The sequence below is a fragment of the Ascaphus truei genome, chromosome 11 (genome assembly GCF_040206685.1).
Source record: "Ascaphus truei isolate aAscTru1 chromosome 11, aAscTru1.hap1, whole genome shotgun sequence".
Taxonomy (NCBI): Eukaryota; Metazoa; Chordata; class Amphibia; order Anura; family Ascaphidae; genus Ascaphus; species Ascaphus truei.
In genome coordinates, this window is record NC_134493.1 from 58,502,829 (window position 1) to 58,574,917 (window position 72,089).

The 72,089-nt window shown below is 48.6% G+C and overlaps 1 protein-coding gene and 1 long non-coding RNA gene across 5 annotated transcripts; one reads left to right on the plus strand and one right to left on the minus strand.

Moving 5' to 3' along the window:
* Positions 1-4,034: 4,034 nt before the first annotated feature.
* On the minus strand, positions 4,035-31,509 carry LOC142463615 (guanylate-binding protein 7-like). 3 transcript variants are annotated; one of them, XM_075566578.1, is made up of 12 exons: positions 31,138-31,509; positions 18,861-19,419; positions 17,294-17,533; positions 17,077-17,204; positions 15,028-15,137; positions 14,581-14,768; positions 13,635-13,883; positions 6,796-7,076; positions 6,305-6,517; positions 6,000-6,102; positions 5,479-5,672; positions 4,035-4,886 (listed from the first exon to the last, which is right to left on the minus strand). In XM_075566578.1, exons 2-12 carry the CDS (start codon positions 19,018-19,020, stop codon positions 4,662-4,664), a joined length of 2,091 nt encoding a protein of 696 aa, XP_075422693.1. In that variant the 5' UTR covers positions 19,021-19,419; positions 31,138-31,509; the 3' UTR covers positions 4,035-4,661. The 3 variants fall into 3 exon arrangements, with proteins under 3 accessions (XP_075422693.1, XP_075422692.1, XP_075422694.1); XM_075566577.1 differs by lacking the exon at positions 31,138-31,509 and having other exon boundaries at positions 18,861-19,475; XM_075566579.1 differs by lacking the exon at positions 31,138-31,509 and having other exon boundaries at positions 17,294-17,497; positions 18,861-19,472.
* Positions 31,510-31,661: 152 nt separating this feature from the next.
* Positions 31,662-60,419, plus strand: LOC142463619 (uncharacterized). 2 transcript variants are annotated; one of them, XR_012787466.1, is made up of 4 exons: positions 31,662-31,980; positions 32,654-32,730; positions 38,175-38,273; positions 60,002-60,419. It is a non-coding gene; the product is annotated as an uncharacterized LOC142463619 (long non-coding RNA). The 2 variants fall into 2 exon arrangements; XR_012787465.1 differs by having other exon boundaries at positions 31,673-32,001.
* The last annotated feature ends 11,670 nt before the right edge of the window (positions 60,420-72,089 follow it).

A 72,089-nucleotide genomic window follows, 5' to 3' on the forward strand; every position in this document is an offset into this window, starting at 1 on the left:
TAGGGGGCAATTTCCTCGTCCATCAGGACGCGACGCCGCTCACAAGGTACCAGTTTCAAAGCGTTTTTAGGCGGTGCCTTGCAGCTGGGGGGATGGATTCTAGTTTATTTGGTACTCATTCCTTCAGAATCGGCGCCGCTACAGCGGCAGCTGAGAACGGCTGTACGTCGGAGCAAATAAAAAAACTGGGGAGGTGGAAGTCCAGTGCATATAAAGGTTACATCAGGGCCAAAGGGCACAGCAGCGTGCGGACGTGAGAATATTAACGTGTTTCTCCCTCTCAGTAGGTAGCCGTGCAAGAACCCAGGAAGTTTGGATCATGGGTCATTCCTTCATCCATTGGGCGCACGAATGGGCGAAGGATTAGCGGTGCGGCCAGCAGCTGGGGTTTTCGGAAGAGAGGGTGAATTTGCGATGGCTTGGTAAGAGAGGGATGCGCTTGGCTGATCTGCAACTGGCCCTGGACAAGGCGCTGGGAAAATTTAAGGTGGAACCGGACGTTATTGTTCTGCACCTTGGGGGGAACGACCTAGCCAGCACCAAAACCCTAGAGGTAATTTACGGCTTGCAGCAGGAATGCGCCCGCTTGAAGGCGCTGTGGAGGGAGGTTGTAATTATTTGGTCTGAAATTATTCCAAGGCGTATTTGGAAGGGGCCGGGGAGATGGATCGGGAAAGAAAAGGCTAGGAAGAAAGTAAATAAGGCCATGAGCAAATTCATCCTCTCTTGTGGCGGTAAAACCCTTAGGCACAGAGAGATTGACGCCAGGGACGGCAGCTGGCACCGAGGAGATGGTGTACATCTATCGCCAAAGGGTTTGGAGGTGTTCCTACATAACATCAAGGGGAGTTTGCGGGAGGAATTGAGGTCAGAGGTCGCAGCTTTGGGTGGGCGTGTCGGCCCCAGGGTAGCCAGTGCCCGGCAGAGGGGCCTCCGGGTGGCAGAGCTGCCGCGCCAGCCAAGCTCAGGAGACGGAGAACGGGCGAGGACTTTAGGGTCCGCCTGTCAGCTGGAGCCCCTAGAACAGCGCGGCAGGCTGGAGGCGCCGGCTGGAGGGCCGGGCCGGCCTATGCCCAATCAACGCTGGTAAAAGGCTGGGCGCCAGCTTTAGGGCTGGGCCTAAGCTGACCCTAGGGGCGGGAGGGGGAGGGAAGCAGCCCAACATCGGCTGAATGAGGATCTCCCCCTCCCATTTTACAGTGCTTTTGGGCGGGGGGAGGGAGCGGGCCAATTGCTGGCTGTCGGCAGGGATCTCCCCCCCATGCACATGATACGGGCGGGGGGAGGGAGCGGGCCGTTTGCTGGCTGTCGGCAGGGATCTCCCCCCCCCATTTCGCATGGATCCTGCTTGGCTGGCGGGCAGGCTGGGTGATTTTAACAGCGGGTGTTAAAATAAAGCTGTGACCTTTTCTTCCAACCTTGTGTGGTGTGACGTTATTTGGTTAGCGTTACAAAGGAGGGGCGGCGCCTAAAGCCTTTAAAACCAGCCGCAGTAAGGAGGCACGATTACAGCTTAAATACGGGAAACTTAGGGGTGCAAAGGGGCAGTCACCATAAACAGTCCTATGTGGAAGTGTGTGTGCCTGTGTAACTATACACAGCAGTATGTGATTGTGTAACTATACACAGCAGTATGTGATTGTGTAAGTATACACAGCAGTATGTGTCTGTGTAAGTATACACAGCAGTGTGTGCCTGTGTAACTATACACAGCAGTATGTGCCTGTGTAACTATACACAGCAGTATGTGCCTGTGTAAGTATACACAGCAGTATGTGCCTGTGTAAGTATACACAGCAGTATGTGATTGTGTAAGTATACACAGCAGTATGTGTCTGTGTTAGTATACACAGCAGTATGTGCCTGTGTAAGTATACACAGTAGTATGTGCATGTGTAACTATACACAGCAGTATGTGCCTGTGTAACTATACACAGCAGTATGTGCCTGTGTAACTATACACAGCAGTATGTGCCTGTGTAACTATACACAGCAGTATGTGATTGTGTAACTATACACAGCAGTATGTGATTGTGTAACTATACACAGCAGTATGTGATTGTGTAAGTATACACAGCAGTGTGTGCCTGTGTAACTATACACAGCCGTATGTGCCTGTGTAACTATACACAGCAGTATGTGCTTGTGTAAGTATACACAGCAGTATGTGCATGTGTAACTATACACAGCAGTATGTGCCTGTGTAACTATACACAGCAGTATGTGATTGTGTTAGTATACACAGCAGTATGTGCCTGTGTAAGTATACATAGCAGTGTGTGCCTGTGTAAGTATACACAGCAGTATGTGCCTGTGTAAGTATACACAGCAGTATGTGCCTGTGTAAGTATACACAGCTGTATGTGATTGTGTAAGTATACACAGCAGTATACGATTGTGTAAGTATACACAGCAGTATGTGCCTGTGTAAGTATACAGAGCAGTATGTGATTGTGTAAGTATACACAGCAGTGTGTGATTGTGTAAGTACACACAGCAGTATGTGCCTGTGTAAGTATACAGAGCAGTATGTGATTGTGTAAGTATACACAGCAGTATATGATTGTGTAAGTATACACAGCAGTATGTGATTGTGTAAGTATACACAGCAGTATGTGCCTGTGTAAGTATACACAGCAGTATGTGCCTGTGTAAGTATACAGAGCAGTATGTGATTGTGTAAGTATACACAGCAGTATATGATTGTGTAAGTATACACAGCAGTATGTGATTGTGTAAGTATACACAGCAGTATATGCCTGTGTAAGTATACAGAGCAGTATGAGATTGTGTAAGTATACACAGCAGTATATGATTGTGTAAGTATACACAGCAGTATGTGCCTGTGTAAGTATACACAGCAGTATATGATTGTGTAAGTATACACAGCAGTATGAGATTGTGTAAGTATACACAGCAGTATATGATTGTGTAAGTATACACAGCAGTATGTGCCTGTGTAAGTATACACAGCAGTATATGATTGTGTAAGTATACACAGCAGTATGTGATTGTGTCCTTGCCACAAAGGGCCTCATGCAGAGAGCAGCGCTAACAGGGAAAGCGGCATGTATTGGCGAATTCTGCCTTTAGAAAGGCAGATAATGGGGAGTTTTAAAAAAGCGCCATTTTTTTTTTTTCTCAGAAACTCGCCGCGCGGCTGGAGAGAACAGAAATCTCTCCAGTGTTGAAAACGGCCGTATGCAGAGAGCAGCTATCACCATCTAGTGGCTGTGCGCGGCAAAAAAATGGCGCGATTTTCAACTTTTTTCCTCTCCACCAAGCAGCTGGCGCTCGGCGGCCGGGGGAGGGGAAAAAAAAAATCGATTTCTTTCCCACTAGTTTCAACAGCGCTCATAGCGCGCATAGCGCTGTTTGAAACTCTCCATATGCAGAAAGGATTGTAAATGCAGTTTTATGCCCTTTCTGCATATGGAGAAAAAATGTCTCCAATAAAGCGAAAACATTTTCCCCTCTCCAATTCTAAATAGCGCTGCTCTCTGCCTGAGGCCCAAAGTCTGCAGATTAACGTCTTGATATGAACACTCTCCAGCATCCCGCACCCAGCATGGACTTCATATGTTAAATGGACAGAAGACCCAATGTGTAATAATCTTGTACTAATAACCCCCCGTGCTCCCTCACCCCAAGTGTTTCATGATTTTAGAGGATAGTTTCATTAATGTTGGGGTGGGAACCCATTTATAGACCAGGCGTCCAGTCCTCAAGAGCCCCAACAGGTCAGGCTTTCAGGATATCCTTGCTTCTGCACAGGTGGCTCAGTGACTGAGTAACTGATGGAGCCACCTATGCTGAAGCAGGGGTATCCTTAATTCCTGACCTGCTGGGGGGTCTTGAGTCCTGGGCTTGATCCCCCCCCCCCTGGTATAGAGGACGGAGAGCTGTAGGTAATCCTATTTGGTCCTCGTGATGTTGTTTTATCAGGTGAGTATTTTCCATCACACATGGCTAAACGCAGCTTATTACATAGAGAGAGCACGGAAGACGAAAAACTAAAAGAAAACAGCAAAACGTTTAATACCAAATAGCTTTATTTTTATTGAGTTGCGAAACCGTTATATTGAAACAAATGTGTTTGGCATATTTGAAGAAAAACAGCAGAATCCTATACCAACGAACAGGAAACTGTGATCTGTGCCTGCTAGTGTAGAGAAAATATGTGGTTAACAGGAAAAAGGCCGCGTAATCAATAATAGCTGGGGGGATCAAAGGGATACAGGGGGTCTCACAGCCGCACCCCTGTGAATCAGCATTGGCGATAACACTACCATTGTGTTTTCACCAAACTCCCACGTGACATTGTTCTGAGGGAGTGATCACAAGTGGGTACACATGGTGCCATTCATCAGACCCCCAATTGGTAAGAAAAAGTCAAACTTATTCACTAACACCACTATTTCCAAAGCGCAGCAGAGATAAGTAAAATCAAACACATTGACCAAATTGGGTTAATCAATCAGGTCCTCCACGCAGAACTATTTTATGGCGGTGGTTTGTAAGCAATATAGACATTGAGAAGATCCGACACATGACCCTGCACTTGACACTTTGGCTATGAATTGAATGGATTGGAGTTGAAGAAGAACAGGGACAATTTAGTCTTTACCTGTTGGCTCACTGGGGGTGGCTGTCGCCTCGCTTTATAGGTTAACTTTATAATTCTGTATTCCTTTTTTTAGAATATCTCCGCCCACAGCAAACACATCAGGAAGGATTGTCTTCACAACACTCTTGAAGCTCTCCACTATGGGGGTATACCAGGCGGGGTCATCCATGTCACCTTTCTCCTTCTGCAGACCATCAATCTGAGCTTTGTACATGTTGGCCTGGTCAGGAAATCCCTCCCGCAAATAGTGCTGCTGTTCCTGAGAAAACCACAAGAAGCATTGGTGATATGGGCAGCGAGTTAGAGTTCAATAGTGAACGAGGCAAAAAGAGAGGGAGACTAGGACATTATGCATATAAATAAACATTAATTACAGGTACAGAAGCAATGCTCCTAACCTATATAGGCCCTGTTAAAGACCTGTAATTAACACCTGCATGCAGAGCTGCCAAGAGGGCCCCATTGAAGAATGGGCACATGGTTGTCATGCTCTTTCCCCCGCCCTCCCCTGCTCAACATCTCAAAGGTTCACAGATACTTGCACAGAGAATCCTGGCTCCTTTGAATATTCTCGGCAGCCCTGTGTATAGATTAATCAGTGCTTTTGTGTATATCAGTGTTATATATATAAAATCACTGTATACAAACTTGTATCAGAGTGTGCTGGTTAAATTGTGCAGTGATTAAAGAGTAATACTGGCACTAATTGGTCAGCCACTATAAATGGCAGAAGGCATCATTTATTCAATACTAATATTAAGTAATTGCATTTCCACGTTTGATGTCATTAATTATTATATCGCGCATCTTATCACACTACAGTGAGAAAGTCCACAGAAAGGAGTACTCACCCTCCTCTTTTCGAACATTATACGGTCCATGTCATCCTGCATCTTCCGTCTCTCCATCTCCATCTTATTATGCAACTGTTTCATGTTCTCCTCAAAGGTCCTCTTGTGATCCTCCATCACCTGCTTCTCCTGAGCCGCTTTCTCTTCGGACACGAGCTTCTCCATCTCTCTGGCTTCTGCCTCTGCTTTCACCTCTGACAGTCAGTGAGAGAGAGAATGAAAGTAGATGAGAGAAATAAAGAAATACAGTAAGCTTTAGATATTGAAGACCAGACAGCTCAATGTGAGTCAATTCTGGCCGCTAAGATAGTCTTCTACTGTAAGAAAAGCAACTTGTGAGATAACTCTGTATCTTACAGTGAAAAATATAAACAGTGAACGATTGTCATGTATAGGTTCTAGCTAGAGTTAGAGGAGATGTATAGTAGCTATGTGCCATGTAGAACGAGTGGAGTATGACATATCGTTGGGGAAATGGGAGATAATAGGAGTGCATTGTGCAGTGACAGATGATTGTGCACCTTCCATCTCTTTCTCCTTCTCAGTTAGGGCTTCATCACTCCTCAGGATGGTGATACCTATGGTCTCCTTGGATTTTAGGAATTCCTGAAGAACTTCTTCAGCCTGGAAGATGTACAAGTTTCAGAGAAGATGATGTAGAAAGATCAGAAGATTTTCATAACAGAAGAAAAGGGGTATCAGCCATTGTCTTGGAGGAAAAGGAGCCTATGTCAGAGTATATAAGGGAGTAGTAGACTATATTAAAGATCCATAGGTTTTTCAAGACAGTCTATATCTAGGGATGAAGACCAGCAGACAGTTTTACCTGAATGCCCTTTCCAGGTTCCTTATTGTATTTTTCTACAATTTGTGTCATCACCGCCTTGAATTTCTGGTGCCCCCCAGGAACGCTGTATGATGCGTCAGACACCGCTTTCTCCAGGTCCTCTGAGTGCTTCTTTATCAGAGACTGACAATACTTTTGGGAAGCTGCCTCATTCTGCCTGGAAAACTCACGTTTTTCCTTCTGTACAATCCCCTGATTAAGAGAAATTATAAGAGTCAGAGTTGTAGCTTATCCTGTGCCGCTATTATTTAAAAATGAACACCCCCTGTATAATCTCTCACATCCTACTATTCTCAGTGTTACACACACAGCAATCTCTAATTGAAGGCCACTCACTAAAAGACACAATTTCCTTTCACTCTGCTCCTCTCTCCTCAAATTGTTCAACGATCAGCAGGTCACATGTCATGCATTAAAGCCGCACTGTTACCTCCAACTCTGATAGGAACTTTGGAGAGTGCAGGGCTTACCATGAGTTCTGTCTGGAACTGATGGTCCTTATCTTTGAAGGACCTGCTCATGAAGATCTGAAGGGCTTCCTTCTCACACTCTCCACTCAGATCCATAAACTGCTTCATGGTCTCGGTTGGAAACACAGCTCTCTCCCTCATCTCCTTCTCATAGTGCTTAGAGGCTTCCTGAACTGCTGCCTTGTTCTCACTCTCAGACAGAGACAGGACTGCGTTCTCCATGCAGGTGATCTCCCCGCTGCTTATGGTTTTGATGTAAGTTTCTGTAAGGCCGCCTAGGACTAAAATGGAACAAAGAAGGTTTGAAAGCCTCTAGGGGAAATATATTACACTCAATGTAGAAAAATATATGATGGGGGACAAATTTGGGGGGTTACATATCAAGTGCCAGAATGTCTATTAAAATTTGGCCATGGGTCCCTTCTGTCTTGATATATTTAAGTCTCTTTGCAATTGTAAATTAGTGGACAAATAGACCCATGTGCAGAAGAAAAGAGCAAATTCAATAGGTTGTACCTCTCTGCCAGTTTCCGTGCGTCTATGTTCGTGTATGGTGGGAAGGGCCCAAATAATAAGCCACGGTTACCTCCAATGTCAGTGCCACCCTACCAGCTTGCGATGTGAGCTTCAAAAATGATGTGCTTTGGTCTTTGTACAGTATCAGTATGTCACCCTGTAATGGTGGGGCAGTCTGGTCTTTGTACAGTATCAGTATGTCACCCTGTAATGGTGGGGAAGTCTGGTCTTTGTACTGTATCAGTATGTCACCCTGTAATGGTGGGGCAGTCTGGTCTTTGTACTATATCAGTATGTCACCCTCTAATGGTGGGGCAGTCTGGTCTTTGTACAGTATCAGTATGTCGCCCTGTAATGGTGGGGCAGTCTGGTCTTTGTACAGTATCTGTATGTCACCCTGTAATTGTGGGGCAGTCTGGTCTTTGTACAGTATCAGTATGTCACCCTGTAATGGTGGGGCAGTCTGGTCTTTGTACAGTATCAGTATGTCACCCTGTAATGGTGGGGCAGTCTGGTCTTTGTACTGTATCAGTATGTCACCCTGTAATGGTGGGGCAGTCTGAATGGTCTTTGTACTGTATCAGTATGTCACCCTGTAATGGTGGGGCAGTCTGGTCTTTGTACAGTATCAGTATGTCACCCTGTAATGGTGGGGCAGGCTGAATGGTCTTTGTACAGTATCCGTATGTCACCCTGTAATGGTGGGGCAGTCTGGTCTTTGTACTGTATCAGTATGTCACCCTGTAATGGTGGGGCAGTCTGGTCTTTGTACTGTATCAGTATGTCACCCTGTAATGGTGGGGCAGTCTGGTCTTTGTACTGTATCAGTATGTCGCCCTGTAATGGTGGGGCAGTCTGGTCTTTGTACAGTATCAGTATGTCACCCTGTAATGGTGGGGCAGTCTGGTCTTTGTACAGTATCAGTATGTCACCCTGTAATGGTGGGGCAGGCTGAATGGTCTTTGTACAGTATCCGTATGTCACCCTGTAATGGTGGGGCAGTCTGGTCTTTGTACTATATCAGTATGTCACCCTCTAATGGTGGGGCAGTCTGGTCTTTGTACAGTATCAGTATGTCGCCCTGTAATGGTGGGGCAGTCTGGTCTTTGTACAGTATCAGTATGTCGCCCTGTAATGGTGGGGCAGGCTGATCTTTGTACAGTATCAGTATGTCACCCTGTAATGGTGGGGCAGGCTGGTCTTTGTACTGTATCAGTATGTCACCCTGTAATGGTGGGGCAGTCTGGTCTTTGTACAGTATCAGTATGTCACCCTGTAATGGTGGGGCAGTCTGGTCTTTGTACTGTATCAGTATGTCACCCTGTAATGGTGGGGCAGTCTGGTCTTTGTACAGTATCAGTATGTCGCCCTGTAATGGTGGGGCAGTCTGGTCTTTGTACTGTATCAGTATGTCGCCCTGTAATGGTGGGGCAGTCTGGTCTTTGTACAGTATCAGTATGTCGCCCTGTAATGGTGGGGCAGTCTGGTCTTTGTACAGTATCAGTATGTCGCCCTGTAATGGTGGGGCAGTCTGGTCTTTGTACAGTATCAGTATGTCGCCCTGTAATGGTGGGGCAGCCTGAATGGTCCTTGTACAGTATCAGTATGTCGCCCTGTAATGGTGGGGCAGTCTGGATGGTCTTTGTACAGTATCAGTATGTCGCCCTGTAATGGTGGGGCAGTCTGGATAGTCTTTGTACTGTATCAGTATGTCGCCCTGTAATGGTGGGGCAGTCTGAATGGTTTATGTACAGTATCAGTATGTCGCCCTGTAATGGTGGGGCAGTCTGGATGGTCTTTGTACTGTATCAGTATGTCGCCCTGTAATGGTGGGGCAGTCTGGATAGTCTTTGTACTGTATCAGTATGTCGCCCTGTAATGGTGGGGCAGTCTGGATGGTCTTTGTACAGTATCAGTATGTCGCCCTGTAATGGTGGGGCAGTCTGGATGGTCTTTGTACAGTATCAGTATGTCGCCCTGTAATGGTGGGGCAGTCTGGATAGTCTTTGTACTGTATCAGTATGTCGCCCTGTAATGGTGGGGCAGTCTGAATGGTTTATGTACAGTATCAGTATGTCGCCCTGTAATGGTGGGGCAGTCTGGATGGTCTTTGTACTGTATCAGTATGTCGCCCTGTAATGGTGGGGCAGTCTGGTCTTTGTACAGTATCAGTATGTCGCCCTGTAATGATGGGGCAGTCTGGTCTTTGTACAGTATCAGTATGTCACCCTGTAATGGTGGGGCAGTCTGGTCTTTGTACAGTATCATTATGTCACCCTGTAATGGTGGGGCAGTCTGGTCTTTGTACAGTATCAGTATGTCACCCTGTAATGGTGGGGCAGTCTGGTCTTTGTACTGTATCAGTATGTCACCCTGTAATGGTGGGGCAGGCTGAATGGTCTTTGTACAGTATCAGTATGTCGCCCTGTAATGGTGGGGCAGTCTGGTCTTTGTACTGTATCAGTATGTCGCCCTGTAATGGTGGGGCAGTCTGGTCTTTGTACAGTATCAGTATGTCACCCTGTAATGGTGGGGCAGTCTGGTCTTTGTACTGTATCAGTATGTCGCCCTGTAATGGTGGGGCAGTCTGGTCTTTGTACAGTATCAGTATGTCACCCTGTAATGGTGGGGCAGGCTGGTCTTTGTACAGTATCAGTATGTCGCCCTGTAATGGTGGGGCAGTCTGGTCTTTGTACTGTATCAGTATGTCACCCTGTAATGGTGGGGCAGTCTGGTCTTTGTACTGTATCAGTATGTCACCCTGTAATGGTGGGGCAGTCTGGTCTTTGTACAGTATCAGTATGTCGCCCTGTAATGGTGGGGCAGTCTGGTCTTTGTACAGTATCAGTATGTCGCCCTGTAATGGTGGGGTAGTCTGGATGGTCTTTGTACAGTATCAGTATGTCACCCTGTAATGGTGGGGCAGTCTGGTCTTTGTACAGTATCAGTATGTCGCCCTGTAATGGTGGGGCAGTCTGGTTTTTGTACAGTATCAGTATGTCGCCCTGTAATGGTGGGGCAGTCTGGTCTTTGTACTGTATCAGTATGTCGCCCTGTAATGGTGGGGCAGTCTGGTCTTTGTACTGTATCAGTATGTCACCCTGTAATGGTGGGGCAGTCTGGTTTTTGTACTGTATCAGTATGTCACCCTGTAATGGTGGGGCAGTCTGTTTGTACAGTATCAGTATGTCGCCCTGTAATGGTGGGGCAGTCTGTTTGTACAGTATCAGTATGTCGCCCTGTAATGGTGGGGCAGTCTGGTCTTTGTACAGTATCAGTATGTCGCCCTGTAATGGTGGGGCAGTCTGGTTTTTGTACAGTATCAGAATGTCACCCTGTAATGGTGGGGCAGCCTGAATGGTCTTTGTACAGTATCAGTATGTCGCCCTGTAATGGTGGGGCAGTCTGGTCTTTGTACAGTATCAGTATGTCACCCTGTAATGGTGGGGCAGTCTGGTCTTTGTACAGTATCAGTATGTCACCCTGTAATGGTGGGGCAGTCTGGTCTTTGTACAGTATCAGTATGTCACCCTGTAATGGTGGGGCAGTCTGTTTGTACAGTATCAGTATGTCGCCCTGTAATGGTGGGGCAGTCTGGTCTTTGTACAGTATCAGTATGTCACCCTGTAATGGTGGGGCAGTCTGGTCTTTGTACAGTATCAGTATGTCACCCTGTAATGGTGGGGCAGTCTGGTCAGTGTACAGTATCAGTATGTCGCCCTGTAATGGTGGGGCAGTCTGGTCTTTGTACAGTATCAGTATGTCACCCTGTAATGGTGGGGCAGTCTGGTCTTTGTACTGTATCAGTATGTCACCCTGTAATGGTGGGGCAGTCTGGTCTTTGTACTGTATCAGTATGTCACCCTGTAATGGTGGGGCAGTCTGGATGGTCTTTGTACAGTATCAGTATGTCACCCTGTAATGGTGGGGCAGTCTGAATGGTCTTTGTACAGTATCAGTATGTCACCCTGTAATGGTGGGGCAGTCTGGTTGGTCTTTGTACAGTATCAGTATGTCGCCCTGTAATGGTGGGGCAGTCTGATCTTTGTACAGTATCAGTATGTCACCCTGTAATGGTGGGGCAGTCTGGTCTTTGTACAGTATCAGTATGTCACCCTGTAATGGTGGGGCAGTCTGGTCTTTGTACTGTATCAGTATGTCGCCCTGTAATGGTGGGGCAGTCTGGTTTTTGTACAGTATCAGTATGTCACCCTGTAATGGTGGGGCAGTCTGGTTTTTGTACAGTATCAGTATGTCGCCCTGTAATGGTGGGGCAGTCTGAATGGTCTTTGTACTGTATCAGTATGTCGCCCTGTAATGGTGGGGCAGTCTGGTCTTTGTACAGTATCAGTATGTCGCCCTGTAATGGTGGGGCAGTCTGGTTTTTGTACAGTATCAGTATGTCGCCCTGTAATGGTGGGGCAGTCTGGTCTTTGTACTGTATCAGTATGTCGCCCTGTAATGGTGGGGCAGTCTGGATGGTCTTTGTACTATATCAGTATGTCGCCCTGTAATGGTGGGGCAGTCTGGTCTTTGTACAGTATCAGTATGCCACCCTGTAATGGTGGGGCAGTCTGGTTTTTGTACAGTATCAGTATGTCGCCCTGTAATGGTGGGGCAGTCTGGTTTTTGTACAGTATCAGTATGTCGCCCTGTAATGGTGGGGCAGGCTGAATGGTCTTTGTACAGTATCAGTATGTCACCCTGTAATGGTGGGGCAGGCTGAATGGTCTTTGTACAGTATCCGTATGTCACCCTGTAATGGTGGGGCAGTCTGGTCTTTGTACTGTATCAGTATGTCACCCTGTAATGGTGGGGCAGTCTGGTCTTTGTACAGTATCAGTATGTCGCCCTGTAATGGTGGGGCAGTCTGAATGGTTTTTGTACTGTATCAGTATGTCGCCCTGTAATGGTGGGGCAGTCTGGTCTTTGTACAGTATCAGTATGTCGCCCTGTAATGGTGGGGCAGGCTGGTCTTTGTACTGTATCAGTATGTCGCCCTGTAATGGTGGGGCAGTCTGGTCTTTGTACAGTATCTGTATGTCACCCTGTAATGGTGGGGCAGTCTGGTCTTTGTACTGTATCAGTATGTCACCCTGTAATGGTGGGGCAGTCTGGTCTTTGTACAGTATCAGTATGTCACCCTGTAATGGTGGGGCAGTCTGGTCTTTGTACTGTATCAGTATGTCACCCTGTAATGGTGGGGCAGCCTGAATGGTCTTTGTACAGTATCAGTATGTCGCCCTGTAATGGTGGGGCAGCCTGAATGGTCTTTGTACAGTATCAGTATGTCACCCTGTAATGGTGGGGCAGTCTGGTCTTTGTACAGTATCAGTATGTCACCCTGTAATAGTGGAGCAGTCTGGTCTTTGTACTGTATCAGTATGTCGCCCTGTAATGGTGGGGCAGTCTGGTCTTTGTACAGTATCAGTATGTCGCCCTGTAATGGTGGGGCAGTCTGAATGGTCTTTGTACTGTATCAGTATGTCACCCTGTAATGGTGGGGCAGTCTGGTCTTTGTAAAGTATCAGTATGTCGCCCTGTAATGGTGGGGCAGTCTGGTCTTTGTACAGTATCAGTATGTCGCCCTGTAATGGTGGGGCAGCCTGAATGGTCTTTGTACTGTATCAGTATGTCACCCTGTAATGGTGGGGCAGTCTGGTCTTTGTACAGTATCAGTATGTCACCCTGTAATAGTGGAGCAGTCTGGTCTTTGTACTGTATCAGTATGTCGCCCTGTAATGGTGGGGCAGTCTGGTCTTTGTACAGTATCAGTATGTCGCCCTGTAATGGTGGGGCAGTCTGAATGGTCTTTGTACTGTATCAGTATGTCACCCTGTAATGGTGGGGCAGTCTGGTCTTTGTACAGTATCAGTATGTCGCCCTGTAATGGTGGGGCAGTCTGGTCTTTGTACAGTATCAGTATGTCGCCCTGTAATGGTGGGGCAGCCTGAATGGTCTTTGTACTGTATCAGTATGTCACCCTGTAATGGTGGGGCAGTCTGGTCTTTGTACAGTATCAGTATGTCGCCCTGTAATGGTGGGGCAGTCTGGTCTTTGTACAGTATCAGTATGCCACCCTGTAATGGTGGGGCAGTCTGAATAGTCTTTGTACTGTATCAGTATGTCACCCTGTAATGGTGGGGCAGTCTGGTCTTTGTACAGTATCAGTATGTCACCCTGTAATGGTGGGGCAGTCTGGTCTTTGTACAGTATCAGTATGCCACCCTGTAATGGTGGGGCAGGCTGAATGGTCATCGGTCACTTCTGTTACAGTTACATAACGTTGCAGTACAAGTTAGAAGACGAGGTGTGAAACTCACTGGTCCCAGTAACTCTGTGTATTCCATTCAAATATTTCGCTTCGGCGTTATTGAAGATGTAATCACAGAACTTCTTAGACTGAGCCACAAATGCCGGACTGAGATTCTCCTCAGGTTCCTCCTCGACCTTCTGGAGAATTTCGTTGTCAGCCACCGGGCGATCGAACACAAAGCATTTCCGAATTCCGAAATACATGTGGAGACACTTCCTGGGAAAGTTGAAGTTCTGGGCTCTGAGGCTCGTCTCAGCTTTTTAAGATAGAAGAAGAAACTGAATTAAACTTTTTTCCCTCCTTAATCTGTTAGTTTTTTTCCCTTCCATACTCTATCTCTTTCTTCATTTCCCCTCCCCCCCATTTTTTGTCCGTCCTCCCTCTTCCATTCTCCCCCTCCCCTTTCTACCGTCCTAAGTGCAGGAGAATATGGGGCCGAACCCTGTATATCTTTACTACATAGTCATATTAACATGTTTAATGAAGAATGATACCTGTTCCTGCATATTTGTTCTCTTGTTACATTAACAGGGTTGCCACATCTCCGGGTCTGACCCGAGACTCCGGGTTTCGGGAACTTACCTCCGGGCTATGGGTTGCCGTCCTCAATCTCCGGGTGGCGGCGGCATGCGGTGGCGTCTACGGCACCCTCCACTATTCTCCTGCAATTTCCCCCTCCAAATGCAGTGAAGATGGCTGCGCATCGTTACCATGGCAACCGGGCGCTACGTGACGCCATGATGCCGCGTAGCATCCCAACGTCACCTAGCGTCCGGTAGCCATGGCAAAACGGCATCATTTGATACTGCGCGGCCATCTTCACTGCAGTTGGAGGGGGAAATTGCACCAGGACGCCGGGAGACGCCGCCGCACCACCACGCCACACAAGGTAAGGGATTTGTTTCCCCCTCCGGGTCGGCCTTCAGGAAAAGGTGGCAACCCTGGCTACATACGTTTCTGCAGCTTCAGAGCATTCTCCAGATACTCGTCTTCTGTGACTGGAAGTCCCTCCAGTTCCAGGCGGAGACTGAAGTCTCGCACTGTCCAGATGAAGATTGGGAAGTGTCTAGAAAACTCTGCCTCATCGTCCTCGTTATCTGAGGATTTCACCTTGATTCGGTCGGACAATTCCTTCACATAGCTAGAGGCGCTTATTAAGGAAGGAAGACCTGTCCACTGAGGGGGAAATGACTCTTAAAGCGAATTAACGCAATATACAGTACTACACTTCAGGTGTGCTGTAATGGCTTGTAATTCGTACCACAATTTCCTTCTGTGCAGTATTCATTTACATTTAAATGGAATAGTGCAATGCTTTGTTAATCACATATATTTTATTCTTTTTGTATTAGACCTCAAAAATATGTGTGTTCTTTTTTATGCGCCTCAGTAAAGGATACTGTAACTTCTGTATTGCATCGTTATCAATAGTCCCTTTGCTGTTATACACCAGCGCACTGCTCAGCAATACAGCAAGACAGAAGATCATGGTATCATTTTTTGTGTCCCCCTAGGTACATGTGAAAAAGGTGTTATTCTTGTGATATTCTCTGCATCCTGTACGCTCTCAGGCATTGGAGACGACAGAACAACGCGGAGAGCGCAAAGAGAGGCGCATCGCCAGAGAGATCCCTCTGTTTGCGCACCACCTTAGTAAAACATAACCTTTATTCATTTCAATAATACATGTATCACTGTGGGAATTAACAGTAATTACAAAGGGAAGCGGTGGGACAGGTGGCCAGGTGGCCAGGGACCGGACAAATCTCCGAGGGATCAAGGTAGGTGCATGAATTACACTAATGAGTCACATGAGATATATTTACCTTAATAGGGATTTGGGCTGCGTAACGGTCCTGCTTTATTGCGGCTAGCTCACCGGTCTGATACATTGTACCCAGCATCATCGCCTACATCCAATGTGCATTATAAGTACATACTGTGCCACCGCTGCCGGCTTCCCTGAGCAGCCGGCTCTGCCTCCAGCACCCATAGTAGGACAGTCCTGATACAAACACTACCGATTTAATGATACCAATTACCCTGTGACATGGTTGCCCTGCAGAGGCTGCTCCACTTACAGTACCCACTACACTGCGGGGAGATAACTCCTGTGATACATATTATCCTGTTATCCTCCGCCCTGCGCACTGCCACCGCAGCGCTGCTCACCTGCCCGCTACATTGTAACGAGTCATTACTGAGTGGCACCTTTCCAGCCCCGCCAGATAATCCCATCAACAGGGAACTTGCCTCTGTGGCTGCACCCTACGGCACTGCACTGTCCTGCACTGTCCTGCACTGTCCCCTCTTCTGATGTGACACGCCTGCGCTGTTAGCAGCATGTTTCCAGCACCACACTACATTAGAGTGTATAATGCCACATTAGCCCTTACGTGAATGCATACCTATGCATTAGAGTGTATAATGCCACATTAGCCCCTACGTGATGGCATACCTATGCATTAGGGTGTACAAATACACATTAGCCCCTACTTGATGGCATACCTATACATTAGGGTATATAATGCCACATTAGCCCCTACTTGATGGCATACAGTACCTATGCATATACATATGCCGAGCCACTAGGAACTTTACCATACAGCTATTTACTCCTTGGTTGACACCTATGCTCTTGGTGTTTGGAGTCCATGTTAGCCTGTTTCCTTACCGTCACCTATATATATATACTCTGGGTGGGACGCCCACACCCTATTAAGGTAAATATATCTCATGTGACCCATTGGTGTAATTCATGCACCTGCCTTGATCCCCCTGAGATTTAGGTCAGCTCCTTAGCCCCCTTGTCCCACTACTTCCCTTTTTAATTACGGTTTATACCCACAATACAGCAGTGACATCTGTTTAATTACACATTAATAAAGGTTTTGTTTTACTACGGTGGTGTGCAAACACAGTGAATTGTTTGCACTGCACAGCTTTGTGCTCCCCGCGTTGTTGTGTCTATTCCCTCCCAGCTCATAGTTTTTACACCCACCACTTATCATTGGGGTTACAGTACTTATCTATTACCCCATATCTATTAGTGCAGCGATCATCAGCTCCCCCCCCTCACCACCTCCCCCTTCTGTATCTATTACCCCATATCTATTAGTGCAGCGATCATCAGCTCCCCCCTCCCCACCTCCCCCTTCTGTATCTACTGGAAAAGACACAGTGAAGTGGGAAGAAGGGACTGGGTGGACATTTGTCCTTCCATATTTATGTCCGTCATTTCAGGGAACAGACCGAATGGGTAATATTAAATCCAAGCTGGATGTGTTACATTTTAATATTAGAAACAGACTCGGTGGTTTGGGGATTCCTTCTGTTTCTGTGTAATTGTGTTATTATGTGGCATGAGGAAAGATAAAGACACAAAGAAAGACAAACAAACTATTTCTGCCATACAGAAGGTCTCTGCATCCCTTCCATTACTGCCTCACCTTTTCCACGTCTCCCAGGCCCTCCGTGTCCAACAGCACCAGTGTATGGTCTTTTTTAACGGGGTGTGGGACACACCACATCCAGATGCCTTTTGTGTGGGATTGGATGGTGGCACCAAGCTCAAACCCTGTGGATGTAGAACATACAGATAAGATGTATAGATACCTTCAGCCAGATAGGCACTGCGTACCTGGAATGATCTTGACATCCCCTTACCTTTATTCACTCCAGCCAGCTTGTTCATGAGGTAGGATTTTCCCGTGCGATACAAGCCGACAATTGCCACCACCACCACGGGCTGTGTGATTTTGGACAGGATCTCCTTGGCTGTGGGGCCCACAACGAACTTTCCTTCCGGGGAGTTTTCAATGAGGCAGACTGGGGCTGCCATCTTCCCACTCAAATCCATTGTTATCTCAACTGGAAGAGAACATCTCCAGGCTTCAGTCTCAGGGGCTTAGATGGGAAAGTAAAAACGGCTTGGTATGCTAAAATACTACAGTATCTAATACACTAATACTGTACTAATACTGTAATAATCTAAGCATAGACCTGCACATACTGCACACACAACTAAATATACATACAGTATCTAATACACTCATACTAATAATAATCTAAGCACAGACCTGCACATACACACAACTATATATACGCACAGTATGTAACACACTAATAGATATATCACCTTGATAAGTGCATAATGTAATAACAGTGATACATATCCTGCACCTACACACTCCTACTGTATATATACGTATGTAGTAACTGTTGTGACGCGCTCAGTAATAAAAGTGTCACAAATACACAGAAGCAGTTCTTCCAACATCACACAGGTACACACGCAAATTACTGTGTGTGTCACAAACAATAATAATGTCAGACGGATACAAACATTAACAGCAGACACGCACACACTCACACACAAGAGGTGGAGAGGGGAAGCACACTCAGACAAGAGGTGGAGAGAGGAAACACAATCACACACAAGAGGTGGAGAGGGGGAAACACAATCGTACACAAGAGGTGGAGAGGGGAAGCACAATTATACACAAGAGGTGGAGAGGGGAAGCACACTCAGACAAGAGGTGGAGAGAGGAAACACAATCATACACAAGAGGTGGAGAGGGGAAACACAATCATACACAAGAGGTGGAGAGAGGAAACACAATCATACACAAGAGGTGGAGAGGGGAAACACAATCATACACAAGAGGTGGAGAGAGGAAACACAATCATACACAAGAGGTGGAGAGAGGAAACACAATCATACACAAGAGGTGGAGATGGAAACACAATCATACACAAGAGGTGGAGAGAGGAAACACAATCATACACAAGAGGTGGAGAGGGGAAACACAATCATACACAAGAGATGGAGAGGGGGAAACACAATCATACACAAGAGGTGGAGAGGGGAAACACAATCATACCCAAGAGGTGGAGAGAGAGGAAACACAATCATACACAAGAGGTGGAGAGAGGCAACACAATCATACACAAGAGGTGGAGAGAGAGGAAACACAATCATACACAAGAGGTGGAGAGAGGCAACACAATCATACACAAGAGCTGGAGAGAGAGGAAACACAATCATACACAAGCGGTGGAGAGAGAGGAAACACAATCATACACAAGAGGTGGAGAGAGGAAACAATGTTAGAAAGGAGGGAAAGAAAAGACATCACAAAATAAACAGACTGAATAAGAAATAGGAGACACAGAAAAGAGACGGGACTGAGAGAAGCACAGACACGTTACACACATGTCCTTGATAACTCACACTGCTCGTCTCTGCTTACTGCTAAGCTTCTAACGGAGCGAGCTTCTGAACCCCACAAACGGGTCTCAGTTGCTGCCTTGTCTGGAACACAGCAGTGTTTCCTGTAACCCAGGCCTGACTCAGATAGAAAGTGAAAGAGAAGTCCGGTGTCCGGTTCCATTACTGTAACTGCAAATCAGCACTCCTGGTTATCTCTCAGGCCTGCAAAACAGAGACACAAATGTTTCCACGTGTTCGTGGCACTATAATGCTATCATTTATCTTTGAATCTATCATTTCAGCAGCATGCGGTAACATTTGTTCCCCTTATTGTTGAGGTGTAGATGAGGAAATAGCCCGGAGCCTTAATGCAGCCGTCCAAGCTGCAGTTTTATTTTTCTTTAAATGTTATTTATTTCCCCCCCCCCCCCTTTAATTTGTCCATCCATACAATCCTAAGTAATTAGCTAAGTTGTTGAGCGATCCGTTCTCCTGTGATCGATCGGCAAAGGTTCAGCTCGGGGTTTCACTACTGTAAATGGCTGTCGGTGCAGCAGAAGAGGACCAAAGATGCAAAGTTCTGTGGGGAAGACCATGTGACCAAGCAGTCACCAGATACAATTAGTGTACTGCTAGAGAGAGGGCAGGGCTCAAAAAGGGGTGTGTCAGAAGTGGAATGGGGTTGTGACTTAGTACATGGTTGCTATAGAAACAAAAAATGCTTGTTACATTATAAAACATTAAAAAATTATTTATGAGTTTTTTTAAATGCTATAAATATTTCCTCATAGTACAGAACTGATTTATTTTAAAAAAACACACATTTAAGATATTACTTAGTCTGCAGCTTTAAACGTAAGAGTGTCATGACAGCAAGGGCGGGCCTTCACCCCCTTTCCTTACCTCCGGGGGGCTGGCGAGATGCAGAGTTCTCACCCCTGGGGGCTCTCATGAAGACGTGTGGCTGCAGCGGGAGCTTACTGAGCAGGGCCACTGAGGCTTCTGGCAGCAGTGGCAGGGCTCCGGCAGAGACCACCTGTGGACCATGTGGTCAAGATGGCGTGGAGCTTACAGGTGTGACAGGCCTTCGGAGAAGCAGAGTCCTAACAGGGAGTTTTCTGTGTCTGCTCGTGTAAGGAATCCGCTCCGCGGTTTACGGTTTGCCTTACCTTGCAGACCTGTGCAGTCCTGGAACACTTCTCCTGTTATTTACTGCAGCCTGAATTCACTCACCAAAGCAATACTGCCACACACTCCCTCTGGTATCTACTGCAGCTGTGCAACCTATCACTGCAATCCAGCCTTGTATTCACTCATTGGAGCAGTACCTTCACACCCCCCCCCCCCGGGGATTGGCCCGCTGGCCTTTAAGTACTGCTTTCCCACAATGCTCCCCGCCGAGCATAGTCCTTTCCGGATGTCACCAATGTTCTGCCACAAGCTCCCGCTTGTTCTCCTGTGCTGAAGCGGAGGTTTCCCCTGCGTCCTTCAGCTTCCTTTCTCCTGTGCTGAAGCGGAGGTTTCCCCTGCGTTCTTCAGCTTCCTGTTCTCCTGTGCTGAAGCGAAGGTATCCCCTGCGTCTTCAGCTTCCTGGTTTCCTGCACTGAAGCGAAGGTATCCCCTGCGTCTTCAGCCTCCTGGTTTCCTGCACTGAAGCAGAGGTTTCCCCTGTGTTCTTCAGCTTGCTGGTTCCTTGGGCCTGCTGCTCTTTCCCTAATATAGAGGCTGGTTCATGCGCTGTAACGGAGGATTCCCCAGCCCGCTCTGGACTCTTGCGCTGAAGCACTGGTTTACCCGTGCAGCTAGGCGGTGTGCTATTCTGGTCTGCTTACCATCTCCTGTGACCAGTACCATGGGCCATGGTTGCCGCACGCGCAGAGGCCAACCCCGCGCTCCTAAGCTGAAGCAGGGCTCTCCTGACTACATGTTGCCGAACTCCTGCTTGAACAACGTTTATCCTGATGTCTCCTGTCCTGATCTGGGCTTGTACAACGACAATGCTGTCTTCTCCTATCCTGATCCTGCTACGTACGACTACGAACTGCGCAATCCGGATCAGCCTGCGCGGTCTAAGGTCGGTGCGTTTACAACCCTACCTCAGCCACGAGGTCCGACCCAGGTTTGTGGCGAGCACAATCGTGACAGTATGCTCGGCCCCACAAACTCGGACCCCGCTGAGGTGAGGGTTGGTACGTTTTTTTCTGAAATCCTGTCCCGACCTGTAGACCAGTCCCAGTATCAAGACTGGTATCTGTGCGATATACTACCCCTGATGGAGGATCCATGTATGTTCGATGGTTTAACTCCTTTGCAAAAGAAATGCCGTAATGATCTCATTAGTAAGGCTTCCTGCCTAAGAGACTTAAAACAGTATTTTGCCACTTGTGTTCTCTCCCCTGATTCCCCTTCTCCCTGGGATAAGGTGAATCCTGTGAAACTGGCCTACGCCCGTATGACTCTCAATGCCCTGGCTTTGTCATTGGACATTCACGTAGTACAATCGGACCCTTTCGTCATGTTGGCTCACGCTCAGGACACGCTGCATGTACTTTCCTTGGCATTGGACATTTGCTTGTTAAAACAGGATCGCCTCCTGGCCGCCTACGCCGCCGTTTGGCAGTTCCCCTCTGCTGCCAGTCCTGTCGCTAAACCGGGGGACGTATCTCCCTCTCTGGGAGATGACCAAACAGACCCATTAGCAATATTTCCTAACGTAGTAACTGCCACGGTCCCTTGCCCTGATTGTATGCCCGGGTTCCCTGACACTAATGATATGTCTACGTTAACCCCTGCTAATCAGGTCTGTGAGGCTCCCCTGGAGTATACGTATGTTTCTCTAACCAACACTAAGGTTCCAGTATCAGAGAATAAGTCCCTTAGTTCCCCTATTTCTAACTCTGAATCTCTCACTCCAGGTCTTGAGGGTTTTCCAGCTTTAACCCCTGCTAGGCAGTCCTGTGCGCTTTCCCCGTCAGAGAAAGAATCCCTAAGTTCTGTTCCCAGGGTAATTTCTGTATTAACCCCTCTGGGGCAGCTCTCTGAGTCTCCTTTGATAATTCCCTTTTCTCTGCCAGCCATGGTCACGCCCCTAGCTCCAGAGGAGAGATCCCTTGTCTCTCCTAATACAGAGAGAAGATTTCCTATGTTCTACTCTCAGGTACTGTCTGCATTAACCCCTGTAAACTCTGGCTGCCTCCAAGTTAATGCCTTCGTTCTAGCCTCAGAGAGTGAGTCCCAAGTCAGACAGCAGAGGTTGCATTGAAGGATTCCCATAACCTTTCGGATTCCTTAGAAATTCTTTGCTATAAATCCCCTGCTTCAGCTCAAGTTTCCGCAGACTCGCCTCCGGAGACTTCAGCTAAAGTTCTGGTTCCTGTAAAATGTATTCAGGAACCAGGTTTTTCCCTAAGCTTGGTCGCAGAGTTCCTTCTCCCGGGTATTTCACTGAACCAGCCTGTCGCCCAGGGAGCGGTGATCCCTGCTTCAGCGCATAGTCCCCACATTGTGGAATCTGCAGTCATTTCTGGTTTCCCAAACATTCCTTACCAAATACCTACTTCAGAGACCAGTGCAGTTATGTTTAACCCCCGTGTACTGTCTGTGTTCTCCTCTTCTCTAAGCTTAGGGTTAAAAGCATACAGTAGTCTGTATGTCCCTCCTGGGGTTCATGTTGTGTTCCCAGGAATGTTTGCTGACACACGGCTTTCTCTCAAAAGTGACGCTTTTTCATATAGACTAGTAAGAAGCCTGCACACAGTTTCCCCTCTCGCTGAATTGTGTCTTACTGGTTCTGAGACTCTGAGAGGTAATGATTCTCCTTCAGATTCTGAATCTCTTCCTACAATGGTTATCCTGGCTGGGGGTTCCCCTGATTTCTCTGTCAAGGCTAATCCTCCAGGGATCAGCATATCTGTGGTCACTCCCTTTGTACTGTCTGAGACCATCATGCCTATAATACAAGTCCTGGGGTTTAAATCTGAGCTATTTAGCTGTCCTGCCTTTGCTGAAACTCAGTTCCTCAGTACTGCGTCTAAATATGCCCCAGCAACCATTGGGTTACTCTGGGAAGAAATTAAAGCTCCTGTCTTAAAGGGTATTTTTTTCTCACATGTCCAGCAAATCTAGAACCTCAGTAATTGATTCTAAGTCACTTATCAATACATCTGATTTTTTCACTAGTCAAACCCAGACACCCTCACTATTGGTTAGGACAGCGGTGCGCAATCTGTGGGGCGCGACCCCCAGGGGGGGCGCGAGATTGCCGACGGGGGGCGCGGGGTTTACAGAGGCCCCGCGCGCTTCCCGAAGGCACTTAAATTAAGTGCCGGGGGAGCTGCAGGGCCTCTGTAAACCATACTTACCCGTGGCTCCGGCGGCTTCCTCCCGGCGTCGCCATGGCAACGCGGCGTCAAAATGACGCTGCGAGGTCATGTGACGTCAAGTTGCTATGGCAACGTGACGTCATTACGCCGGAGCGCGGGTAAGTTGGGGTTGGGGGGGGGCGCGGGAGCGAGGGGACAGCCGTCAGGGGGGCGCAGGGAAAAAAGTTTGCGCCCCCCTGGGTTAGGAGTCCTGTGATCAGAAATGTTACACTAGAAAACACACCTATTCATGTTTTTGTCAGGTTAAGTACCCCTGTGGTAAGGGTCCTTGCAGTTTCGGAAAATACTCCTTGTACTCCTAAGGTGCCTGTCATTAAGAGTTTTCATAGTTCATACTTGCTGCTTGTTGGCTCTCAGGTCCCTGTCACTGAGGTACAGACTTCAGCTTCTGATGTTAGCTTCCCTCCCGCCACTACCCTGGCTCTGCCTTTTTCTCAAGCTCCTGATATGAAAATCCCAAGGCCTATTCCTGATTCCCGGACAATACTATCGCCCACTGAGGATTTCCCAGTATTTGAGAGCTCCACTGTTGTTTGCTTCTCTGCCCCTGCTAAACCATGGTTTTTTCCCTCGGAATTTTCGGTTGCCCCTGTTATTTCCTCTCAGTTGGAAATACTCTGTATGTATCCCAAGATTTTGGTCTCTATGCCTGGTTTACTGCCTGCCTTGTCACCTTCCATACCAATACCGGGAGATGCTTCCACCCACCCTATACCCTCAATAACCATTACCTGGGAGACTTCTGGAGGAAAAGTCCATCGCAATTTCCAACATGCAGTGGCCAGCCAAGACTTTGTCTGTCCCGAAGTTCCTCCTGGCGTATTCGATCAACTATCAGGGCCGCTTATCCTAAATTCCGGTTCCTTTATTAAAGACTGGGCTTCCAGTGGGGGTTCTTCTGCCGTTTCTGCTCTGGAACCCTCTGGTTCTTCACAGCCCTGGATTTCCAAGTCATTTTGCGGGGCGAGCTACGTACCAATGATGTCTCTTCCACCACTCTCATATCCTAGAACAGTACTCACCAAGGAACTGCTCGTTTACGGATCCCCTTTCCACCTAAAAAACTTTAGGAACAACTCGATGTCCCCGAGACCCATGGATGGTCCTGTCTGGCCGCAGTTCTCACCGGGGGGTGGGGGTACACTAAGGAGTAACCACGAGTCTCTGGACCATGACTATACCCTCAATCCTAGACGGTTCAGGAACAATTCCTGGTCCCCCAACTCTATGGGTGGTTTTGTTCGCCCGGAGGTCTCGCGTGAAGGGGGGGGGGGGGGGTACTGTAAGGAATCCGCTCCGCGGTTTATGGTTTGCCTTACCTTGCAGGCCTGTGCAGTCCTGGAACACTTCTCCTGTTATTTACTGCAGCCTGGATTCACTCACCAAAGCAATACTGCCGCACACTCCCTCTGGTATCTACTGCAGCTGTGCAACCTATCACTGCAATCCAGCCTTGTATTCACTCATTGGAGCAGTACCTTCACACCCCCCTCTGGGGATTGGCCCGCTGGCCTTTAAGTACTGCTTTCCCACAATGCTCCCCGCCGAGCATAGTCCTTTCCGGATATCACCACTGTTCTGCCACAAGCTCCCGCTTGTTCTCCTGTGCTGAAGCGGAGGTTTCCCCTGCGTCCTTCAGCTTCCTTTCTTGTGTGCTGAAGTGGAGGTTTCCCCTGCGTTCTTCAGCTTCCTGTTCTCCTGTGCTGAAGCGAAGGTATCCCCTGCGTCTTCAGCCTCCTGGTTTCCTGCACTGAAGCGGAGGTTTCCCCTGTGTTCTTCAGCTTCCTGGTTCCTGGGGCCTGCAGCTCTTTCCCTAATATAGAGGCCGTGTCCTGATTCCTGCGCTGTAACGGAGGATTCCCCAGCCCTCTCTGGACTCTTGCGCTGAAGCACTGGTTTACCCGTGCAGCTAGGCGGTGTGCTATTCTGGTCTGCTTACCATCTCCTGTGACCAGTACCATGGGCCATGGTCGCCGCACGCGCAGAGGCCAACCCCGCGCTCCTAAGCTGAAGCAGGGCTCTCCTGACTACATGTTGCCGAACTCCTGCTTGAACAACGTTTATCCTGATGTCTCCTGTCCTGACCTGGGCTTGTACAATGACGATGCTGTCTTCTATTATCCTGATCCTGCTACGTACGACTACGAACTGCGCAATCCGGATCAGCCTGCGCGGTCTAAGGTCGGTGCTTTTACAACCCTACCTCAGCCACGCGGTCCGACCCAGGTTTGTGGCGAGCACAATCGTGACAGCTCGTAGGGGTGGGGGGCGGAGCAGGCTGACAGCCCAGCTGGTGCTGGCTGGTGGTAAGGGGAGGACTCTGGGACATACGAGTGCTTCCTCACACAAATAATTAGTCCCCTTGGTAACAGTTGAACCCAAGGGGAGCTAAGAGGGAGTGAGGCCCTTAGTAGCCCCATGGATATTATGTAACCAAGGGTTTTTAGTGTGTCCCATGGGGTTGTCAGGTGGCCCCATCCCACCTCTCTGTATGCATTCCTCAACAGTGGTTGTCAGCTATAGGAGAGGAGGTCTCTGGTGGGGTTGTGTCCTCTGTAATTTGGTCACTGCTTGGGGTTTTTGGAGCCAGTGATTTGCTTGCCCTTCTGGAGAGCGAGCGGAGAGCTCCTATACTGTTGCCAGTACATATGCCTGGGGTCTGTGCAGCTTCCTGAATGGAAAAAGGGTCTGTTCTGGTGGAGACAAGTTCTGGCCCGGTGGGTTTTGAAGTGGATGTTGGGAATGTGTCAGACCCAGGGGCGAGTCTGTGGTTGCACTCCCGGGATCTATGGTGGGCTTCGGTGAGGCCAATAAGGTCTCCAATGTTTGTTGTGTTGATGCATATATGGAGCGGCTCAGTGAGTAAAGACACTGACTGGCACTGAGTGTGAGGCAGGGGAACCTGGGAGAAGGAGCGGCTCAGTGAGGAAAGACACTGACTGGCACTGAGTGTGAAGCAGGGGAGCCTGGGAGAAGGAGCGGCTCAGTGAGTAAAGACACCGACTGGCACTGAGTGTGAAGCAGGGGAGCCTGGGAGAAGGAGCGGCTCAGTGAGTAAAGACACTGACTGGCACTGAGTGTGAAGCAAGGGAACCTGGGAGAAGGAGCGGCTCAGTGAGTAAAGACACTGACTGGCACTGAGTGTGAGGCAGGGGAGCCTGGGAGAAGGAGCGGCTCAGTGAGTAAAGACACTGACTGGCACTGAGTGTGAAGCAGGGGAGCCTGGGAGAAGGAGCGGCTCAGTGAGTACAGACACTGACTGGCACTGAGTGTGAAGCAGGGGAACCTGGGAGAAGGAGCGGCTCAGTGAGTAAAGACACTGACTGGCACTGAGTGTGAGGCAGGGGAACCTGGGAGAAGGAGCGGCTCAGTGAGGAAAGACACTGACTGGCACTGAGTGTGAAGCAGGGGAGCCTGGGAGAAGGAGCGGCTCAGTGAGTACAGACACTGACTGGCACTGAGTGTGAAGCAGGGGAGCCTGGGAGAAGGAGCGGCTCAGTGAGTAAAGACACTGACTGGCACTGAGTGTGAAGCAGGGGAACCTGGGAGAAGGAGCGGCTCAGTGAGTAACGACACTGACTGGCACTGAGTGTGATGCAGGGGAGCCTGGGAGAAGGAGCGGCTCAGTGAGTAACGACACTGACTGGCACTGAGTGTGAAGCAGGGGAACCTGGGAGAAGGAGCGGCTCAGTGAGTAATGACACTGACTGGCACTGAGTGTGATGCAGGGGAGCCTGGGAGAAGGAGCGGCTCAGTGAGTAAAGACACTGACTGGCACTGAGTGTGAAGCAGGGGAACCTGGGAGAAGGAGCGGCTCAGTGAGTAAAGACACTGACTGGCACTGAGTGTGAAGCAGGGGAACCTGGGAGAAGGAGCGGCTCAGTGAGTAAAGACACTGACTGGCACTGAGTGTGAGGCAGGGGAATCTGGGAGAAGGAGCGGCTCAGTGAGTAAAGAGACTGACTGGCACTGAGTGTGAAGCAGGGGAACCTGGGAGAAGGAGCGGCTCAGTGAGGAAAGACACTGACTGGCACTGAGTGTGAAGCAGGGGAGCCTGGGAGAAGGAGCGGCTCAGTGAGTAAAGACACTGACTGGCACTGAGTGTGAAGCAGGGGAACCTGGGAGAAGGAGCGGCTCAGTGAGTAAAGACACTGACTGGCACTGAGTGTGAAGCAGGGGAACCTGGGAGAAGGAGCGGCTCAGTGAGTAAAGACACTGACTGGCACTGAGTGTGAGGCAGGGGAATCTGGGAGAAGGAGCGGCTCAGTGAGTAAAGACACTGACTGGCACTGAGTGTGAAGCAGGGGAGCCTGGGAGAAGGAGCGGCTCAGTGAGTAAAGAGACTGACTGGCACTGAGTGTGACGCAGGGGATCCTGGGAGAAGGAGCGGCTCAGTGAGTAAAGAGACTGACTGGCACTGAGTGTGAAGCAGGGGAACCTGGTTCAATTCCTGGTGTTGGCTCCTTTTGACCTTGGGCAAGTCACTTTATCTCCCTGTTCCTCAGGCACCAAAAACATAGATTGTAAGCTCCATGGGGCAGGGACCTGTGTCTGCAAAATGTCTCTGTAAAACGCTGCGTGAAACTAGCAGCACTATACAAGAACAAATAATAATAATTATTATTATGTCAAAATATTGTCAAAGTGCTCCCCACCAATAGTTTGAGCCGGAGTATTCCTAAGTACAGTTATTAGCTGTTTGGTATACTGATCCTAAAAGCATACATTCTCTGTGTACATTCTCCGCATTTCTCTGTGTACATTCTCCGCATTCTCTGCATACATTCTCTGCATTTCTCTGCATACATTCTCTGCATTTCGCTGCATACATTCTCCGCATTTCTCTGCATACATTCTCCGCATTTCTCTGCGCACATTCTCTGCATTTCGCTGCATACATTCTCCGCATTTCTCTGCATACATTCTCCGCATTTCTCTGCGCACATTCTCCGCATTTCTCTGCGCACATTCTCCGCATTTCTCTGCGCACATTCTCCGCATTTCTCTGCATACATTCTCTGCATTTCTCTGCATACATTCTCTGCATTTCTCTGCGCACATTCTCTGCATTTCTCTGCGCACATTCTCCGCATTTCGCTGCGTACATTCTCTGCATTTCTCTGTGTACATTCTCCGCATTTCTCTGCGCACATTCTCCGCATTTCTCTGCGCACATTCTCCGCATTTCTCTGCATACATTCTCTGCATTTCTCTGCATACATTCTCTGCATTTCTCTGCATACATTCTCCGCATTTCTCTGCAGACATTCTCCGCATTTCTCTGCGCACATTCTCTGCATTTCTCTGCAGACATTCTCCGCATTTCTCTGCAGACATTCTCCGCATTTCTCTGCGCACATTCTCCGCATTTCTCTGCGCACATTCTCGGCATTTCTCTGCGCACATTCTCCGCATTTCTCTGCGCACATTCTCCGCATTTCTCTGCGCACATTCTCTGCATTTCTCTGCGCACATTCTCTGCATTTCTCTGCATACATTCTCCGCATTTCTCTGCGCACATTCTCCGCATTTCTCTGCGCACATTCTCCGCATTTCTCTGCGCACATTCTCCGCATTTCTCTGCATACATTCTCCGCATTTCTCTGCGCACATTCTCCGCATTTCTCTGCGCACATTCTCCGCATTTCTCTGCGCACATTCTCCGCATTTCTCTACGCACATTCTCTGCATTTCTCTGCATACATTCTCCGCATTTCTCTGCATACATTCTCCGCATTTCTCTGCGCACATTCTCCGCATTTCTCTGCGCACATTCTCTGCATTTCTCTGCATACATACTCCGCATTTCTCTGCATACATTCTCCGCATTTCTCTGCGCACATTCTCCGCATTTCTCTGCGCACATTCTCCGCATTTCTCTGCGCACATTCTCCGCATTTCTCTGCGCACATTCTCTGCATTTCTCTGCATACATTCTCCGCATTTCTCTGCATTTCTCTGCATACATTCTCCGCATTTCTCTGCGCACAGCTGCTGATAGCCACAAGCGCTACATCTGTATAAGCAGCTTTAACAGTGATACAACTGACTCACAAGTAGCAGAGGAATCTTTACTAAGCTGCATATGTTTCAATGTTGGCTACTAGGCAGTAATATTATTCCAGTGGCAAACTTCATTTCATTTATTAATGCAGCCGCACGCAGCTTTCTGCGTCCCTCATTTTATTTATTTTATATTTTGAGTGCAATTATTTTTATGTATTAAAATCTTTCTTTCACTCACATAATGTAGATATCACATTTATAACAAGTTTCTGCAGTCCCCCACAGTTGCACACCTGTAGGTCAGGCTGCGTTTTCATTCCCTAGAGAAGGGGTTTGGAGATACAGCACTGTACATATATAATAGTCCATAGTAAAAAGGAATGGTTGAGATATCTTTACAAATATTTTTTAAAAGAAGAGGAATTGATGGAAATTACATTGTTTCCATAAATTCAGTATATATCATTTATTGTGTTTGAGTTTATTACTCCTTTTCTGTGTGTATACAGTATATATCTGTAGATCCTGCATCCTGGTTCACCGGCATGAAATTATAGGACTTCATATCATAACTTCAATTATTTCTTATTTATTGCTATTTGCTTCACAAACGTACATTCTAGATGGGTTTTCTGCTAGAGCTTGGGGGCATTTTTACAAAGATAACAAACACAGAACACTGAGCACGATATCATATATCACCCATTACATTTCTACCTTTACACACTGAAATACATTTTTATGGTAAAATCACATGTTCCCATCTCATGACTACCGTGAGCTCTTGTTAACCCACTGAAAGCAATGCGAACACAAACCAGGAATATTAGTCCCACTTATCCAAATAATGGATTCTAGAGCAGACACAAAGTTAGAGAGTTTAAAGCAGACATTCCCCCTACTTTTTTTTTTCTTCTCCCAACCGGGGGTCATTTGGGGGATACCCACAAACTGCAATATAAATATATATATCTTCTGCCCTTGTCACCCCACTGCTGGATGAAAGCCTCCCCAATGATCTTCCAGGTACTGTGGTTGCAGGTGTCCTCAACATTACTCCAACACATTTTCTGATTTCATCCTCACATCTTACTTTTTTTTAACTAATATCTATGGCCATAGGGAGAGGAAGAGGAAGATACTGTAGAGGAAGATAGCTTCTGAGAACAGCATAGCTTCTGTAACGAGACAGATACATGTGAGACCACGGTCTAAAGACTTAGAACCAGGAATCATTCCCAGGGAACATTATCAGCTAAGTTGAAGTCCCGATGAACAGTTAAAGGCCAGTAGCCATGTGGGTTTGCCAAATAAGCAGATGATTCATTGTGATACCTAAGAGGCCAGATGACACCAGAAGATAAGCCCCATGTCTCTGATTATAAAACCTCCAATCATACATCAGAACAAGTCTCTACCTTGGATAGCATCCCTCTGAGCCTCACAAGTTCATTATCTTGGGTAACCCCCTCCTAATTCCTCAAGCTAGTGCTCTTATCAGTTGGGAGAGGGTTAGACTTCCTGTTATAAATGCCATTTGTGGCCAAGTTACTCCAATAAAAACCTTTAGTCCTCCCCCCCCCCCCACCTCCCCCTCTTTCCCTTCCTTATCCTTATTTTGTTCCCAAGTTTAAATTGCCTACTGTACCTTATGGCTTAAAGGCAGTTAATTGTCTATGTTTACGTTGTCCATGTATATGGGAGAGGCTACGGGTATCGTTCATGAATGCTATACAACAGATGTTTACTTTATATGTATTGCGATACTACTTGTATTGAAAAAATTTTGCATTAAAATTAAAGTTAAAAAACAAAACGAAAAAAACCTTTAGTTCTTTTCTGTAAGTACCTTGCAGCCTTTCTCCCTTTTCTCGCCGCCCTAACCCCAAAAAATCCTGGAGTCTACTGACTTGTGTCCCTGACTTCCTCCAACATCTTCAGAGCAATGTTCTGGTCCCGCCAGCCCAGTGGAATTGCCTTCCACCAGCCCCAGTTGAACTCTCTGGCCCCAGAGAAGACACTGCTCCGGGAAGGCTTCCCCTGTAACACACTGATTTGCATGGGTTGTAGTCTTGCTCTGAAATACAATCTTTAAAGAAACATTGGATTTATGAGATCCAATCAGGAGATTGGAAGGTACAGCATAGAGCAAACGTGAGTAATGTGACATATTAAGAGAAAGACAGAAGAAAGTAGAGAGGGAGGACGGTATGTAAGGAACCACTGGTCCTTCAGGGATGGAGGGATGGCACTGAACTGGTGAAGAAATTCCCGAAGGATAACCAGGAGGGAGACTCTTGTCTAGTCATTTAACTGAAATCAACTCTTCTATAAATTATTTGTGCCCACAGGCTTTCCCTACATTACCCCCCTGTGTATCCAGCACTGGCGAGACAATTGGTCAGCAGCAGCGGTGCTACACTTTGTAATGAAACCCAGACTAGCTGCAGCAGCGGAAAGTTATTACTGTGTGAAAGTATATAAAGTATAACATAGTGACAGCTGTAATAGAGTCTTGGTTAACCATGGAAGCACCAATTACTAAAGAGAGATCACAGCAGGCACATGATGTCAAAATTGAGCCAGACAAGTAATTGTTTCATTAATTCACCCTCCTGAATCCAAATGTTGATTGTCTTTTTGGAACTGTTGATAAAATGTGATGTCCCACGAATGTGTGAGATAGGGAGTCAGGACTGAATAAATAAGGAAGCAAACGGAATACAAGACACAGTGACAGCCAGGTAATACAGGTGAGAACTCAGGTAATACAGGTGAGTATTGCTGGGGAAAATGCTAAATATGCCTGGGCTCATAGGGAGAAGTTTGTAGATACAAGATACTGATAGATTGGGGCACTGGGGAGGAGAGAGGCTACTGTAAAAGGCAGACAGAATAAAGTGAAGGACAGACAGAAAGAAGGGCATTGAGGTATATAGATTTGAGATGTTAAACAAGTATAATAATAATACAGTAGGTCAGAGTAAGGAGAGACGGGGGTCAGCTGCAGGTGACCAAAAATAGGTATATGCAGATATTTGAGGCAGAATAGAAAATAAAACACACAGAGGATACACATGGAATATGGACAGATAAAATGAGTGATTGGAATAAATAAAACAAGAATGATTATCAGGGAAAGAGGGAATAAGAGAATTCTCTGATCACTTTATTATTGAAATGACCTTTAATTTGAAGGAAACATGAGATATGTTTGAGGACGTGTTGGAGAGAACGTGCAGTTGGACAGGCTAAGATCAGACATCTTGTGAGATTCATATATTCCTACAATGACAGAATAGAGACATAATATGGGGATAATATTACATGCAAGAAGGGATATTATAGGGATTATTTAATCACACTGTACGTACAGTGAATACAGAAATGTCTGCTCCCTGCCTCCCTCATTCCATTTATCTCCAGGTCTTATCCGAAACTGCACAGAATGGCCTCAGTTTATCATCTCACAGTCCTACTTCTGCTGAGCTCTCTGCAATGGGGTAGGTCACAGTTTTATGTTCTTATGATGATATTATGTATTAGAAATGGAGAAGGCTGGAGGGTGGGTATGTTTTCCATCTCTGAAAATGTCTAATATTAAAAAAACTAATTGGGTTGATTTCACAATAATCTCCAAGTTCAAGTGAAGTGAGGTTAAAAAAAAAGAAAATTAATATTAAACTTCAGCTAAATTCACAGAATGATATTTAGACATAAGGGAAACTTGGTAACTTCCACAAAGTGAAGTAGTTGAGTAACTGGAACCATCTGTGTAGTGAGACCCGGAACCCTATCGCTGGAAGGTCATTTAATTGGACAATATTCACATCTATTGGGGATGGTCTCGTAATTCTCAGCTTCATCTTCTGAGAAGCCCACACTTTAGTAAAGCTGCAAGCACTTAGGTTACATATGAACAAGATGTAGGTTGTCCAACTCCCGATCACACTCAGACTTTTGTTATCCTAATGAGAAGGAGAGGCTCCGTGAGTAGAGACACTGACTGGCACTGAGTGTGAAGCAGGGGAACCTGGGAGAAGGAGCGGCTCAGTGTGTAAAGATACTGACTGACACTGAGTGTGAGGCAGGGAACCTTTATGCAGGAGCGTCTCAGTGAGTAAAGACACTGACTGGCACTGAGTGTGAAGCAGGGGAACCTGGGAGAAGGACCGGCTCAGTGAGTAAAGACACTGACTGGCACTGAGTGTGAAGCAGGGGAGCCTGGGAGAAGGAGCGGCTCAGTGAGTAAAGACACTGACTGGCACTGGGAGTGAAGCAGGGGAACCTGGGAGAAGGAGCGGCTCAGTGAGTAACGGCACTGACTGGCACTGTGTGAAGCAGGGGAGCCTGGGAGAAGGAACGGCTCAGTGAGTAAAGACACTGACTGGCACTGAGTGTGAAGCAGGGGAACCTGGGAAAAGGAGCGGCTCAGTGTGTAAAGACACTGACTGGCACTGAGTGTGAGGCAGGGGAACCTGGGAGAAGGAGCGGCTCAGTGAGTAAAGACACTGACTGGCACTGAGTGTGAAGCAGGGGGACCTGGGAGAAGGAGCGGCTCAGTGAGTAAAGACACTGACTGGCACTGAGTGTGAAGCAGGGGGACCTGGGAGAAGGAGCAGCTCAGTGAGTAAAGACACTGACTGGCACTGAGTGTGAAGCAGGAGAAGGAGCGGCTCCGTGAGTAAAGACTGACTGGCACTGAGTGTGAAGCAGGGGAACCTGGGAGAATGAGCAGCTCCGTGAGTAAAGACACTGACTGGCATTGAGTGTGAGGCAGGGGAACCTGGGAGATGGAGCGGCTCAGGGAGTAAAGACACTTACTGCCACTGAGTGTGAAGCAGGGGAACCTGGGAGAAGGAGCGGCTCAGTGAGTAAATACACTGACTGGCACTGAGTGGGAAGCAGGGGAACCTGGGAGAAGAAGCGGCTCAGTGAGTAAAGACACTGACTGGCACTGAGTGTGAGGCAGGGGAACCTGGGAGAAGGAGCGGCTCAGTGAGTAAAGACACTAACTGGCACTGAGTGTGACGCAGGGGAACCTGGGAGAAGGAGCGGCACAGTGAGTAAAGACACTGACTGGCACTGAGTGTGAAGCAGGGGAGTCTGATTCAATTCCCTGTAATGTGACTTTGTGCAAGTCACTTTATCTCCCTGTGCCTCAAGCACCAAAAACATAGATTGTAAGCTCCACGGGGCAGGGACCACGTCTCCAAAAAGCGCTGCGTACTAGCAGAACATGTTATTATTATTATTATTATTATTATTAATAATCATGTAGATTTAGGAGACTTCCAAACTCAGGCCCTATGGCCAGATTATGTGACTTGTGACTTCCCTTCATGCAAAAACACACAAAGTGACCAAGAGAGGTCACAAAAGTCCCTCACAACTGCACTCATTCCTTAGTCTAATATGTAACTTTAAGTGCCAGTTAAATTAACTGTTACCAATGATATACTCAATTGATGTAGACCAACAGGAAGAAGAACCACTAAGCTACTCTATGGTAAAACAGATAATAATGACAACTTTAATACAAAATAAAACCCGGCGAAATGCATAAAATTACAACTGTTGTACATAAACTAAAAAGATCCCCCAATGGGCAAATAAGGAGCAGTCAGGTGATAACAGGGGCTAATTGGACCTTTATATAATATTATTCATCCCCATAGAAAATATCTAAATGAGGAGAATCCCAAGAAGATTAAACCCTGCAGAATCACCTCACCGGACTCAGTTGCAGAATAGTAAGTATCAGTAGGTAAAATACCACATAGAAGAACACTGACCACACTTAGTAGTTAACACTGCTGCAACCCGACAGGAATACACACTGCTGTGATCGTAATAAATCCCCTTAGTAAGAGCCCCACTCGTGTGTAATGCATCACTAAATAAGCAATAAATAATAGCATTAGTAATATATGCAGAAACAATACAACCTGATAGTTGTAGCTGTAAAAACGGCCTCCCCATGAAGAAGCGCATGAATGCGCGAAACGGTCGTAGGGCTAAAGTGACGTCATCACGCTGACCGTCACGTGGGCGCTAATGGAGCTTGCTGGCAGCCCCCACTACTGGGAGAGTCGTTAGTAGCGCTGAACACTCAGTTACACTCATCGGGCATTAACATTACTGCCGTCTTTACAGCTGCAACTATCAGGTTGTGTTGTTTCTGCATATATTACTAATGCTATTATTTATTGCTTATTTAGTGATGCATTACACACGAGTGGGGCTCTTACTAAGGGGATTTATTCTGATCACAGCAGTGTGTATTCCTGTTGGGTTGCAGCAGTGTTAACTACTAAGTGTGGTCAGTGTTCTTCTATGTGGTATTTTACCTACTGATACTTACTATTCTGCAACTGAGTCCGGTGAGGTGATTCTGCAGGGTTTAATCTTCTTGGGATTCTCCTCATTTAGATATTTTCTATGGGGATGAATAATATTATATAAAGGTCCAATTAGACCCTGTCATCACCTGACTGCTCCTTATTTGCCCACTGGGGGATCTTTTTAGTTTATGTACAACAGTTGTAATTTTATGCATTTCGCCGGGTTTTATTTTGTATTAAAGTTGTCATTATTGTCTGTTTTACCATAGAGTAGCTTAGTGGTTCTTCTTCCTGTTGGTCTACATCAATTGAGTATATTATTGGTAACAGTTAATTTAACTGGCACTTAAAGTTACATATTAGACTAAGGAATGAGTGCAGTTGTGAGGGACTTTTGTGACCTCTCTTGGTCACTTTGTGTGTTTTTGCATTTAATTTTCAATCTGCACCTCCTTTTTCCTTTTGAGTGAGGAGAGCAAGGTTTTTCTTTGTGTCTGTTTCAAGACTTCCCTTCATGCCTGATTGTAATAGGGGTTTTTGTCATCTGACCCATGTCACGGTCCGTTCTGCAACCGCACCACGGCCCAATGTTTTATTGGATCTCAGAATTACCCTTGCCCATTTTTCACCTGTCGGATTTTAGATTTTAGTTTTTTTCTGGAATGACTGAGCCACTGATTAAGCCACCTGTGCTGAAGCAGGGATATACTGAATACCTGACCCGAGACTGGAGTTGGATGTGACGGTAGCTTATGACAGGCTATTAATAATACACCAAAATATATATAAAAAAATATATATATATATACCTGGGTTTGAACTGGGACGAGACTTAGATATGATAAAATATAATTTATTCCTTGATAAAGGTGAACACAACAAAAATGTACAAATAACAGCAAAATATAGGCACTTACTTAAAGATGGCAATGATGAAACAGTCCCATCTGGACTGGCAGTTCATACAGCAATACCTGCATCATCTCAAGACATTGCATAAAGATACAGGCTTGAAGACATGCATACATGAAGACATTTGCATGAAGACATGAAGACAATGAGTAAAGTTGACTCTGACTTATATATCATTTTAACCCTTCTCTCCCATTCACGGCGCCGAGCCGTCTAGCAAAAGACCTTTTGAAGTTCTTTGAAGCTGATTTTGGACTTCCATTGAAGTGTGAAGTACCACATTTACAAGAACATTCAGTTCCTTTGGTCCCTAGGGCCAAGCATAAATAATTAAGCAATTTAGCCTTTGATGACCAGGCTATGTAAATTCCAGCAGGATGTTTTCCCTGCTTATTACCATAATAGAATAGGACCAAAATTCCATATCTGCTGTAAATACCTACCTAACTTCATAACTTCAGTTCAGTGTTACTTACTGGTATGCGAGACATATTAATACATTCCGTCACGTCTGACGCTCCCACAGAGACCAAACATTACAGTGTAATATTAAAATTAAGAGAGATATTAATATCTGACTCTTAGTAGCTGTTAGATATGAAGTGTTTAGACTTCCCAGGTGGGGCTTGGGGTCACAAATACACATATGTAACTCTTAGCATGTTCGGCCAAGGACATCTCATAATATTCTTATATTTAATAAGGTCACTCATTCTGATTTCCTCCTTGGGTGCCCCACCCTTGCCCCATCAATAAACCCTTTGAAGCAGGGACCCCTGGGGGGACGGGGACGGGGACATTTGTCCCCAGTGTTTTACATTACACACTCAATGCCCCAGACCTCTTGAAGCAGAGGTGTGAGTTATAACGCTCACAACCCACCGTAGCTTCCTGCAAACAGGTATTAACATACTGTACACTAAAAAACCCTTCTGCTTTTCACATTCAAATTCAATTAAGCCTTTTGAAGTCCAGATTTTCTGAAAAGACACAATACAGTGGTATTTTCTTAAACTGTAGCTTATTAACCCCTTAAGCCCCAGTGTGTGTGATGCAGACACTGATATAACAATAAAACATGGGGGAACAGGGGAATATACATTTAGACGGCTGAAAATGGAGCATGAAAAGGCGGGAAAAAGGGAACAACGGGCTATAATCACTATTTTAACATTAACCCTTTCCCTCCCGCAGCAACCCTAGTGTATGTGTGATGCAGACACTGATTAAACCAGATATTACAATGGAACAGGGGAACAGGGGAACAGGGGAAAACACATTTCATGCCATAACAGGGATTAAATCACATTTCTGGACCTCAGCCCAGTTAACCCTTTGTCTCCCTGGTGAGGTTAGAAGGTGGCCAATTTGGGTGTAACCCCTTTAATCCCGGGCCAAATCCTCACGAACGTCACATTGGACACCACTGAAACTATTCCGGCTACAATTCTAGGGCAAAACCAGTGCAAAAGAATTGAATTCAATGTACCAAAGGAAAATAGCTTTTAATGGTATTCCTTTTCTATAATCCATCAGGTGCTATATATATATATATTTGCACTGGTACTGTGTCTGGGAGATGTCAGTGATTAGATCTCTTAATGCCCCACAGTAATATAGCGTTCCTCATACTGTACATACCGTGACTCTGTGTATTGTGCTCAGCCGTTTGTATTGTGCATTCTCCCCAGGTGAAGCTCTGGAATGCCTTACCTGTGCACCAGGTTACTGCAAGTCCCTTCCCTGCAGTGCGGCACAGACTCAGTGCCTGTTTGTGGAACATGTTCCATGTGAGTATTATGCGCATTTCCATGTCTTGCGCTTGTACCGTCAGATCACAACCAGCTGTTGTTAAAGGGGCAGTCACACATCTGTAAAACAACTTATCAGCGCAGGTAGATTTCTTAGGCCGGTTCTATACTGCGCGCGCGGCAGTTTTAGTTGGCTGAGGTTAGTCAGCCATTTTATAATGGTGCTGCGCACGCACGGCAGGGAGAATGGAAACGGCCGACAGGGGGGAGGATGAGAAAAAGAATGATTTCAAGCCGCTGAAAATGTGTGTGTGTGTGCGTGTGTGTATGTGTGTGTGTATGTGTGCGTGTGTGTGTGAGTGTGTGTGTGTGAGTGTGTGTGTGTAACTTTATTAAAACATTTATTAAAGTATTTATTTCCAAACTTATTTAAACAAACACACATACACACACACACATACACACACACAAATATACACACACACACACACATACACACACACATACACACATACACACACACACACACATAGCGTACCTCACTCGCGCACAGCATACACACAAAAAGCGTGCAGCACGTGCACATTATAGAACAGCCCTTAAAAAGATTCAACCAGCCTTTAAAACCAGATTTAACTCTTTGCATCTTGCGACCATGAATATGTTTTGCTTTTCTCTGAGCCCGTAAATTCAAGCATATCCGCTCTGTATGTTTATCTGTTTGCTAATAGAAATGTAATTATTACTTTGAATAACAACGCCCCGTGTGAGCACAGTCACATGTTTCAGACCGGTCGGCACCCCTGCTATTCCCCATTATCTCTTAGCATACAGTGCTTCCACTGCAGCCAGGGATTCTGGGCAATTACATGCAAATGAGAACACAGTGTCACTTTTTACTCCAAATCCATTTTAACATGAACCCTTATAAGATTTTGGTTGCCACATTACACAGTTTTTTTTTTAGCACAGCCCGGGTTAAAGAAGTGCCTCTTTCAGGCCTGACAAACAGTCTGATCCTCACATGACATTGGTACGAGATGATCCAAACTCTACAGAGAATTTGTTTTCCGTGGAAATGTAAAAAGTTGATAACATGTCTAGGAATATTTATATTTGGCTGAAATATTGTAGAGATCCCTTTGCCCTGTTACGGTAACTACCCCACTGCCCCCAGTTATACCCCTTTGCCCTGTTACGGTGACTATCCCACTGTCCCCAGTTATACCCCTTTGCCCTGTTACGGTGACTATCCCACTGTCCCCAGTTATACCCCTTTTCCCTGTTACGGTAACTATCCCACTGTCCCCAGTTATACCCCTTTTCCCTGTTACGGTAACTATCCCACTGCCCCCAGTTATACCCCTTTGCCCTGTTACGGTAACTATCCCACTGTCCCCAGTTATACCCCTTTTCCCTGTTACGGTAACTATCCCACTGCCCCCAGTTATACCCCTTTGCCCTGTTACGGTGACTATCCCACTGCCCCCAGTTATACCCCTTTGCCCTGTTACAGTAACTATCCCACTGTCCCCAGTTATACCCCTTTTCCCTGTTACGGTAACTATCCCACTGTCCCCAGTTATACCCCTTTGCCCTGTTACGGTAACTATCCCACTGTCCCCAGTTATACCCCTTTGCCCTGTTACGGTGACTATCCCACTGTCCCCAGTTATACCCCTTTTCCCTGTTACGGTAACTATCCCACTGCCCCCAGTTATACCCCTTTGCCCTGTTACGGTGACTATCCCACTGTCCCCAGTTATACCCCTTTTCCCTGTTACGGTAACTATCCCACTGTCCCCAGTTATACCCCTTTGCCCTGTTACGGTAACTATCCCACTGCCCCCAGTTATACCCCTTTGCCCTGTTACGGTAACTATCCCACTGTCCCCAGTTATACCCCTTTGCCCTGTTACAGTAACTATCCCACTGTCCCCAGTTATACCCCTTTTCCCTGTTACAGTAACTATCCCACTGCCCACAGTTATACCCCTTTGCCCTGTTACAGTAACTATCCCACTGCCCCCAGTTATACCCCTTTGCCCTGTTACGGTGACTATCCCAATATCCCCAGTTATACCCCTTTGCCCTGTTACGGTAACTATCCCACTGTCCCCAGTTATACCCCTTTGCCCTGTTACGGTGACTATCCCACTGTCCCCAGTTATACCCCTTTGCCCTGTTACGGTAACTATCCCACTGCCCCCAGTTATACCCCTTTGCCCTGTTACGGTAACTATCCCACTGCCCCCAGTTATACCCCTTTGCCCTGTTACGGTAACTATCCCACTGTCCCCAGTTATACCCCTTTGCCCTGTTACGGTGACTATCCCACTGCCCCCAGTTATACCCCTTTGCCCTGTTACGGTAACTATCCCACTGCCCCCAGTTATACCCCTTTGCCCTGTTACGGTGACTATCCCACTGTCCCCAGTTATACCCCTTTGCCCTGTTACGGTAACTATCCCACTGCCCCCAGTTATACCCCTTTGCCCTGTTATGGTGACTATCCCACTGTCCCCAGTTATACCCCTTTGCCCTGTTACGGTAACTATCCCACTGCCCCCAGTTATACCCCTTTGCCCTGTTACGGTAACTATCCCACTGTCCCCAGTTATACCCATTTGCCCTGTTACGGTGACTATCCCACTGCCCCCAGTTATACCCCTTTGCCCTGTTACGGTGACTATCCCACTGTCCCCAGTTATACCCCTTTGCCCTGTTACGGTGACTATCCCACTGTCCCCAGTTATACCCCTTTGCCCTGTTACGGTAACTATCCCACTGTCCCCAGTTATACCCCTTTGCCCTGTTACGGTGACTATCCCACTGCCCCCAGTTATACCCCTTTGCCCTGTTACGGTGACTATCCCACTGCCCCCAGTTATACCCCTTTGCCCTGTTAGGGTAACTATCCCACTGCCCCCAGTTATACCCCTTTGCCCTGTTACGGTAACTATCCCACTGTCCCCAGTTATACCCCTTTGCCCTGTTACGGTAACTATCCCACTGCCCCCAGTTATACCCCTTTGCCCTGTTACAGTGACTATCCCACTGTCCCCAGTTATACCCCTTTGCCCTGTTACGGTAACTATCCCACTGTCCCCAGTTATACCCCTTTGCCCTGTTACGGTGACTATCCCACTGTCCCCAGTTATACCCCTTTGCCCTGTTACGGTGACTATCCCACTGTCCCCAGTTATACCCCTTTGCCCTGTTACGGTGACTATCCCACTGCCCCCAGTTATACCCCTTTGCCCTGTTACGGTAACTATCCCACTGTCCCCAGTTATACCCCTTTGCCCTGTTACGGTAACTATCCCACTGCCCCCAGTTATACCCCTTTGCCCTGTAACGGTAACTATCCCACTGCCCCCAGTTATACCCCTTTGCCCTGTTACGGTAACTATCCCACTGCCCCCAGTTATACCCCTTTGCCCTGTAACGGTAACTATCCCACTGTCCCCAGTTATACCCCTTTGCCCTGTTATGGTAACTATCCCACTGCCCCCAGTTATACCCCTTTGCCCTGTTACGGTAACTATCCCACTGCCCCCAGTTATACCCCTTTGCCCTGTTACGGTAACTATCCCACTGCCCCCAGTTATACCCCTTTGCCCTGTTACTGTAACTATCCCACTGCCCCCAGTTATACCCCTTTGCCCTGTTACGGTGACTATCCCACTGTCCCCAGTTATACCCCTTTGCCCTGTTACGGTAACTATCCCACTGCCCCCAGTTATACCCCTTTGCCCTGTTACGGTAACTATCCCACTGCCCCCAGTTATACCCCTTTGCCCTGTTACGGTAACTATCCCACTGTCCCCAGTTATACCCCTTTGCCCTGTTACGGTAACTATCCCACTGTCCCCAGTAATACCCCTTTGCCCTGTTACAGTAACTATCCCACTGCCCCCAGTTATACCCCTTTGCCCTGTTACGGTAACTATCCCACTGCCCCCAGTTATACCCCTTTGCCCTGTTACGGTAAATATCCCACTGCCCCCAGTTATACCCCTTTGCCCTGTTACGGTAACTATCCCACTGTCCCCAGTTATACCCCTTTGCCCTGTTATCCCACTGCCCCCAGTTATACCCCTTTGCCCTGTTACGGTAACTATCCCACTGTCCCCAGTTATACCCCTTTGCCCTGTTACGGTGACTATCCCTCTGCCCCCAGTTATACCCCTTTGCCCTGTTACGGTAACTATCCCACTGTCCCCAGTTATACCCCTTTGCCCTGTTACGGTAACTATCCCACTGTCCTCAGTTATACCCCTTTGCCCTGTTACGGTGACTATCCCACTGCCCCCAGTTATACCCCTTTGCCCTGTTACAGTAACTATCCCACTGCCCCCAGTTATACCCCTTTGCCCTGTTACGGTGACTATCCCACTGCCCCCAGTTATACCCCTTTGCCCTGTTACGGTAACTATCCCACTGTCCCCAGTTATACCCCTTTGCCCTGTTACGGTGACTATCCCACTGTCCCCAGTTATACCCCTTTGCCCTGTTACGGTAACTTTCCTACTGTCCCCAGTTATACCCCTTTGCCCTGTTACAGTAACTATCCCACTGCCCCCAGTTATACCCCTTTGCCCTGTTACGGTGACTATCCCAATATCCCCAGTTATACCCCTTTGCCCTGTTACGGTGACTATCCCACTGCCCCCAGTTATACCCCTTTGCCCTGTTACGGTAACTATCCCACTGCCCCCAGTTATACCCCTTTGCCCTGTTACGGTAACTATCCCACTGTCCCCAGTTATACCCCTTTGCCCTGTTACGGTGACTATCCCACTGTCCCCAGTTATACCCCTTTGCCCTGTTACGGTAACTATCCCACTGCCCCCAGTTATACCCCTTTGCCCTGTTACGGTAACTATCCCACTGTCCCCAGTTATACCCCTTTGCCCTGTTACGGTGACTATCCCACTGTCCCCAGTTATACCCCTTTGCCCTGTTACGGTGACTATCCCACTGTCCCCAGTTATACCCCTTTGCCCTGTTATGGTGACTATCCCACTGCCCCCAGTTATACCCCTTTGCCCTGTTACGGTGACTATCCCACTGTCCCCAGTTATACCCCTTTGCCCTGTTACGGTAACTATCCCACTGCCCCCAGTTATACCCCTTTGCCCTGTTATGGTGACTATCCCACTGTCCCCAGTTATACCCCTTTGTCCTGTTACGGTGACTATCCCACTGTCCCCAGTTATACCCCTTTGCCCTGTTACAGTAACTATCCCACTGCCCCCAGTTATACCCCTTTGCCCTGTTACGGTGACTATCCCACTGCCCCCAGTTATACCCCTTTGCCCTGTTACGGTGACTATCCCACTGTCCCCAGTTATACCCCTTTGCCCTGTTACGGTGACTATCCCACTGTCCCCAGTTATACCCCTTTGCCCTGTTACGGTGACTATCCCACTGCCCCCAGTTATACCCCTTTGCCCTGTTACGGTAACTATCCCACTGCCCCCAGTTATACCCCTTTGCCCTGTTACGGTGACTATCCCACTGCCCCCAGTTATACCCCTTTGCCCTGTTACGGTGACAATCCCACTGTCCCCAGTTATACCCCTTTGCCCTGTTACGGTGACTATCCCACTGTCCCCAGTTATACCCCTTTGCCCTGTTACGGTAACTATCCCACTGTCCCCAGTTATACCCCTTTGCCCTGTTACGGTAACTATCCCACTGTCCCCAGTTATACCCCTTTGCCCTGTTACGGTAACTATCCCACTGTCCCCAGTTATACCCCTTTGCCCTGTTACGGTGACTATCCCACTGTCCCCAGTTATACCCCTTTGCCCTGTTACGGTAACTATCCCACTGTCCCCAGTTATACCCCTTTGCCCTGTTACGGTGACTATCCCACTGCCCCCAGTTATACCCCTTTGCCCTGTTACGGTGACTATCCCACTGCCCCCAGTTATACCCCTTTGCCCTGTTAGGGTAACTATCCCACTGCCCCCAGTTATACCCCTTTGCCCTGTTACGGTAACTATCCCACAGTCCCCAGTTATACCCCTTTGCCCTGTTACGGTAACTATCCCACTGCCCCCAGTTATACCCCTTTGCCCTGTTACAGTGACTATCCCACTGTCCCCAGTTATACCCCTTTGCCCTGTTACGGTAACTATCCCACTGCCCCCAGTTATACCCCTTTGCCCTGTTACAGTAACTATCCCACTGCCCCCAGTTATACCCCTTTGCCCTGTTACGGTGACTATCCCACTGTCCCCAGTTATACCCCTTTGCCCTGTTACGGTGACTATCCCACTGTCCCCAGTTATACCCCTTTGCCCTGTTACGGTAACTATCCCACTGTCCCCAGTTATACCCCTTTGCCCTGTTACGGTGACTATCCCACTGCCCCCAGTTATACCCCTTTGCCCTGTTACGGTGACTATCCCACTGCCCCCAGTTATACCCCTTTGCCCTGTTAGGGTAACTATCCCACTGCCCCCAGTTATACCCCTTTGCCCTGTTACGGTAACTATCCCACTGTCCCCAGTTATACCCCTTTGCCCTGTTACGGTAACTATCCCACTGCCCCCAGTTATACCCCTTTGCCCTGTTACAGTGACTATCCCACTGTCCCCAGTTATACCCCTTTGCCCTGTTACGGTAACTATCCCACTGTCCCCAGTTATACCCCTTTGCCCTGTTACGGTGACTATCCCACTGTCCCCAGTTATACCCCTTTGCCCTGTTACGGTGACTATCCCACTGTCCCCAGTTATACCCCTTTGCCCTGTTACGGTGACTATCCCACTGCCCCCAGTTATACCCCTTTGCCCTGTTACGGTAACTATCCCACTGTCCCCAGTTATACCCCTTTGCCCTGTTACGGTAACTATCCCACTGCCCCCAGTTATACCCCTTTGCCCTGTAACGGTAACTATCCCACTGCCCCCAGTTATACCCCTTTGCCCTGTTACGGTAACTATCCCACTGCCCCCAGTTATACCCCTTTGCCCTGTAACGGTAACTATCCCACTGTCCCCAGTTATACCCCTTTGCCCTGTTATGGTAACTATCCCACTGCCCCCAGTTATACCCCTTTGCCCTGTTACGGTAACTATCCCACTGCCCCCAGTTATACCCCTTTGCCCTGTTACGGTAACTATCCCACTGCCCCCAGTTATACCCCTTTGCCCTGTTACTGTAACTATCCCACTGCCCCCAGTTATACCCCTTTGCCCTGTTACGGTGACTATCCCACTGTCCCCAGTTATACCCCTTTGCCCTGTTACGGTAACTATCCCACTGCCCCCAGTTATACCCCTTTGCCCTGTTACGGTAACTATCCCACTGCCCCCAGTTATACCCCTTTGCCCTGTTACGGTAACTATCCCACTGTCCCCAGTTATACCCCTTTGCCCTGTTACGGTAACTATCCCACTGTCCCCAGTAATACCCCTTTGCCCTGTTACAGTAACTATCCCACTGCCCCCAGTTATACCCCTTTGCCCTGTTACGGTAACTATCCCACTGCCCCCAGTTATACCCCTTTGCCCTGTTACGGTAAATATCCCACTGCCCCCAGTTATACCCCTTTGCCCTGTTACGGTAACTATCCCACTGTCCCCAGTTATACCCCTTTGCCCTGTTATCCCACTGCCCCCAGTTATACCCCTTTGCCCTGTTACGGTAACTATCCCACTGTCCCCAGTTATACCCCTTTGCCCTGTTACGGTGACTATCCCTCTGCCCCCAGTTATACCCCTTTGCCCTGTTACGGTAACTATCCCACTGTCCCCAGTTATACCCCTTTGCCCTGTTACGGTAACTATCCCACTGTCCTCAGTTATACCCCTTTGCCCTGTTACGGTGACTATCCCACTGCCCCCAGTTATACCCCTTTGCCCTGTTACAGTAACTATCCCACTGCCCCCAGTTATACCCCTTTGCCCTGTTACGGTGACTATCCCACTGCCCCCAGTTATACCCCTTTGCCCTGTTACGGTAACTATCCCACTGTCCCCAGTTATACCCCTTTGCCCTGTTACGGTGACTATCCCACTGTCCCCAGTTATACCCCTTTGCCCTGTTACGGTAACTTTCCTACTGTCCCCAGTTATACCCCTTTGCCCTGTTACAGTAACTATCCCACTGCCCCCAGTTATACCCCTTTGCCCTGTTACGGTGACTATCCCAATATCCCCAGTTATACCCCTTTGCCCTGTTACGGTGACTATCCCACTGCCCCCAGTTATACCCCTTTGCCCTGTTACGGTAACTATCCCACTGCCCCCAGTTATACCCCTTTGCCCTGTAACGGTAACTATCCCACTGCCCCCAGTTATACCCCTTTGCCCTGTTACGGTAACTATCCCACTGCCCCCAGTTATACCCCTTTGCCCTGTAACGGTAACTATCCCACTGTCCCCAGTTATACCCCTTTGCCCTGTTATGGTAACTATCCCACTGCCCCCAGTTATACCCCTTTGCCCTGTTACGGTAACTATCCCACTGCCCCCAGTTATACCCCTTTGCCCTGTTACGGTAACTATCCCACTGCCCCCAGTTATACCCCTTTGCCCTGTTACTGTAACTATCCCACTGCCCCCAGTTATACCCCTTTGCCCTGTTACGGTGACTATCCCACTGTCCCCAGTTATACCCCTTTGCCCTGTTACGGTAACTATCCCACTGCCCCCAGTTATACCCCTTTGCCCTGTTACGGTAACTATCCCACTGCCCCCAGTTATACCCCTTTGCCCTGTTACGGTAACTATCCCACTGTCCCCAGTTATACCCCTTTGCCCTGTTACGGTAACTATCCCACTGTCCCCAGTAATACCCCTTTGCCCTGTTACAGTAACTATCCCACTGCCCCCAGTTATACCCCTTTGCCCTGTTACGGTAACTATCCCACTGCCCCCAGTTATACCCCTTTGCCCTGTTACGGTAAATATCCCACTGCCCCCAGTTATACCCCTTTGCCCTGTTACGGTAACTATCCCACTGTCCCCAGTTATACCCCTTTGCCCTGTTATCCCACTGCCCCCAGTTATACCCCTTTGCCCTGTTACGGTAACTATCCCACTGTCCCCAGTTATACCCCTTTGCCCTGTTACGGTGACTATCCCTCTGCCCCCAGTTATACCCCTTTGCCCTGTTACGGTAACTATCCCACTGTCCCCAGTTATACCCCTTTGCCCTGTTACGGTAACTATCCCACTGTCCTCAGTTATACCCCTTTGCCCTGTTACGGTGACTATCCCACTGCCCCCAGTTATACCCCTTTGCCCTGTTACAGTAACTATCCCACTGCCCCCAGTTATACCCCTTTGCCCTGTTACGGTGACTATCCCACTGTCCCCAGTTATACCCCTTTGCCCTGTTACGGTAACTTTCCTACTGTCCCCAGTTATACCCCTTTGCCCTGTTACAGTAACTATCCCACTGCCCCCAGTTATACCCCTTTGCCCTGTTACGGTGACTATCCCAATATCCCCAGTTATACCCCTTTGCCCTGTTACGGTGACTATCCCACTGCCCCCAGTTATACCCCTTTGCCCTGTTACGGTAACTATCCCACTGCCCCCAGTTATACCCCTTTGCCCTGTTACGGTAACTATCCCACTGTCCCCAGTTATACCCCTTTGCCCTGTTACGGTGACTATCCCACTGTCCCCAGTTATACCCCTTTGCCCTGTTACGGTAACTATCCCACTGCCCCCAGTTATACCCCTTTGCCCTGTTACGGTAACTATCCCACTGTCCCCAGTTATACCCCTTTGCCCTGTTACGGTGACTATCCCACTGTCCCCAGTTATACCCCTTTGCCCTGTTACGGTGACTATCCCACTGTCCCCAGTTATACCCCTTTGCCCTGTTATGGTGACTATCCCACTGCCCCCAGTTATACCCCTTTGCCCTGTTACGGTGACTATCCCACTGTCCCCAGTTATACCCCTTTGCCCTGTTACGGTAACTATCCCACTGCCCCCAGTTATACCCCTTTGCCCTGTTATGGTGACTATCCCACTGTCCCCAGTTATACCCCTTTGTCCTGTTACGGTGACTATCCCACTGTCCCCAGTTATACCCCTTTGCCCTGTTACAGTAACTATCCCACTGCCCCCAGTTATACCCCTTTGCCCTGTTACGGTGACTATCCCACTGCCCCCAGTTATACCCCTTTGCCCTGTTACGGTGACTATCCCACTGTCCCCAGTTATACCCCTTTGCCCTGTTACGGTGACTATCCCACTGTCCCCAGTTATACCCCTTTGCCCTGTTACGGTGACTATCCCACTGCCCCCAGTTATACCCCTTTGCCCTGTTACGGTAACTATCCCACTGCCCCCAGTTATACCCCTTTGCCCTGTTACGGTGACTATCCCACTGCCCCCAGTTATACCCCTTTGCCCTGTTACGGTGACAATCCCACTGTCCCCAGTTATACCCCTTTGCCCTGTTACGGTGACTATCCCACTGTCCCCAGTTATACCCCTTTGCCCTGTTACGGTAACTATCCCACTGTCCCCAGTTATACCCCTTTGCCCTGTTACGGTAACTATCCCACTGTCCCCAGTTATACCCCTTTGCCCTGTTACGGTAACTATCCCACTGTCCCCAGTTATACCCCTTTGCCCTGTTACGGTGACTATCCCACTGTCCCCAGTTATACCCCTTTGCCCTGTTACGGTAACTATCCCACTGTCCCCAGTTATACCCCTTTGCCCTGTTACGGTGACTATCCCACTGCCCCCAGTTATACCCCTTTGCCCTGTTACGGTGACTATCCCACTGCCCCCAGTTATACCCCTTTGCCCTGTTAGGGTAACTATCCCACTGCCCCCAGTTATACCCCTTTGCCCTGTTACGGTAACTATCCCACAGTCCCCAGTTATACCCCTTTGCCCTGTTACGGTAACTATCCCACTGCCCCCAGTTATACCCCTTTGCCCTGTTACAGTGACTATCCCACTGTCCCCAGTTATACCCCTTTGCCCTGTTACGGTAACTATCCCACTGCCCCCAGTTATACCCCTTTGCCCTGTTACAGTAACTATCCCACTGCCCCCAGTTATACCCCTTTGCCCTGTTACGGTGACTATCCCACTGTCCCCAGTTATACCCCTTTGCCCTGTTACGGTGACTATCCCACTGTCCCCAGTTATACCCCTTTGCCCTGTTACGGTAACTATCCCACTGTCCCCAGTTATACCCCTTTGCCCTGTTACGGTGACTATCCCACTGCCCCCAGTTATACCCCTTTGCCCTGTTACGGTGACTATCCCACTGCCCCCAGTTATACCCCTTTGCCCTGTTAGGGTAACTATCCCACTGCCCCCAGTTATACCCCTTTGCCCTGTTACGGTAACTATCCCACTGTCCCCAGTTATACCCCTTTGCCCTGTTACGGTAACTATCCCACTGCCCCCAGTTATACCCCTTTGCCCTGTTACAGTGACTATCCCACTGTCCCCAGTTATACCCCTTTGCCCTGTTACGGTAACTATCCCACTGTCCCCAGTTATACCCCTTTGCCCTGTTACGGTGACTATCCCACTGTCCCCAGTTATACCCCTTTGCCCTGTTACGGTGACTATCCCACTGTCCCCAGTTATACCCCTTTGCCCTGTTACGGTGACTATCCCACTGCCCCCAGTTATACCCCTTTGCCCTGTTACGGTAACTATCCCACTGTCCCCAGTTATACCCCTTTGCCCTGTTACGGTAACTATCCCACTGCCCCCAGTTATACCCCTTTGCCCTGTAACGGTAACTATCCCACTGCCCCCAGTTATACCCCTTTGCCCTGTTACGGTAACTATCCCACTGCCCCCAGTTATACCCCTTTGCCCTGTAACGGTAACTATCCCACTGTCCCCAGTTATACCCCTTTGCCCTGTTATGGTAACTATCCCACTGCCCCCAGTTATACCCCTTTGCCCTGTTACGGTAACTATCCCACTGCCCCCAGTTATACCCCTTTGCCCTGTTACGGTAACTATCCCACTGCCCCCAGTTATACCCCTTTGCCCTGTTACTGTAACTATCCCACTGCCCCCAGTTATACCCCTTTGCCCTGTTACGGTGACTATCCCACTGTCCCCAGTTATACCCCTTTGCCCTGTTACGGTAACTATCCCACTGCCCCCAGTTATACCCCTTTGCCCTGTTACGGTAACTATCCCACTGCCCCCAGTTATACCCCTTTGCCCTGTTACGGTAACTATCCCACTGTCCCCAGTTATACCCCTTTGCCCTGTTACGGTAACTATCCCACTGTCCCCAGTAATACCCCTTTGCCCTGTTACAGTAACTATCCCACTGCCCCCAGTTATACCCCTTTGCCCTGTTACGGTAACTATCCCACTGCCCCCAGTTATACCCCTTTGCCCTGTTACGGTAAATATCCCACTGCCCCCAGTTATACCCCTTTGCCCTGTTACGGTAACTATCCCACTGTCCCCAGTTATACCCCTTTGCCCTGTTATCCCACTGCCCCCAGTTATACCCCTTTGCCCTGTTACGGTAACTATCCCACTGTCCCCAGTTATACCCCTTTGCCCTGTTACGGTGACTATCCCTCTGCCCCCAGTTATACCCCTTTGCCCTGTTACGGTAACTATCCCACTGTCCCCAGTTATACCCCTTTGCCCTGTTACGGTAACTATCCCACTGTCCTCAGTTATACCCCTTTGCCCTGTTACGGTGACTATCCCACTGCCCCCAGTTATACCCCTTTGCCCTGTTACAGTAACTATCCCACTGCCCCCAGTTATACCCCTTTGCCCTGTTACGGTGACTATCCCACTGCCCCCAGTTATACCCCTTTGCCCTGTTACGGTAACTATCCCACTGTCCCCAGTTATACCCCTTTGCCCTGTTACGGTGACTATCCCACTGTCCCCAGTTATACCCCTTTGCCCTGTTACGGTAACTTTCCTACTGTCCCCAGTTATACCCCTTTGCCCTGTTACAGTAACTATCCCACTGCCCCCAGTTATACCCCTTTGCCCTGTTACGGTGACTATCCCAATATCCCCAGTTATACCCCTTTGCCCTGTTACGGTGACTATCCCACTGCCCCCAGTTATACCCCTTTGCCCTGTTACGGTAACTATCCCACTGCCCCCAGTTATACCCCTTTGCCCTGTTACGGTAACTATCCCACTGTCCCCAGTTATACCCCTTTGCCCTGTTACGGTGACTATCCCACTGTCCCCAGTTATACCCCTTTGCCCTGTTACGGTAACTATCCCACTGCCCCCAGTTATACCCCTTTGCCCTGTTACGGTAACTATCCCACTGTCCCCAGTTATACCCCTTTGCCCTGTTACGGTGACTATCCCACTGTCCCCAGTTATACCCCTTTGCCCTGTTACGGTGACTATCCCACTGTCCCCAGTTATACCCCTTTGCCCTGTTATGGTGACTATCCCACTGCCCCCAGTTATACCCCTTTGCCCTGTTACGGTGACTATCCCACTGTCCCCAGTTATACCCCTTTGACCTGTTACGGTAACTATCCCACTGCCCCCAGTTATACCCCTTTGCCCTGTTATGGTGACTATCCCACTGTCCCCAGTTATACCCCTTTGTCCTGTTACGGTGACTATCCCACTGTCCCCAGTTATACCCCTTTGCCCTGTTACAGTAACTATCCCACTGCCCCCAGTTATACCCCTTTGCCCTGTTACGGTGACTATCCCACTGCCCCCAGTTATACCCCTTTGCCCTGTTACGGTGACTATCCCACTGTCCCCAGTTATACCCCTTTGCCCTGTTACGGTGACTATCCCACTGTCCCCAGTTATACCCCTTTGCCCTGTTACGGTGACTATCCCACTGCCCCCAGTTATACCCCTTTGCCCTGTTACGGTAACTATCCCACTGCCCCCAGTTATACCCCTTTGCCCTGTTACGGTGACTATCCCACTGCCCCCAGTTATACCCCTTTGCCCTGTTACGGTGACAATCCCACTGTCCCCAGTTATACCCCTTTGCCCTGTTACGGTGACTATCCCACTGTCCCCAGTTATACCCCTTTGCCCTGTTACGGTAACTATCCCACTGTCCCCAGTTATACCCCTTTGCCCTGTTACGGTAACTATCCCACTGTCCCCAGTTATACCCCTTTGCCCTGTTACGGTAACTATCCCACTGTCCCCAGTTATACCCCTTTGCCCTGTTACGGTGACTATCCCACTGTCCCCAGTTATACCCCTTTGCCCTGTTACGGTAACTATCCCACTGTCCCCAGTTATACCCCTTTGCCCTGTTACGGTGACTATCCCACTGCCCCCAGTTATACCCCTTTGCCCTGTTACGGTGACTATCCCACTGCCCCCAGTTATACCCCTTTGCCCTGTTAGGGTAACTATCCCACTGCCCCCAGTTATACCCCTTTGCCCTGTTACGGTAACTATCCCACAGTCCCCAGTTATACCCCTTTGCCCTGTTACGGTAACTATCCCACTGCCCCCAGTTATACCCCTTTGCCCTGTTACAGTGACTATCCCTCTGTCCCCAGTTATACCCCTTTGCCCTGTTACGGTAACTATCCCACTGCCCCCAGTTATACCCCTTTGCCCTGTTACAGTAACTATCCCACTGCCCCCAGTTATACCCCTTTGCCCTGTTACGGTAACTATCCCACTGTCCCCAGTTATACCCCTTTGCCCTGTTACGGTAACTATCCCACTGTCCCCAGTTATACCCCTTTGCCCTGTTACGGTGACTATCCCACTGTCCCCAGTTATACCCCTTTGCCCTGTTACGGTAACTATCCCACTGTCCCCAGTTATACCCCTTTGCCCTGTTACGGTAACTATCCCACTGTCCCCAGTTATACCCCTTTGCCCTGTTACGGTAACTATCCCACTGTCCCCAGTTATACCCCTTTGCCCTGTTACGGTGACTATCCCACTGTCCCCAGTTATACCCCTTTGCCCTGTTACGGTAACTATCCCACTGCCCCCAGTTATACCCCTTTGCCCTGTTACGGTAACTATCCCACTGCCCCCAGTTATACCCCTTTGCCCTGTTACGGTAACTATCCCACTGCCCCCAGTTATACCCCTTTGCCCTGTTACGGTAACTATCCCACTGTCCCCAGTTATACCCCTTTGCCCTGTTACAGTAACTATCCCACTGCCCCCAGTTATACCCCTTTGCCCTGTTACTGTAACTATCCCACTGCCCCCAGTTATACCCCTTTGCCCTGTTACGGTAACTATCCCACTGCCCCCAGTTATACCCCTTTGCCCTGTTACGGTAACTATCCCACTGTCCCCAGTTATACCCCTTTGCCCTGTTACAGTAACTATCCCACTGCCCCCAGTTATACCCCTTTGCCCTGTTACGGTGACTATCCCACTGTCCCCAGTTATACCCCTTTGCCCTGTTACGGTAACTATCCCACTGCCCCCAGTTATACCCCTTTGCCCTGTTACGGTAACTATCCCACTGCCCCCAGTTATACCCCTTTGCCCTGTTACGGTGACTATCCCACTGTCCCCAGTTATACCCCTTTGCCCTGTTACGGTGACTATCCCACTGTCCCCAGTTATACCCCTTTGCCCTGTTACGGTGACTATCCCACTGCCCCCAGTTATACCCCTTTGCCCTGTTACGGTAACTATCCCACTGCCCCCAGTTATACCCCTTTGCCCTGTTACGGTGACTATCCCACTGTCCCCAGTTATACCCCTTTGCCCTGTTACGGTGACTATCCCACTGCCCCCAGTTATACCCCTTTGCCCTGTTAGGGTAACTATCCCACTGCCCCCAGTTATACCCCTTTGCCCTGTTACGGTAACTATCCCACTGTCCCCAGTTATACCCCTTTGCCCTGTTACGGTAACTATCCCACTGCCCCCAGTTATACCCCTTTGCCCTGTTACAGTGACTATCCCACTGTCCCCAGTTATACCCCTTTGCCCTGTTACGGTAACTATCCCACTGCCCCCAGTTATACCCCTTTGCCCTGTTATGGTAACTATCCCACTGCCCCCAGTTATACCCCTTTGCCCTGTTACGGTAACTATCCCACTGTCCCCAGTTATACCCCTTTGCCCTGTTACGGTAACTATCCCACTGTCCCCAGTTATACCCCTTTGCCCTGTTACGGTGACTATCCCACTGTCCCCAGTTATACCCCTTTGCCCTGTTACGGTAACTATCCCACTGCCCCCAGTTATACCCCTTTGCCCTGTTACGGTAACTATCCCACTGTCCCCAGTTATACCCCTTTGCCCTGTTACGGTAACTATCCCACTGTCCCCAGTTATACCCCTTTGCCCTGTTACGGTGACTATCCCACTGTCCCCAGTTATACCCCTTTGCCCTGTTACGGTAACTATCCCACTGTCCCCAGTTATACCCCTTTGCCCTGTTACGGTAACTATCCCACTGCCCCCAGTTATACCCCTTTGCCCTGTTACGGTAACTATCCCACTGTCCCCAGTTATACCCCTTTGCCCTGTTACGGTAACTATCCCACTGCCCCCAGTTATACCCCTTTGCCCTGTTACGGTAACTATCCCACTGTCCCCAGTTATACCCCTTTGCCCTGTTATGGTAACTATCCCACTGCCCCCAGTTATACCCCTTTGCCCTGTTACGGTAACTATCCCACTGCCCCCAGTTATACCCCTTTGCCCTGTTACGGTGACTATCCCACTGCCCCCAGTTATACCCCTTTGCCCTGTTATGGTAACTATCCCACTGCCCCCAGTTATACCCCTTTGCCCTGTTACGGTAACTATCCCACTGTCCCCAGTTATACCCCTTTGCCCTGTTATGGTAACTATCCCACTGTCCCCAGTTATACCCCTTTGCCCTGTTACGGTAACTATCCCACTGCCCCCAGTTATACCCCTTTGCCCTGTTACGGTGACTATCCCACTGCCCCCAGTTATACCCCTTTGCCCTGTTACGGTGACTATCCCACTGCCCCCAGTTATACCCCTTTGCCCTGTTACGGTGACTATCCCACTGCCCCCAGTTATACCCCTTTGCCCTGTTACGGTGACTATCCCACTGCCCCCAGTTATACCCCTTTGCCCTGTTACGGTGACTATCCCACTGCCCCCAGTTATACCCCGTTGCCCTGTTACAGTAACTATCCCACTGCCCCCAGTTATACCCCTTTGCCCTGTTACGGTAACTATCCCACTGCCCCCAGTTATACCCCTCTGCCCTAGGAAGGATGGATCCTAAACTCCAAACACAATTTCCTGGCAATGTTATGGGTGTTAATTAGAGATCGGAATCCGCGGCGGATTGGCGAGCGTCTCTCAGAATTCCGCGGCGGATTGGCGAGCGTCTCTCAGAATTCCGCTGCGGATTGGCGAGCGCCTCTCAGAATTCCGCGGCGGATTGGCGAGCGTCTCTCAGAATTCTACGGCGGATTGGCGTGCGTCTCTCAGAATTCCGCTGCGGATTGGCGAGCGTCTCTCAGAATTCCGCGGTGGATTGGCGCACGTCTCTCAGAATTCCGCGGCGGATTGGCGGGCGTCTCTCAGAATTCCGCGGTGGATTGGCGAGCGTCTCTCAGAATTCCGCGGCGGATTGGCGAGCGTCTCTAAGAATTCCACGGCGGATTGGCGAGCGTCTCTTAGAATTCAGCGGCGGATTGGCGCACGTCTCTCAGAATTCCGCGGCGGATTGGCGAGCATCTCTCAGAATTCCGCGGCGGATTGGCGCACGTCTCTCAGAATTCCGCGGCGGATTGGCGAGCGTCTCTCAGAATTCCACAGCGGATTGGCGAGCGTCTCTCAGAATTCCACAGCGGATTGGCGAGCGTCTCTCAGAATTCCGCGGCGGATTGGCGCGCGTCTCTCAGAATTCCGCGGCGGACTGGCGCGCGTCTCAGAATTCCGCGGCGGATTGGCGAGCGTCTCTCAGACGTCCGCGGCGGATTGGCGAGCGTCTCTCAGAATTCCGCGGCGGATTGGCGAGCGTCTCTCAGAATTCCGCGGCGGATTGGCGCGCGTCTCTCAGAATTCCACGGCGGATTGGCGCGCGTCTCTCAGAATTCAGCGGCGGATTGGCGGGCGTCTCTCAGAATTCCGCGGCGGATTGGCGCGCGTCTCTCAGAATTCCGCGGCTCAGTCTCAAAAAGCAGATCTGGTTTTTTCTATCACTGAAAATCCGTCTGACGGATTCGGAATCGAAATCTGGAAACGTTATCCGAACCCGCAAACAGAATTATGAGAGAGGGGAAAGAGAGGGAGGGGAGAAAGGGGGGGGGGGAGGGGAGAAAGGGAGGGGAAAAAGAGGGTTGGGGGGGGAGAGAGAGGTAAAAATAGTACAGCAGCCTCACGTTTAAGCCATTGTGTTGTGGGCACTGCAGGGTTTAGCTGGGGGTTGGTTAGGGTATAGTACTATAGCTTAAACATTTATACATTATTTACTAAATAATGTAGTTTAACCATTAACCTGTGACTGGCCGCGTGAGTGAGACTTATTGATGGACTAATTCCGTGGATCAGATTGGGCCGGTAAATCCGTGAGAATCGACGTGACAGATCCAGACAACTCCGACTATCGCTAACGTTAATAATGAATAATAATGTGATGGCAACTTAACACTGTATTGAATAGGTTTTGGCAAGGAGATAATCTCACAGCTCGTGCTGTAAACAAATCAAATAACTGACATATACAAAGACGTTATACAGGTGCCTGTGTGTCACTCTTGTGGCTGCACAAATTAGGCAAAGCTGACACAAACAGTGCGCCATCTTAATCAAAGCGAAGGCATCTCACTGCGCCGCGTCCTGCAGGCGCGTCTGAGAGATACCTCATTGCAAGGACAAGCTGGAGACTATAGCATAATGCAGGGGGCTCAGCATAACGCAGGGGGCTCAGCATAACGCAGGGGGCTCAGCATAACGCAGGGGGGGCTCAGCATAACGCAGGGGGGGCTCAGCATAACGCAGGGGGCTCAGCATAACGCAGGGGGCTCAGCATAACGCAGGGGGCTCAGCATAATGCAGGGGGCTTACCATACTGCAGGGGGCTCAGCATAATGCAGGGGGCTTACCATACTGCAGGGGGCTCAGCATAATGCAGGGTTGCTCAGCATAATGCAGGGGGCTTACCATACTGCAGGGGGCTCAGCATAATGCAGGGGGCTTACCATAATGCAGGGGGCTCAGCATAATGCAGGGGGCTCAGCATAATGCAGGGGGCTCAGCATAATGCAGGGGGCTCAGCATAACGCAGGGGGATCAGCATAATGCAGGGGGCTCAGCATAATGCAGGGGGCTCAGCATAATGCAGGGGGCTCAGCATAACGCAGGGGGCTCAGCATAACGCAGGGGGCTCAGCATAACGCAGGGGGCTCAGCATAACGCAGGGGGCTCAGCATAATGCAAGGGGCTCAGCATAATGCAGGGGGCTCAGCATAACGCAGGGGGCTCAGCATAACGCAGGGGGATCAGCATAACGCAGGGGGCTCAGCATAATGCATGGGGCTCAGCATAACGCGGGGGGCTCAGCATAACGCAGGGGGCTCAGCATAACGCAGGGGGCTCAGCATAACGCAGGGGGCTCAGCATAACGCAGGGGGCTCAGCATAACGCAGGGGGCTCAGCATAACGCAGGGGGCTCAGCATAACGCAGGGGGCTCAGCATAACGCAGGGGGCTCAGCATAACGCAGGGGGCTCAGCATAATGCAGGGTTGCTTAGCATAATACAGGGGGCTTACCATACTGCAGGGGGCTCAGCATAACGCAGGGGGCTCAGCATACTGCAGGGGGCTCAGCATAACGCAGGGGGCTTACCATACTGCAGGGGGCTCAGCATAATGCAGGGGGCTCAGCATAACGCAGGGGGCTCAGCATAACGCAGGGGGCTCAGCATAAAGCAGGGGGCTCAGCATAACGCAGGGGGCTCAGCATAACGCAGGGGGCTCAGCATAACGCAGGGGGCTCAGCATAACGCAGGGGGCTCAGCATACTGCAGGGGGCTCAGCATACTGCAGGGGGCTCAGCATACTGCAGGGGGCTCAGCATACTGCAGGGGGCTCAGCATAATGCAGGGGGCTCAGCATAACGCAGGGGGCTCAGCATAACGCAGGGGGCTCAGCATAACGCAGGGGGCTCAGCATAACGTAGGGGGCTCAGCATAACGCAGGGGGCTCAGCATAACGCAGGGGGCTCAGCATAACGTAGAGGGCTCAGCATAATGCGGGGGGCTCAGCATAATGCAGGGGGCTCAGCATAACGCGGGGGGCTCAGCATAACACAGGGGGCTCAGCATAACGCAGGGGGCTCAGCATAACGCAGGGGGCTCAACTTCAGTCGTCAATCCCCCTCTCCAACAGGTCAGGTTTTCAGGATATCCTTGTTTCAGCACAAGTGGATCAATTAGAGGCTCTGAGCCTCTGATTGAGCCACCTGTGCTGAAGCAGGGATATATTGAGCCACAGTGCTGAAGCAGGGATAGTGTAAGGACCTGCTAACGGTCATGCATTGAAGTGACAGCAGGCCTGTATGCAGCTTGTCTCAGCTGCTTTTGGGAGGGTAGTGGCCCCTCTCCCCCAAGGTTTAAGCTTGCAACTCCCCACTTTCCAAGTTGGCAGGTCAGTTTCATTTTGCCAGATTACACAGACCCAATGTGATCATTCTTCCTGTAATTATACAGGTTAATAAGAATTTTAACCCAGGGAGTGTTTGGACCTGCTACGGTCATGCCTAGAAAGTGGCAGCAGGCTTAAGATGCTTTGGCCAAAGTGTTCAACTAAATGACCCTTTTTTCAAGAGATATATAGGTATTGCACTGTGTGTTTGTGTCACATTGGAAGTAGCTATGGGCATCTATGTCTGTTTCTTGTTGTATTTTAAATACTCCCCTTACTGGCGTACTCGCTGTAACCCTGGCTGAGTCCCTATATCTCCCTGTACCGCTGACACTGTACATTAGATTATAAGCTCTTCAGGGCAGACACTCATTCTGCTGGTTTCAGTCCCCGACATTCAGATCAGCATATATGGGCAGCGCTATATAGGAATTAACAAACACTATTTATCTCTAGTACATACAGCTTAACCCCATTATAGCGCTGTCCTTGGGGGCCACCTGCAACCACCGCGTTATAAACGGGGTCGCGAAAAAAAATGGCCGCAGAAAAAAATACTTTTTTTTTTTGTGGTGGTATTGCGTCTTCCAGAGGGGGAAAGCTGAGAACTCTCCCAGCATTCACAGGCCCGGTGGGGCAGCAGCAACAGCACACAGCACTTACCCGGCATCTTGCAGCTCTTCTCCCTGTCTCTGCTTCCGTCTTGCGAGAGCAAGCTCCCTTAAAGAGACAGTGTGTCTCTCTGTGTGTGTGTGTATATTTGACTATGTGAGACTGTGTGTGTGTGTCAGTGTGTCAGTGTGTCAGTGTGTGTGTGCAGTGTGCTGTGATTGTATGCAGTGTGCCGTCAGTGTGCTGTGTGTGTGACAGTGTGTGTATGTGCAGTGTGCTGTGAGTGTGTGTGCAGTGTGCTGTGAGTGTGTGCAGTGTGCTGTGAGTGTGTACAGTGTGCTGTGAATGTATGCAGTGTGCAGTGAGTGTGTGCAGTGTGTGCAAAAAAAAAACTGTAAAAATTATTAAAAAAAAATTTTTTTAAATTCGGGGTCCACGCTCAAACCGCGTTATAAGCGAATCCGTGTTATAGCGGATCGCGCTATAACGGGGTTGAGCTGTAGTTATCATATCACTGACACAGTTAATATAATTATAATATTCTCCCTACTAAACACTGGCTTTTCCCCTCTCTCTGTTCTCCCTATACAGGGTATAGAGCTCCGGATCACACCATATTTAAGTGCGCTGAGCCTTCCGAATGTGACAAATATAAGCGTAAGAAGCATGTGTTGGTTGTAAGGTGCTGTTCTGAGGATAACTGCAACCAAGTGTACAAGGAGGGGCCCAATAACAAGGCCACACATGCCTGGATAAAAGACCATCCCATATTTTCTACAATGCTAAATAAACCTTTTGTGATTTAAAACCGTAATATTCCGTGTCTGCAAGAATATGTTCCCTCTGCATCACCAAGGAGGCCCCCCGCCCACAGCGTCAAACCCTCCTCCTCTGCTGTTCTGCCCGCTTCGCTTCCATCACACTGTGTATACGGTATACTGAGTATACACAGTCTCATTTCTGTGTCATTGGCCTCCATGGGAAGAGTCGGTGGGATATATATATATATATATATATATATATATATACGGTATATATATATATATATAGTTATTTGATTCTCGGGCAAAACAACGACTGATTTTGCATTTCCATTGTGACCAATTGTAAATGTAAACTTTTTTATGCCTTCTCGCCCTTCCCTTGTATCTGTTTGGCTAATGGTGGCATCAATGTCATAACTACAAAACGCAGAAAAGCGGCATCTCGAAACTCCACAACCCTCCATTTGGTTGGCGCGAGGGGAGTTATGGTTGCTTCAAATGCTCAGGTTTCATTAATTTAACAATTCTGTATTGTATCCTACTAATCCAACTGCGTGTTCTGTACTTGGGATTTATTAAAAGCTTCCTGCAGTGAGACGCTTTGTGTCCTGGTGAAACGTTGCATGTTAACATTGAATGGGGAAGGGAGGGTACAGGGGACATGCTGAACATGTAACCTGCCACACACTATATCACATGTAACCCGCCGCACAGTATATCACATGTAACCCGCCGCACAGTATATCACATGTAACCCGCCGCACAGTATATCACATGTAACCCGCCGCACAGTATATCACATGTAACCCGCCGCACAGTATATCACATGTAACCCGCCGCACAGTATATCACATGTAACCCGCCGCACAGTATATCACATGTAACCCGCCGCACAGTATATCACATGTAACCCGCCGCACACTATATCACATGTAACCCGCCGCACAGTATATCACATGTAACCCGCCGCACAGTATATCACATGTAACCCGCCGCACAGTATATCACATGTAACCCGCCGCACAGTATATCACATGTAACCCGCCGCACAGTATATCACATGTAACCCGCCGCACAGTATATCACATGTAACCCGCCGCACAGTATATCACATGTAACCCGCCGCACAGTATATCACATGTAATCCGCCGCACAGTATATCACATGTAACCCGCAGCACAGTATATCACATGTAACCCGCCGCACAGTATATCACATGTAACCCGCCGCTCAGTATATCACATGTAACCCGCCGCACAGTATATCACATGTAACCCGCCGCACACTATATCACATGTAACCCGCCGCACAGTATATCACATGTAACCCGCCGCACAGTATATCACATGTAACCCGCCGCACAGTATATCACATGTAACCCGCCGCACAGTATATCACATGTAACCCGCCGCACAGTATATCACATGTAACCCGCCGCACAGTATATCACATGTAACCCGCCGCACAGTATATCACATGTAACCCGCCGCACACTATATCACATGTAACCCGCCGCACAGTATATCACATGTAACCCGCCGCACAGTATATCACATGTAACCCGCCGCACACTATATCACTTGTAACCCGCCGCACAGTATCACATGTAACCCGCCACACAGTATATCACATGTAACCCGCCGCGCAGTATATCACATGTAACCCGCCGCGCAGTATATCACATGTAACCCGCCGCGCAGTATTTCACATGTAACCCGCCGCGCAGTATATCACATGTAACCCGCCGCACAGTATATCACATGTAACCCGCCGCACAGTATATCACATGTAACCCGCCGCACAGTATATCACATGTAACCCGCCGCACAGTATATCACATGTAACCCGCCGCACAGTATATCACATGTAACCCGCCGCACAGTATATCACATGTAACCCGCCGCACAGTATATCACATGTAACCCGCCGCGCAGTATATCACATGTAACCCGCCGCGCAGTATATCACATGTAACCCGCCGCACAGTATATCACATGTAACCCGCCACACAGTATATCACATGTAACCCGCCGCACAGTATATCACAAGTAACCCGCCGCACAGTATATCACATGTAACCCGCCGCACAGTATATCACATGTAACCCGCCGCACAGTATATCACATGTAACCCGCCGCACAGTATATCACATGTCACCCGCCGCACAGTATATCACATGTAACCCGCCGCACACTATATCACATGTAACCCGCCGCACAGTATATCACATGTAAGCCGCCGCACAGTATATCACATGTAACCCGCCGCACAGTATATCACATGTAACCCGCCGCACAGTATATCACATGTAACCCGCCGCACAGTATATCACATGTAACCCGCCGCACAGTATATCACATGTAACCCGCCGCACAGTATATCACATGTAACCCGCCGCACAGTATATCACATGTCACCCGCCGCACAGTATATCACATGTAACCCGCCGCACAGTATATCACATGTAACCCGCCGCACAGTATATCACATGTAACCCGCCGCACACTATATCACATGTAACCCGCCGCACAGTATATCACATGTAACCCGCCACACAGTATATCACATGTAACCCGCCGCACACTATATCACTTGTAACCCGCCACACACTATATCACATGTAACCCGCCGCACAGTATATCACATGTAACCCGCCACACAGTATATCACATGTAACCCGCCGCACAGTATATCACATGTAACCCGCCGCACACTATATCACTTGTAACCCGCCGCACACTATATCACATGTCACCCGCCGCACAGTATATCACATGTCACCCGCCGCACAGTATATCACATGTAACCCGCCGCACAGTATATCACATGTAACCCGCCGCACAGTATATCACATGTAACCCGCCGCACACTATATCACACGTAACCCGCCGCACAGTATATCACACGTAACCCGCCGCACAGTATATCACACGTAACCCGCCGCACAGTATATCACATGTAACCCGCCGCACAGTATATCACATGTAACCCGCCGCACAGTATATCACATGTAACCCGCCGCACAGTATATCACATGTAACCCGCCGCACAGTATATCACATGTAACCCGCCGCACAGTATATCACATGTAACCCGCCGCACACTATATCACATGAAACCCGCCGCACAGTATATCACATGTAACCCGCCGCACACTATATCACATGTAACCCGCCGCACAGTATATCACATGTAACCCGCCGCACAGTATATCACATGTAACCCGCCGCACAGTATATCACATGTAACCCGCCGCACAGTATATCACATGTAACCCGCCGCACAGTATATCACATGTAACCCGCCGCACAGTATATCACATGTAACCCGCCGCACAGTATATCACATGTAACCCGCCGCACAGTATATCACATGTAACCCGCCGCACACTATATCACATGTAACCCGCCGCACACTATATCACATGTAAACCGCCGCACACTATATCACATGTAACCCGCCGCACAGTATATCACATGTAACCCGCCGCACAGTATATCACATGTAACCCGCCGCACAGTATATCACATGTAACCCGCCGCACAGTATATCACATGTAACCCGCCGCACAGTATATCACATGTAACCCGCCGCACAGTATATCACATGTAACCCGCCGCACAGTATATCACATGTAACCCGCCGCACAGTATATCACATGTAACCCGCCGCACAGTATATCACATGTAACCCGCCGCACAGTATATCACATGTAACCCGCCGCTCAGTATATCACATGTAACCCGCCGCACAGTATATCACATGTAACCCGCCGCACACTATATCACATGTAACCCGCCGCACAGTATATCACATGTAACCCGCCGCACACTATATCACTTGTAACCCGCCGCACAGTATCACATGTAACCCGCCACAGTATATCACATGTAACCCGCCGCGCAGTATATCACATGTAACCCGCCGCGCAGTATATCACATGTAACCCGCCGCGCAGTATATCACATGTAACCCGCCGCACAGTATATCACATGTAACCCGCCGCACAGTATATCACATGTAACCCGCCGCACAGTATATCACATGTAACCCGCCGCACAGTATATCACATGTAACCCGCCGCACAGTATATCACATGTAACCCGCCGCACAGTATATCACATGTAACCCTGCGCACAGTATATCACATGTAACCCGCCGCACAGTATATCACATGTAACCCGCCGCACAGTATATCACATGTAACCCGCCGCACAGTATATCACATGTAACCCGCCGCACAGTATATCACATGTAACCCGCCGCACAGTATATCACATGTAACCCGCCGCACAGTATATCACATGTAACCCGCCGCACAGTATATCACATGTAACCCGCCGCGCAGTATATCACATGTAACCCGCCGCACAGTATATCACATGTAACCCGCCGCACAGTATATCACATGTAACCCGCCGCACAGTATATCACATGTAACCCGCCGCACAGTATATCACATGTAACCCGCCGCACAGTATATCACATGTAACCCGCCGCACAGTATATCACATGTAACCCGCCGCACAGTATATCACATGTAACCCGCCGCACAGTATATCACATGTAACCCGCCGCACAGTATATCACATGTCACCCGCCGCACAGTATATCACATGTAACCCGCCGCACAGTATATCACATGTAACCCGCCGCACAGTATATCACATGTAACCCGCCGCACACTATATCACATGTAACCCGCCGCACAGTATATCACATGTAACCCGCCACACAGTATATCACATGTAACCCGCCGCACACTATATCACTTGTAACCCGCCACACACTATATCACATGTAACCCGCCGCACAGTATATCACATGTAACCCGCCACACAGTATATCACATGTAACCCGCCGCACAGTATATCACATGTAACCCGCCGCACAGTATATCACATGTAACCCGCCGCACAGTATATCACATGTAACCCGCCGCACAGTATATCACATGTAACCCGCCGCACAGTATATCACATGTAACCCGCCGCACACTATATCACTTGTAACCCGCCGCGCAGTATATCACATGTAACCCGCCGCACAGTATATCACATGTAACCCGCCGCACAGTATATCACATGTAACCCGCCGCACAGTATATCACATGTAACCCGCCGCACAGTATATCACATGTAACCCGCCGCACAGTATATCACATGTAACCCGCCGCGCAATATATCACATGTAACCCGCCGCGCAGTATATCACATGTAACCCGCCGCACAGTATATCACATGTAACCCGCCGCACAGTATATCACATGTAACCCGCCGCACAGTATATCACATGTAACCCGCCGCACAGTATATCACATGTAACCCGCCGCACAGTATATCACATGTAACCCGCCGCACAGTATATCACATGTAACCCTGCGCACAGTATATCACATGTAACCCGCCGCACAGTATATCAAATGTAACCCGCCGCACAGTATATCACATGTAACCCGCCGCACAGTATATCACATGTAACCCGCCGCACAGTATATCACATGTAACCCGCCGCACAGTATATCACATGTAACCCGCCGCACAGTATATCACATGTAACCCGCCGCACAGTATATCACATGTAACCCGCCGCACACTATATCACATGTCACCCGCCGCACAGTATATCACATGTCACCCGCCGCACAGTATATCACATGTAACCCGCCGCACAGTATATCACATGTAACCCGCCGCACAGTATATCACATGTAACCCGCCGCACAGTATATCACATGTAACCCGCCGCACAGTATATCACATGTAACCCGCCGCACAGTATATCACATGTAACCCGCCGCACACTATATCACATGAAACCCGCCGCACAGTATATCACATGTAACCCGCCGCACAGTATATCACATGTAACCCGCCACACAGTATATCACATGTAACCCGCCGCACAGTATATCACATGTAACCCGCCGCACAGTATATCACATGTAACCCGCCACACACTATATCACATGTAACCCGCCGCTCAGTATATCACATGTAACCCGCCGCACACTATATCACATGTAACCCGCCGCACAGTATATCACATGTAACCCGCCGCACCGTATATCACATGTAACCCGCCGCACAGTATATCACATGTCACCCGCCGCACAGTATATCACATGTAACCCGCCGCACAGTATATCACATGTAACCCGCCGCACACTATATCACATGTAGCCCGCCGCACACTATATCACATGTAGCCCGCCGCACAGTATATCACATGTCACCCGCCGCACAGTATATCACATGTAACCCGCCACACACTATATCACATGTAACCCGCCGCACAGTATATCACATGTAACCCGCCGCACAGTATATCACATGTAACCCGCCGCACAGTATATCACATGTAACCCGCCGCACAGTATATCACATGTAACCCGCCGCACACTATATCACATGTAACCCGCCGCACAGTATATCACATGTAACCCGCCGCACAGTATATCACATGTAACCCGCCGCACAGTATATCACATGTAACCCGCCGCACAGTATATCACATGTAACCCGCCGCACACTATATCACATGTAACCCGCCGCACACTATATCACATGAAACCCGCCGCACAGTATATCACATGTAACCCGCCGCACAGTATATCACATGTAACCCGCCACACAGTATATCACATGTAACCCGCCGCACAGTATATCACATGTAACCCGCCACACACTATATCACATGTAACCCGCCGCACACTATATCACATGTAACCCGCCGCACAGTATATCACATGTAACCCGCCGCACAGTATATCACATGTAACCCGCCGCACACTATATCACTTGTAACCCGCCGCACAGTATATCACATGTAACCCGCCGCACAGTATATCACATGTAACCCGCCGCACAGTATATCACATGTAACCCGCCGCACAGTATATCACATGTAACCCGCCGCACAGTATATCACATGTAACCCGCCGCACAGTATATCACATGTAACCCGCCGCACAGTATATCACATGTAACCCGCCGCACAGTATATCACATGTAACCCGCCGCACAGTATATCACATGTAACCCGCCGCACAGTATATCACATGTAACCCGCCGCACAGTATATCACATGTAACCCGCCGCGCAGTATATCACATGTAACCCGCCGCGCAGTATATCACATGTAACCCGCCGCACAGTATATCACATGTAACCCACCGCACAGTATATCACATGTAACCCGCCGCACAGTATATCACATGTAACTCGCCGCACAGTATATCACATGTAACCCGCCGCACAGTATATCACATGTAACCCGCCGCACAGTATATCACATGTAACCCGCCGCACAGTATATCACATATAACCCGCCTCACAGTATATCACATGTAACCCGCCGCACAGTATATCACATGTAACCCGCCGCACAGTATATCACATGTAACCCGCCGCGCAGTATATCACATGTAACCCGCCGCACAGTATATCACATGTAACCCGCCGCACAGTATATCACATGTAACCCGCCGCACAGTATATCACATGTAACCCACCGCACAGTATATCACATGTAACCCGCCGCACAGTATATCACATGTAACTCGCCGCACAGTATATCACATGTAACCCGCCGCACAGTATATCACATGTAACCCGCCGCACAGTATATCACATGTAGCCCGCCGCACAGTATATCACATGTAACCCGCCGCACAGTATATCACATGTAACCCGCCGCACAGTATATCACATGTAACCCGCGCTCACTGAGTGACCTATGCTATAAGCGTTCATAAGCCACTTATCAAGCACTTTTCGGACAAAATGCCTACTGCTACTCAGTAAGCCTCAATAAGTGGGCGATAAAGGCAGGAATCGCCAAAAATTACAGTCGTCATAAAAAATCGCCGGGTGAACAGCGATTAGCCACTTATCGGCAGGTTCTGAAACTCGTGCAGCCTTGATTACCTTATCAAGGTCTATTGCGGATCTAGAATGGCGAGTTTTTCCCAAAATCCTCACGCCAGGAAAAGTTGGCGTGAAGGTCGTGAGAAGCTGCAGAAAGGCGGCGAGACGGGACTTCGAGGAGAATTATTCCTGGTTTGTGTTCGCATTGCTTTCAGTGGGTTAACAAGAGCTCACGGTAGTCATGAGATGGGAACATGTGATTTTACCATAAAAATGTATTTCAGTGTGTAAAGGTAGAAATGTAATGGGTGATATATGATATCGTGCTCAGTGTTCTGTGTTTGTTATCTTTGTAAAATGCCCCCAAGCTCCAGCAGAAAACCCATCTAGAATGTACGTTTGTGAAGCAAATAGCAATAAACAAGAAATAATTGAAGTTACGATAGGAAGTCCTATAATTTCATGCCGGTGAACCAGGATGCAGGATCTACAGATATATACTATATATACACACAGAAACAGAAAAGGAGTAATAAACTCTAATGCAATAAATTATATATATATATATTTATAGATGGGTTTATTTTTGTTAATTAAATCATGACACGGTGTAATATGTCACATGTTGTTGTTCATCTGAGGTTGTATTTACCTAATTTTTAGACCTGCTAAGGAACAGATGATTGTTATTATGTCCTGATATGTAAAACCATAGAATTCAAAGAGGGTGTACTTTCTTTTTCACAAAAACTGTATACAGATAGTAATAATTAATGTATAAATACACAAATAATAAAGAACACTGAACAACCTAATACACCTCCTCGCAGAAGAAAGGGGGAAAGGAATATATAATATATCAGCCAAAAAAAACTACCTAGAGATATATAAATACAGACCGAGGGGAATAAATCCCCCGAGAAATGTAATCCGGACCGGACGGTGATAATCCCCTAAACAGAAAAATAATAAAGATATATAAAGAGAAAATATAACATAACCCAGATCATATTAAGCAAATAAACAGAATTTAATAATACTGTGAGTAATCTGCCTAATTTCTCATAATATATTTTAATATTTTCCTGCGTAGGTATGTATCACATGGACCGGTCCGGATTACATTTCTATGGCAAAATCCATTTTATTATTTCCACAATATTTGAGTGCTTCCATTTGACCCTCTTTTTTTCTGTGTTTATATTGTATTTTGGGTCTTTAACACCACCAGAGGGTATTCTGTCAACCTTTATGTCTGGTTTTGTGGTTTACCTGACCTTTGGGAGCTGATTTGATTGCGGCACTATTTGTGTGTTTGATATATATATATATATATATATATATATATATATATATATATATATATATATATATATATATACAAATATAGCTGTATGCTCATCTGCATGTCTTAGGCAGGTCTGCAACCCCGCCTTTCCCCATTATCACCCAGCATACAGCACTTCCACTGCAGCAAGGGATTCTGGGAAATGACATGCAAATGAGCACACAGTCATGGGCGTCCGCAGGGGGGGGCAAGGGGGGGCGCTTGCCCCCCCCTGGATCCTGGGCCGCCAACAGCGGGGAACAGAGGGCACTGGCGTGACAGGATTTAGCGCGCTCTTCTGCAAAAAAAAAAAACCTCCCTTGTCTCCTGATTGGCTGGCGCGTGTTGGCACGCTGCCAGGATTATTTTTTTTGTCCCTCGCAAGCTCTATCTCAGCGGTGCGCAAAACTGGGGGGCGCCAAATTATTTAGGGGGGGGCGCGGCCTGTGCGGCGAAACCTGGGGGCAGAGCAGAGCAGGGGCAGAGCAGAGCAATGCCAGGCAGAAGATCCGTGCTGTGTTTCCCTGTGCTTGGAGAGGGGGCGGGGCGTCCCTCTGCACACAGACACAAGCCCTTCTCTTCCTGGCTTTACTTGAGTGGGGAGCCGAGTAAGCAGTACAGGTGTGTGTGTGTGTGTGTGTGTGTGTGTGTGTGTGTGTGTGTGTGTGTGTGTGTGTGTATATATATGTATAGTGATGTCACTGTGTGTGTATATATATGTATAGTGATGTCACTGTGTGTGTATATTGTGACAAACGGCTTACTCCGGGGCTCCGTCGTTTGTCCGGGACTGTTTAGAACACGGTCTTTTAGGGTAGGTTAAATGATGAGGCGTCACGTACTGTTCCTTTAAACAGGCTATGCCTGGTTTATTCAGTCCCAGGCACTGAGACTGCCACAGTGCATACAACAGAAAACAGATCAAAACAAAAGCTGCTCACCTGAGCGATAACTTAACTTAGATATCCCTGACTCAGGGTTGGAAGTGGCTTTTCCACTTCCAACATCAAAACACGGTACTTTTGCAGTCTTACACAAATGAACAGAAAGATTGAACCTGTTTGGGGAAGAGGCTTCTCCCCTCTGTAGTTCAGCAGCCTTCCAGCCTCCTGGCTCTTGTGGGGAGACCAGAGCAAACAGGAAATCAGTCTTTCATACCTGATTCCTAATTAGCATGACAGGTGACAGAAATCAGGCAGCAGACAAACTCTGGTCTGGATCTCTCATCCCTCAGTTCCAGCTCTTGCCAAACTGTGGGATGGAGTGTATGTATTATAAGGCTGCACTCCCAGGCCAAACAGGATAGAAACTGTCTAGTATCCTGGGAGCCCTATATACGGAATTTATTACCATCCCCTGGTTTCTGTCACAATATATATATGTATAGTGATGTCACTGTGTGTGTGTGTGTGTGTGTGTGTGTGTGTGTATATGTATATGTATAGTGGTGTGTGTATATATATATGTATAGTGATGTGTTTATGTGTGTGTATATATGTATAGTGATGTGTGTGTGTGTGTGTGTGTGTGTGTGTGTGTGTGTGTGTGTGTGTGTGTATATATATGTATAGTGATGTCACTGTGTGTGTATATATATGTATAGTGATGTCACTGTGTGTGTGTGTGTATATGTATAGTGGTGTGTGTGTGTGTGTGTGTGTGTATATATATGTATAGTGATGTGTTTATGTGTGTGTATATATGTATAGTGATGTGTGTGTGTGTGTGTGTGTATATATGTATAGTGATGTGTGTGTGTGTGTATATATATATGTATAATGATGTGTGTGTGTGTGTGTGTGTGTATATATGTGTAGTGATGTGTGTGTGTGTGTGTGTGTATATGTATAGTGATGTGTGTGTGTGTGTGTGTGTGTGTGTGTGTGTGTGTGTGTGTGTGTGTGTGTGTGTGTATATATATGTATAGTGATGTGTGTGTGTGTGTGTGTGTGTGTGTGTGTGTGTGTGTGTATATATATGTATAGTGATGTGTGTGTGTGTGTGTGTGTGTGTGTGTGTGTGTGTGTGTGTGTGTATGTGTATATATATATATATATATATATATATATATATATATATAAGTGTAGCCAGGTCATCTTTTTCCCCCTGCGACCCCCCCGGGCGCCTCCGTGGTCACGGACGCTGTCGGGTACTGCCAGCGGCAAGAGGCAGACCCGACGGCCATTCCGGAGGGTGGGGGCCAAGCAGGGAGCAGCGCGGCTTCTCCTGCCTGTGGCCGGTTGCCGGGGACGCGATCGGGCCGTTGCTAAGGCCGCGATCGCGTCTCTAAGGTCCCGGCGGCCGCAGAGCAGGGCGCCGCCATTGCGCTTCAAGTCGCGCATGCGCAGTGATCGCGCGAGGGCAGGAGAGCCCCAGATAGGTCGCGCATGCGCAGATAGGGGTAGGGAGCTAAGGCAGCTATTAGGAGGTCGCGCGAGAGTAGGGAAGCATAGGGAGAGATTGCGGCGGCCATTGGGAGCTAGTGTAGGCAGAGGGGAGGAGCGCACGCGGCCCCAATGTTATTGTAAGGGCCTCGGGACTACAATTCCCATGAGGCATAGCGAGGCAGGCACCAGGTGCCTGATAGGAGCCAATAGGGCTGCAGGACTGCCCTGGAGGGATATAGATACATTTGGCGGGCTGAAGCTGCGTGTCAGTCAGGAAGAAGCAGGGCAAGGAGACAGACAGAGGAAGGAGGTAGGGTGCAGGAGCCGGAGACT

What these genes read in the sequence shown, in the direction of transcription:
- LOC142463615 (XM_075566578.1), bottom strand. Translation starts at nt 19,020, where the DNA reads ATGGAACCGGACACCGGACTTCTCTTTCACTTTCTATCTGAGTCAGGC. An exon ending in GCTGGCTGGAGTGAATAAAG is followed by an intron (nt 17,205 to 17,293) that starts GTAAGGGGATGT and finishes CTACATCCACAG; the next exon opens with GGTTTGAGCTTGGTGCCACC. An exon ending in GCCTGGGAGACGTGGAAAAG is followed by an intron (nt 15,138 to 17,076) that starts GTGAGGCAGTAA and finishes ACATGTACCTAG; the next exon opens with GGGGACACAAAAAATGATAC.